The sequence below is a fragment of the Amblyomma mixtum genome, chromosome 5 (genome assembly GCF_055824585.1).
Source record: "Amblyomma mixtum isolate Tamu chromosome 5, ASM5582458v1, whole genome shotgun sequence".
NCBI classification, from domain to species: Eukaryota; Metazoa; Arthropoda; class Arachnida; order Ixodida; family Ixodidae; genus Amblyomma; species Amblyomma mixtum.
This window is the reverse complement of record NC_143016.1, coordinates 181,923,045-181,995,133: the sequence shown is the minus strand read 5'-3', so window position 1 is coordinate 181,995,133 and position 72,089 is coordinate 181,923,045. Positions and strand designations below refer to the sequence as shown.

At 45.6% G+C, this 72,089-nt stretch overlaps 1 protein-coding gene across 1 annotated transcript; it reads right to left on the bottom strand.

Annotated features, from left to right (window-relative positions):
• Positions 1-50,088: 50,088 nt before the first annotated feature.
• On the bottom strand, positions 50,089-53,912 carry LOC149345003 (chymotrypsin-elastase inhibitor ixodidin-like). The gene is made up of 2 exons (XM_089542712.1): positions 53,843-53,912; positions 50,089-50,377 (listed from the first exon to the last, which is right to left on the bottom strand). Exons 1-2 carry the CDS (start codon positions 53,910-53,912, stop codon positions 50,181-50,183), a joined length of 267 nt encoding a protein of 88 aa, XP_089398838.1. The 3' UTR covers positions 50,089-50,180.
• Positions 53,913-72,089: the final 18,177 nt, after the last annotated feature.

Sequence of the window (72,089 nt, the reverse complement as noted above, 5' to 3'; positions counted from 1 at the left end):
AACACTCCTTTTTTGAGTGCGAACGAACGGACACTACAATGATACGTGGCAATATCTAGATGAAAGTTCGGGATTCAGTACGAACAAAGTGATTGCTATTGCTCTGACATACCAACTTCAAAAATATTCCACATGCAACGACTCAGTTTTTTGTTTAGCTCCGAAAGCTATGTATCCGTCACTGACACTGGTACCAGCCCTGTTTTCCTTACAAACATGAGCCGTGAAAATATGCGTTAGAAATAAACAAATAAAAGATCTGCCCTGATTTATTAAGGTTGTGCTACGATCAATGATGTGGAAAGCCTTATATCCCTTTTGGTACTGGTTACATCGACAATGGCATGGGATGCCGAAAAGAGGCAGCATCTGTCTGTCTTTTTCAGTCTATTGGAATTCTTTTCAACCATTATAATAATGTACCTTCGGAAGTGAGGATAAATCGGTATTTTTAATTAGCCTTTAAGTTACTGTTTTTTTTTTGTAATTGGACTACCGTATGAGATATGAACAAACTGTTCTGCATAAAAGACGGTGCCGTACTGTTTTAGATTTAAATTACCACTCACTAAGTGTATCTGTATTCTCTGAAAACAGGTTTGTGCAAGTGAAGCAGTTGTTGATCAATAGGTTTGCATGGGGTCTTAGTTTAGTTTCAGTTTTAGGGGGTTTAAAGTCCCAACGCGGCTACGACCACGAGGGGCACCGTAGTGGAGGGCTCCAAATAATTTTGAAAACCTTGGGTTTTTTATCATGCGCTGACACCGCACAGCACACTCACCTCTAGCATTTCGCCTACTTCAAAGTGCGACCACCGCAGCCGGTCGCACTTTGGTGAGCTGCGAGACTTTGAGCGCTTGTAGCACAATGCACAACCGCGACAAGTACTGGTATTGGTAAAAAGTGGTATAAAATATAACGGAATCGTCCATGTACACAAACAGAACTGCGATTTCAAGCCCGAGTGAACGGTGTCCGTCATGCACTGGAACATGGCCGCCGCTGAGAACAGACAAAATGGCAGCACCTAAAACTCGGACGGGCCGTCGGGCGTCCCGAAAGCTGTCGTCTCCCAGTCTCTCTAGACCACTTCTATTTGGCACCGACCGCTTTTAAGATCTAATCACGAGAAGTATCGAGCGTCCTGCAATCGGTCTAGCACGTCATGTATAGTGGGCAGCGGGTAAACGTCCTTTTTGGTCATGGTATTAGGCGTCCTGTGGTCAACTCCGAAACGAATAGTACTGTCCTTTTTTTTACAAGAACTACAGGCGTTGCCCACAGGCTGGTGGACGGCTGAATGACATCGTATGCAAGCATTTAAGCAACATGATTCTGAATGGCTTCTGATTCCATCGAGGAAACAGACATGGTCGCTGGCAGACGGGTCGCTTTGTCTCATCAGTGATGATACGGTGCTTGGCGAGTGGAGTTCCGCCAAGCTTCGAGCAAGTAGCGAAAGAGTCCGCAAAGTCTGCTAAGAGGTCCGACAGAAGATCCTTCTGAACTCATCGCAGGCAGGAATCATTTTGACTGACTGAAGAATGTTGCGTAAACCAATATAGTCTGGGGCGAGTAATCCCATGGTTCAAAAACCTGGCACCTCAGAAACGTCGTGATAAAGGCAACTGTTGTGCCTCCAACGAGGTGCTGATATTCGTTTGCAAAGTTGGCTTGGAAGACGTCGGTATGGCCGTCCCGTAGTTTGACGAAAACTCTAGCAACAACAATCCCCGCTGAAGTAGCAGGGGAGTATGACCGTCTACCAGACCTTCGTAATCATGAAATAGGTTTTGTTTATGGGGGTTTAATGTCACAAAGCCACTCAGGCTATGGGGGACGTCGTAGTGAATGGCTCCGGAAATTTTGACCACCTGGCGTTCCTTAACGTGCAGTGATATCGCATAATGCACGGGCCTCTAGAATTTTGCCTCCACAGAAATTCGACCACTGCGGCCGGGATCGAACCCGCGTCTTTCAGCAGCGGAGTGTCTTAACCACTGAGCCACCGCGACGGCCCGTAGGCGTGAAATAGGTCGTTCCGCACGAGCACCAGGACACTCTACCGTGCCGGCATTGTAACTCCGTTCACGACAATGCGCGGAGCGTTGCTGCAGGGATCTCGGGAGTCAAAGCTGGGTATGGCCTGTGTTGCGAGGGCTGTCATGGAGACGACTAGTACGCATGCGCTCCTCCTTGGACCATACCACCATGGCATCAGCAGTGGCGTGATGTGGTGGCGTGAGGAGAAAAAAAGAGGGGCAAACAGGGGCAAAAGCAAGCAGGTGTCGTTGCTTTCGCATTCCTTCAATGCGTGTACAGTAATCTCAGACGTTGTTGGGGAACTCCCCAACTCGTGGTCTCATCTGTACGGCACTGGCGGCAGGTGGCGAGCAAAGCAAACGGAGGGGCGTCACCTTGAAAGCTGAGGTTCCCAGCGTGGTCCTGACCTGTCCTCGTGCATCGTCGTCGCTCCATCGTTACAGTGCCCTCGAACTTACGGAGGTTTTAGAGCACTGTACCATCGTCTCTCCCTCCGTGCTGCCGCCGAAAACGCGAAGGTGGGAGAGGAGGTCCACCTCTTGGCCACGTTCTCGCTGGTGCTCGGTGCGAAGCCCGGGAGGGCGGGGGCGCCTCCGGCGGGCGAGAGAAAACAGATACGCACACCTTCATGGATGGTTGGAAGGATAGATGCATGACAGGAGCGTCCCCTTTGAAACGGGGTGGTGGCAGCTGCCACCATGCTCGCCTTTTTGGTGCTTTTTTTTGTTTAACTGTGTCAAAAATTGTCTTTAAAATTCGCCATTTTCTTTCACTACGGTTTCCTACACATCTAACCTTATCTCATATTTCTGTTTTTCAGTCTCCACTCTTCCAATCGCTTTTTGCTAACTTCCACTGCAGATTTGTTTACATGACCATTGTTATCTCTTAACCCTAGGGCCTCAGAAAGAGTGACTGTGCCTGCATCGACATCCGGATGTATACCACCGCCATTTCAGGGTGTGGTGCTCAGTTGTTTCCACAGATCTACCGCACACAGCACATGTGTCATCATCTTCGTTAATTTTTTTTTCTAGCTGTGCGTTCTAAGACACCCTGAACTAGCTTCAAAGAGTAGGAAGCTGCTTCTTGAGTTACCATAGAAGAATTCCTTCCTGATCTGCCTTTTACAGTATTGATATAGTTCTACACTATGCTTCTTTTCTATTGAATTATTCCAGTTCTAAACATCCGCATTTCTAACCTGTCGTTTAATACTCTGTCTTTCTCCGTCCACGTGTCCGGCATACTTACTGGTTAGTTTGATACTTCTTTTCAGCGACTGTCAGACAACGCTCTTTCAGTATTTCAAAACCTTTTTATCCTTATCGTCGCTATCGTCCTGTTATCGGCCAATTTCCTCAGGCGTTCTTGATATATTATTTTAATCTAAGCTTCCCGTGTTTCGAACGATGCCCAACCAATACCCCCTGTACTGCCTCGTTTGTGGTTTTGCCGTGGGCGCTTAGTGAATATCTTCCAACAGCTCTCTGATTTCCTTCTACTCTCGACTAAATATTTATCTTTAAGCATAGAGCCGCACTTCCCGAATGTAAGCCCCGATACCATTATTCCTTTCGAAATACCTCTCAGTACTTCATATTTGTTGTAACCCGTAATGCCCTATGTTTCATTATCCCGGCATCTCTTCACTCTTTTGCTCTGTGGCGGCGCGGCCCGAGGCCGCTGACGGTCGTCGCAGCCTGCGTACCGCTATGTACACCCCTATGTGCACAGCCACTGTGTACAGTCATGGACAAAAGTCTCTGGACCACGTGTTCCTCAAACGAAGCCGATAGCTCTGGTATTAGCCTGCGGCTGGAGACCCCACTTGTGGAGGTGAAAGCCAAAATTTTGTTCTTTTACATTCGGAAGTGTGGTCTACAGTCGCCTGACAATAATAGAGCTATCGACTTCGTTTGAGGAACACGTGGTCCAAAGACTTTTGTCCTCGACTGTACACACTGGCTGTGATGGGTTGATCGTTGCTGCGGCACACCTGAGGGGCGCAGCCGGGTTCAGGAGCAGACTAGATGCGATTATGCTTCGTACCCAACTGCTGATTGGGCTACCAGAGTTGTGCGGCAGCAATGTCACTTTTTAAAGCTGCGTTAGAAACTGCTAGCCTAGAACTTTGACGCCTGTCAGTCCCCACAGCAGATAGGATATTGCAACGGAATGACCACGTCTGCGCGAAGCACTTTCCCAAGCATACGATATAAAATCGTCCTACGCCATTTTAATGGAAGGCACTTCTAAATGCACCAAAGAAACCAGTGCTTTTAGCAAATGCTCTGCCTAGTATCTTTCAGGGATGTCCCAAATATCTGACAAAACAGTCAAGTTCAAGAAGACATTTTGAGAACAAAAAATAACTGCGCTAAAGGACGGGACAAGAGAAAGAGAACCACACCGGAAAAACGCTTAGTCGATAGGACTAAGATTATCGGAAGCTCGAGGGATAAGAAAGAACGCGAAATTATCGAGGCCTTGGAAATCGCGAGGTTAGGGCCTGATAACTGTGTGAGCGATGCTTCAGTACACCTGTACCGCAAGGAGTTCCTTGATTCCACGAGATGAGTGTGGCTTTTATGTTTGTTTTTGTGGTTGGTGCGCACGCGCTTTGCTGCTGAAGGAAAGAGGAGTTGGTGGAATAAATCAGTTGTCAGTCTGCGTTTGTCCCATGTGGTTCTCTTTCTCCTGTCCCGTCCTTTTGCGCAGTTATTTTTTGTTCTCATAATGTCATACCAACTAGCCCCTCACCGCACTCTTCTAGATTTCAAGAAGACCACTGTAAGGGATCTGTGGTGTACGCGGGGTCATCGGAACGCGGCTGGGGGCGCTCATAGCGAAGCGTCTCCTTTCTTGGAACGCGGCTGCTCGCGAACGCGCCGGGAACTACGGGTGTCCCCCCGCCCCGCGTTACCGATTCGCGCACGTGCTGGCACGAATGTGTATTTGTGTTTGTTTTTATTTTTATTTTGTGGTAGAGAGGGTGGTTTACCTTGTAGAAGCCGGAGGGCTGGCCATACACTTGAAGAGCCAATCATGTTAAGAGGGCAACATGACTGGAAGCTACCAAATGTGGGCCGGGCCTTCAGTGCTTTAAAACCGGGCCCCGGAGCCGGAAGCGGGGTTCTGCGCTAAGGTGAGATGCTATGCATCTTTGGCTACGCCGAGTAGGGGCCTGCCCTAGTGTTAGCCAGTTCCACTTTTTTGTTGCTTTGTATCTTTTTGCTGCTTAATATATCTCCAGTGCCTTAACTTGTATATGCTGTAAATATTCTGTATATAAATCTTTAAGTTTCCCTTGATCCCTGCGTGTCAACTCACCGTAAGACCGTCTAAAAAAGTAAGTTTTCGAGTTAAATCAACCGTCTCTGGCGGGGCACCTCTGGTGCAAGGAAGGAAGATAGGGAACCTGTGAAATTTACTGGCGCAGTCGACAAGGATCCTGCGGCCATCGGAAGGCGGCGCAGGAAGAAGACTGAAGGCAGGGAGAAAGGTGACGACAAGGCAACAGGTCAGCGTTCGAGAAAGGACCTGCGGAGAGACGGCGGCAAGGACGCAAGGACCACGGCAGTAGTCCAGCGACGCGGGACTGCATCCGGTCAAGAAAAGCAGCGCGTCGAGAACTTTACGGTCACCGGCGGGTCACAGCAAGTGAAGAGAACGTGCACAGGACCAGCGGCGTGCGACAGCTCATCGCAGCGTCCGGTGAAGGTGGCGGTGGACTGCGACGCCAAAGAGCTGGCAATGCGGAGCGACGCATCGAAAGTGTGAGTTTCCTTCGTCGCATTGTTCACGTCGCTGTTCATGTGTTATAATAATAATAATAATAATAATAATAATAATAATAATAATAATAATAATAATAATAATAATAATGTCTTTATTTTTCATCACAAGGATGAGGGAGGCAGAGAGAAAAAGCTAGGGATGTAGCTTGACGAGCTCTCGCCTCCCCAAAAATAGATAGAAGTTGTACAGGAAAAATATGCAGACAGCATACCAGCAAAGCTTAAAAAAAAGAAAAACCCAGCAGTAATACTAAAGAAATAAAGGAAGCATGAACAGAACCTAGTTTTTGACACAACTGTAACACTTTGTAGCGCGTAAAAATCAAACGTAAAAGAAAATTACATAAAAATTACGAATTGCAAAATTGTAAACAAATAAATTTAAACACAATTACAGGAATTAGAATTCAGAAGTTACAAAACCACAACCACAAAAAATTGTACAAAATTACAGAAATTACAATTCAAAAGTTACGCCCGGTTACATATATTTAAAACAAAGTTTTGCAACTCTTTTTTTTTTCGAGTGCTCAACAGTCATGTTGTGGCTATGGCAGAGGTTAACCCTTTGAGGGTCGAATTATTTTGAAGAAAACTTTGCCAGGTGGCCAAATTACTTTATTGTGGATCTTCAATCTACAAAATGTATATAATCGAGAATAAATAGTTAAAAAAAATTAGGAACAGTACTTTGCTGACAGCATCACTCACAACTGGTAAATGTTCAATAGAATAGAATAGCAACAGTGATAAGCAAGCTAAGAGCAGCACCAATAAAGATAGAAATCAACTTTCGCCGCCTCTGCAAAACAGTGCCCACAAAGAGAAAACACGTTTCGCGCGACTCCGCTGCGATTCCGCGGCGGAATCGAAACCGCTTAGGCGCGTTGCCACAGAGGGTGAGAATACCTCGCGAGCAAAGGTGATAAGCAAGCTAAGAGCAGCGCCAATAAAGATGGAAATCAACTTCAGCAGCCCCTGCAAGATAGTGCTGACAAAAAGAAAACTCAAATTTCGCACGACTCCGCTGCGATCCCGCGGCGAAACCAAAACTACAAAAGGGGTGTTGCCGCAGTCTGTGCCACCGCGCTTAAGCTAGACATAAGTTCTGCTTATCTCCGTAAGAAGGCAGCACAAAATTCAAACACTTCTTGTAAGTCCTAAGAGGCGGCAGCACCCCCCAGTGAGCACGCATTGTTCTTTTGGCGCAAAATTTCAAACGGAAGATCGAAACCGTACCCGTACGGCAAAGAGCTTGCGGGACAGAAAACAGCCGCCGTACATATACGGCAAAAACCTTCAAAGGGTTAAGATAGTGCGGTAGACTATACATAAGCATCTGTTTTCCATAACCTGTTCTGTATGCATAAATGTGCCATATTTCGTTGCTTCTTGTTTTGTACGATGCGTCTTTTTTTGCATAATGAAGCCAGTGTGGCAATGAAAGGAACATTGTTTTTATTTTCGGTTTTGTATTTAGAGAGTAAGCAGTATGCATATAAATCATTAGTATGCATTATGTCCCCTTTCTCAAAAAGTGGTTTGGATGGGTGGTCATATGCTACATTATATTCTTTCATATGCTACAAAGAATTCTTTTTTGTTGGGTTGGTAATCTTCGGAGGTTTGTGAAAGATGTATTTCCCCATACCAAGTGACAGTGATTTAGATGCGAGCAGAACAATGAATTATACAGAAGCATTTTTGCATTTACAGGGAGAATGTTTTTGTGAGCGTAAACTGTTCCTATGACACGGGATAGTTTAGATGCTATGTAATTTGTGTGCTCGTCCCAAGTCATTTTATCATTGAAAAATACACCTAGTATTTTGAAAGAGCTAACAACATCTATTTTAAAATTATCGAGAAATATAACATCATTATTTTGGATGTCCTTGTTCTTGGGGCGGAAAATAATGGCTTTAGTTTTTGAGGTATTAATCTTGAGGGCGTTAAATCTTGTCCACTTTTCAAGTTGAGTAAGCGTTGTGTTTGCTTTTGCAATCATAGATGAGGCGCATGACCCGGAAAAAAGCAAGGTGGTGTCGTCTGCATATATTACAATTTTTGTTTCTTTTTCTATTTGTGTTATGTCATTCACATATATATTGAAAAGGAATGGGCCCAAGATGCTGCCTTGGGGCACACCAGATAAGATAGCTTTGACATCTGATCGGTGACCGTTTAATTCTACATACTTCTGTCGATGTTTAAGATAACTGCTCAAAAGTAACAAGGATTGTCCACGGAAACCATATACTTGAAGCTTTTTAAGCAGTAACATGTGGTTAAGATGATCAAAGGCCTTTGAAAAATCTACATATATTCCTAAAGCTAAGCATTTGTCATCAAAAGAGTTTAAAATGAATTCTTTTTGTTCTAACAAAGCAAGTTCCCTAGACAGATTTTTCCGAAATCCAAACTGTGAAGGTGTTACTATATTATGCTTATTACAGAAGTTATTCATCCGGAACAACATTATTTTTCAAACCCTTTGGAGAAAACAGCCAATATTGACAATGGCCCATAGTTTGCAAAGTCATTTTTGTCTCCCTTTTTGTAGACAACTGCTACCTTTGCAGTCGTCTTCTTCTGTGGAAACACGCCATTTGCTAGACAAAGTTTAAATATGTGTGTGATATAGGGTGCAATTATGTCGAGGACATGTTTCACAGGTTTAATCTTAATACCGTCAGCATCGCTACTTCCGCTGTTATTTAATGCAAGAAATACTGACACTACTTCAGCCTCTGTAACAGGACTTAAGAAACAGGTGTGATCCACGGTGCACTTTATGTAATTCAAAGCCATTTCATCATAACCATTTCTTTTCAGTTCCACAAAAAAGTCATTAAATGCATCTGCTAACTTCTTGCCAGACCATTCTTCATTTTGGTGAATAAGTGTTGTAACTTGAGGTGGATTAATAGGCTTTAGTAGCATGTTTAGCTTTTTCCAAGTTATGTCGGTCCTTGATGTTGGATTAGAGAAGAAATTGCGACAATATTCATCTCTAGCAGCTCTGATGTCTTTATTTATTTTGTTACGCACAGTTTTGTATGCTTTAAAGAAATTGGGATCACGTGTTTTTAGGAGCTTCTTGTACATCCTATCTTTTGCTAGGATTCTGGTGAGCAAACAAGGTGTTATACATGGCTTGCGGAATTTTTGTGACTGCCTTAGGTGCTTTTGAGAGAACTTAGCATTATATAATCTCACAAAATTACTCAAGAATCAGTTATATGCAGAATCCGGTTCTGTTTCTCGGAGGACATTCCTCCAGTTGAAGCTGTTTATTGCGTGTCTAAAAAGTTCTAAAGTTTTAGGCGAGCCAGTAGGACAGTTGAGGTGTACAGACGGCGGTATGGAGAGTTATCCATGCCGGCCCACCCTCGACGTGAGGTACCGAGTAGAATTGGCGAAGGCGCGGTTAGCTTATTTTCAGGCTGAACTTGCAAAAGTGAATGGAGGAAAGGCGCCGCTATGCGAGGAAAAACGTCCGGATTTGCAGGTGTTAGAAGCAAGGCGCCAGCAGCTAGAGCTCGAGCTGTCTAAGCTGAAAGAGTCTAGGAGAGCTAGTGAACTAGCGAGGGACAACTGCTCCGAGTCCCGAGAGGCGACGCCACCTGTGCTGGAAGGTAAAGCCTTATGCTTGTCATGCACAGGTCAGGAAAACAGCAGTGAGGACGCTGAAAGCAATCAGCCGGTATGCGGGAACGCATCTTCGTTAGGAAAGGCCGCAAAAGGTTCAGGAAGTGAAAACGAGATTCCTGAAGGGCGCGGAAATATCACAGCTTTTCCGCCACCGCGGGCGGCTAGCAATGAAAGGGAGCAGCCCGATTGAGATCATTTGGGGGCGATCGAGACCAAACTGTTCGACAACAAACAGGGCAACGATCAATCTGTAGAGATTAGCTCTACCCCAGATAAGACCAGGGACGAGGGTGCGAGTTCTAGAATAAACACTCGGTCTCAGGCAAGCTACGAAAAGGAGCAGTTGGTTCAGCGTGAAACGACCAGCGACGACAGACGTCAGATCGGCGAGCTAGTGACAGCAGGAAACCTAGCGTTGCCGCAACCGCACACTGTGTCGGGCATAGGGCGTGAAGTTCCCCGTAGCGTGGAAGAGTCGGCGTTCCCTGGCCTGGTGTGCAGACGCATGTGCGTATGGGCTCCGGCCATTTCTCCTATTTTGACCGACTTTTGACCTTCCGCCGACATTTATTGTGTCTCCCGAAGTTCACGAAGGTGCTCGGCACCTGCCCAGCCCAATTTCGGGCTCCGTTTTTGTGACCTGCATGGACACTTGTTTCCACCGAGCCCAGCGCCAGCCTCGGTGGCGATACGCTCTGCTTCGCAGCCGGGCCCAGTGCTTCGCCAAGCATGGACGTCGTCACCGTGGAGGGGGAGGATCTAGCCCCTCAAGATTATATACCCACGGACTGGACCTACGTAGCCCGCTGCTACGAACGCGGCTCCACCGCTTCTTCATGGAAACGCACTCCCAAGCCACCGCTGACGCAGACGCCTTCCGCGTCCGCCCAGCATACCGCGTCCCAGCAGCTACCTCCCTCCACGTCACGTAAGCTACCTCGAGGTGCACCGTCACTGCCACGTCTCCCTCTTGAAGACTTTAAAGTCATCATTCGCCCTCGTGGGGGCCTCAATCTGCGTGCCTGGAGCGAGAACGGTCTTCGCAGAGCAATCACCTCAAGCCTTCGTTTGACTTACTCCGATACCGCAGAGGACCGCCTTCGGGTGAATTTCGTTCACAACAACCTCACCTTTAGCACCCCGAACCGGGACCGCGCCATCACTTACACGAAGCTACAGGAAATCATCCTGGGTCCGACAAGCTGCCCAGTTGCCACCTATTTGGCCCCACCAGGCGCATACGTCCGAGGTATCATTCACCACCAATACGTCGATGAGACCCAGGAGGAAATCATGGAGTACTTGATACCCCAGAATCCAGAACACTGCATTCTCTACGCCCGCCGTTTAGGCAAGACCCAATCTATTGTCATCACTTTCGCAGGGACAAAGGTCCCCCGCCAAGTCTCCTACGCAGGAAGTGCTGTGCGCTGCTACATCTTCAAGAACAAAGTGGAAGCCTGTCCTAACTGTCGCAAAACGGTACACCGAGAGGACGTTTGCCCGTCTCCCAAGCTCTGCAAGTGTCCTCACTGCGGAGTTTGCGACCCTGACGAAACTCATGAATGCACCCCCACCTCTATAGTTTGTTCTGGTCCTCACCAGACTGGTTCCTTAAAGTGTAAACGCCGCTACAAAGTGCCTGCTGCCGTACTGAAACGCCAGCTACAAGCTGACTCAGACAGTGCCTCCACCTCCCATTGTTCCCGATCCCGGACCCGTCGCCAAGGGTCTGGAAACTCCTCGGCCAAAATGGATTCTAACCGCTCCTCCTCCTCTTACCAGCGCTCCAGCCGGAATCGCTCCCAGTCCTTCCCACCCTTGGACTCCAAGTCGTCTCCTCACCGAGAGCCCTCCACGAAAAGCCAGGTGAGCTGGGCAGCTGCGGCTTCTCACTCTCAGCAATCTCAGTCTCGTGATTCAGAGCTGCAAGCCCTGCGCGACGAGATAACAGCCCTTAAAGCTAGCAATCATAGACTCCAACAAGAAAACGCTTCTTTAAAGCGTCCACCCTTTGCACCGGATCCACCACCTCAAACAAATCCCACTCTACCAGTTCAACCTGTTCCTACCATCTCACCTCAGGCGCCTCCATCTACTCCCCCGCAACCCAAAGATACTACCTCTAGTCCTCCCTCTAAGCGGAAAGCTACCTCCCGCTCAGAACCCTACGTTAATTTTGCCGACCTCGAGGAATTTGAGGCTCGCCTAGAGGAAAAATTAGAGGCTAAAATTGATGCTAAGCTCGAAGCGAAATTTGCTGAGTTCTCCCATCAAATCCAACAGCAAACGCTCCAGTTCCAACAACAAATGCAGCAGCAAATCCAACAACAACTTAACACCCTCATGCAACAGATCCAAACATGCGTCACAAGCCTTGAAGCTAGGCGAGACGCATCGGCCGCCCTCCACACGACGCGCGGTAAACCATACGGTCGCTTGCCGCACGCTCCCACCACCCTACCCATCTTAGCTTCACCCACACTTCACCATGGCGCCCCGCCACCTAATTAATGTGTGGCAATGGAACTGCAGGGGGTTTCGCCGCAAGCGAGGCAACCTGCAGCAGTATGTCCGAAATTCCGACATCCCCCCTGATATCATCGCCCTTCAGGAAACTCATGGCCCAGTGAAACTACCTGGCTATAAACCATACTCCCCTAGACGTCACCACTCCCGACACCGCTATTTTGGTTCAACGCAACCTGACGGCCGTCCAACACTCCTTAGACGACGTTGGGGTAGACTGCGTCTTGCTCGAACTCCTCCCTCGTAAAAGGGGCGACCAAAGCCTCTTCATTCTTAACCTTTATAGCCCTCCAAAAGACAGAAGACGCGACTTCACCACCCTTCTTTCCCGGGTCAACAGGCTCGCGCACCATTCCGGTCTCCTCATTGTAGGAGATTTCAATGCCCACCACCCCGCTTGGGGTTACCGCACCGCCAACCGAAAGGGTAACACTCTGTGGTTGCGAGCACAGGAACTGGGCTTCACCCTTGTTACTGACCCTCACACCCCCACCCGCGTAGGAAACAGCGTGTCTGTTGACACTTCACCTGATCTGACATTCTGCAAAAACGTACGGTTCGATCAGTGGCTCAACACTGGGAATACCCTCGGCAGCGACCACTACCTACTCGCGACCACCCTCAGCATGTCCCCGTTCCGCCGGAGAGGTCGCCCGACCCTAATCACGGATTGGGACAAGTTTCGTTCCCTACGTGCTCAGAACGCCCCTACCCAGATTAATAACCTGGACGAGTGGATCTCCACACTGCAGGCAGATGTCTCTGCTACTACTCAAGAGTCACCTATCACGGCTGGTCAATCCAATACAGACAGCCGTCTCCTCCACCTATGGCAGGCTCGCCAAAGTCTGCGAAACCGTTGGAAAAAACAGCGCCACAATAGAACGCTTCGGCGTAGAGTAGCTCAGGTAGACAAACAGGTTGAGGCGCACACTATCGCACTGAGCAATGGGGTCAAGATTGTGACATCATGCGTGGACAGCTCGGGCCAACTCGCCCCTGGCACCTTCTCCGTTACCTTTTAGACCCAGACGGTTGCAAAACATCCCAACGAGACAGAATTTCCCGCATAGTCCATCAACACCCCGGCTCAGACCAGGATCTTCTCGATGAACTTCGCGTACGCTATCTCAATACTACTTCCCCGGACCCTCTCCCCCCCCCCCCCCCCAACATGGGCGGTGCCAACCCTGCCCTCGATCAGAAGATTTCGGAAGCTGAGGTAAGATTCGCTCTCACTCAGCTCCGTCCTAACTCTGCCCCGGGACCGGACGGCATTTCCAACAAAACTCTCTGTAATTTAGATGACCCGTCCATTGAGGCCCTCACTGCCTTTATGAATGATTGCCGAAGAGAGGGTAAAATCCCCGCAGCATGGAAACATGCACGCGTGACTTTCATACCGAAGCCAGTCAAACAACTAGCTCTCGAAAACCTCCGCCTCATCTCCCTCACTTCTTGTGTGGGAAACTGATGGAGCACGTCATTCTCAACCGTCTCAATAATTACGTTGAAGATAACCATCTCCTACCTCACACCATGATTGGCTTCCGCTCAAATCTCTCTACGCAAGACATTATGCTGCAGCTCTTACGAGAGATACTGTGCCCCTCTACCAGAGCAGGCACAAAGGCTATTCTAGGGCTTGATTTAACTAAAGCATTTGACAGCGTCTCGCACGGAGCTATTCTCACTAACCTCTCCCTATTAAATCCTGGTCACCGTACCGACGAGTATATACGTAATTTCCTCTCTGGTCGTACAGCTGAACTTAGCTTTGGCTCTCTCCTCTCAGACCCTATAAACCTCGGTAGCAATGGCACCCCCCAGGGATCCGTTCTCTCCCCATTTCTTTTCAATGTCGCCTTGCTCACGCTACCTTCTGAATTAGACGCTATCCCCCGGCTATTCTATACCTTATACGCAGAAGACATTACCCGCTGGGTTTCAACAGGCAACGATGCTGAGGTGTAATCCACACTTCAACAAGCGGTCGATGTCATTGAGCGCCATGTAGCCGCAGCCGACCTCTCGTGCTACCCTCAGAAGTCCGAGATGCTGCTCATCCGAGGTCAACCCGGCCTCCACGGCCATCCTCCCATCTGCATTACTGCTAGTGGTCAGCCCGTACGTGAAGTATCCACCATTAGGGTATTGGGGCTCCTCATCCAGAGCAATAGGAAAAACACCGACACTCTAGCTAAACTTACAGTCTCTGTATCGCAGACCATTCGTCTAATTCGTCGCATTGCTAATAAGCTCTGAGGCATGTGAGAGGCTGACCTCCGACGTCTTGTTCAGGCGTTTGTTATCAGTCGTCTCACATATAACCTCCCTTACCTCTACCTTAGCTGCCAGGAACAGGACCGCGTTGACTGCCTTATTCGACAGGCATAGAAGGCGGCTCTTCATCTCCCCCAACGGACCGCCACGTATAAACTACTGGCACTAGGGGTCTACAACACTGTGACGGAGCTCTCGGAAGCTCATCTCACTTCTCAGTACGAGCGTCTCACTCCCACCTCCACGGGATGTCACATACTCGACAAGCTTGGAATACGCTTCGAAACAACCGCACCCGATAGGGTCCAGCTTCCACACCATATCCACAGTAACCTTATCGTTACCCCTCTTCCTAAAAATATGCACCCAGAGTATCATGTCGCTCGCCGCAAGCACAGGGCTAAGCCTCTGCACAAAAGGTATTTAACTAGGGGTGTGCGAATATTCGAAATTTTCGAATATAGTTCGAATAGTAGATTTTTGCAATTCGTATTCGATTCGAATCTTAAGTATTCGTGTTGTTTCGATTATAAGATCACATGCGAATATTCGCATTTAGCCGAATATTTTATTGCGAACACCGGCGTACATTTCGGTGCGCAAGTCCAATCGACATAAACATAACATCATGGCGGCGTCCAGAGCCATGCGTAATGTTAGGCCATGGCATAGCTGACTGTGCTTGTGAGCTTCTTTGTAGCTATACCTGCGAAGCTGGTATAGTCAAAGCTGTGCACGAAGTACCTCGCAATACCTGCCACTTCAGTGCCAAGTGAGAGGGAATTATCCGTGGCTGGAGAAGTCGTTTCAGCTAGAAGGGAACGACTCCTGCCTGACCATGTGGAGCAGCTGGTTTTCCTTCACAACAACCTTTAATGTTGATCCCAGCAACGCGCTTTGACGCTTATGGCATGCTAGATTAAATCAGTGCTGTGTGCTAGCCATTTTCTGTGAAAATTCCACTCTTCTCAGAATAATGTTCTAGACTTCGATACTTTCTGTGCAGCCACACACACATTCTGTGTTCATTTACTTATTGATAGTTGAACTGTGATGTTCCTGGATGCTCAAATAAATGTTTTGCAGTGGTTAAATGCGTCTTTCCTTGATTATTCGATATTCGATTCGATATTCGGAACTAAGTATTCGTATTCGATTCGTATTCGAAAAATTTGATATTCGCACACCTCTATATTTAACAGATCGGACAGCAGTTTATGTCGACGCCACCGAATACCCCGACCGCGAAGCTTTTTCGCTTGCGGTTGTAAACTACTGTGGACGGCCGCTAGTTGCGTGCTCCATTCCCGCCAGATCGCCTGAAGAGGCCGAGGAGGCGGCCATTGCCTTGGCGATGGTCTCCACCTCTGCAGAAACCATCTTCAGAGGCTCTAAATCTGCGATTCGTAATTTCGCCAGAGGCCGGGTCTCCCCTGTCACCCTCTCTCTCCTCCACTCCACCAAACTTCAACTCCGCCCGATCCAATTGATCTGGGTCCCTGCGCACTCATCGCATCCAGGGAACGAGGCGGCCCACAATTATGCCCGAGGATTCGTCGACCGGGATGTGGTGTCGCCCGTCCTGCGGACGGCGAGAGATCGTATGGTTACATTTCATGACATAACCATGCACTACGGCTTAGGTAGACTTCTATATCCCCCCGAACATAGTTCTCTCACCAAACCCCAAGAAGTTGCGTGGAGGCAACTCCAAACGAACACTTTCGCCAACCCCGCGATATATGCCCGCATATACCCTGGGGTCTACTCCCCTTCCTGTCAACTGTGTGGCCAACATGCCACTCTATCCCACATACTCTGGGCTTGCCCTCGGGACTCCCCCCTCGAGGCTTGCAGCTCTCGAATCCAGACCAGTGGGAGGCCACATTGCTCAGTTCCGACTCGGACACACAGATCCGAGTTGTGGCAAGAGCCCTAGAAGTCGCCGAACGCCACGGGCTCATGGCCACTTGATGGGGCTGTAACCCCACACCGTCGGACACATTTGTCGACGAAAATAAGGTTTATCCTCCTCCTCCTCCTCCTCCCCGTAGCGTTAGTGTTGGCAGGGACATTACATCCGAGGCAGAGAACGGATGTTTATGGGGTTTAACGTCCCAAAGCGACTAAGGCTATGAGAGACGCCGTAGTGGAGGGCTCCGGAAATTTCGACCACCTGGGGTTCTTTAACGTGCACTGACATCGCACAGTACACGGGCCTCGCATTTCTCCTCCAAAGAAATTCAGCCGCCGCGGCCGGGATCGAACCCGCGTCTTTCGCAGAGAACGGAGGTGGGCCTGTTGCGCCTACCGGGCAGAGCGCCGCGCAATTGTCGAACGCACCCGATGGGCGTCCGACCAGGTCCTTCGAGGAGAAGGAAATGCGTGACGACTTGCCACAAGGCAAGCTCGGGTCAAGAGACGGCGAGTCAGCTCGTGCAGCAGACGATGCCACGCAGCCGGCCAGCGCCTATCAAGCAGGGAGCGGCGATTTAAATGTTTGCCCGTGCAGGAACGGTGCAAATAGCTCCAAATGTTCCAAAGTACCAGGAGACAGGCGCATAGCTTTGACAGTGAAATTCGGTGCGTGGAACAGTAGGTTCCGTGCTGCGGTACGCCAAATTATGTGCACCAAAGCCGGCCGCACTGTTACAGTTGAACTGGGCAAGAGATATGTTCCTTACACAGTACGCGGTTCTTACAGGCGCGCCGAAGAGAGCGTGCCCTTAGGGACGTCGCATGGTCAGGGATTCGGACTTATCGAGGATCATGCCGTGTTTGATCCTAGAGGGCACCAGTTGTTGAGTTCTTGCCCCGCTGTGGCACCAACCTAATGAGCATAGTGGCCATTAGGCGTTCATTGTGTTGAGACACGTGGTGGCTCGAACGCTCACAGGGAAGCTTGGTGCGACCAAGGAGGCTCACGTGGCCGCTTACGGACCCCATATCAGTGCTGCTACTGAAAGCTCCAGTTGTGAGTGTCGGTGTATGTGTGCTCGTTCGCGAGCAGGACGCGGGTGTGCATGCAAGTGAACTGGGTACATGGACGCCGTGTGACGGCGCGCGGCAGGCATGCCAACGTATGTATTTCAGTGTGCAATTTGCTTACGTTGTGTTGGTTCGCGTGTGCATTTTTTGCTTTTGGTTTTGTTGATGCCAGTGCTGGTGTAGCTGCGGGATGTCACCCACAGGGTGGTTTTGTGACCCGTACCGATCCCTTCTTTGTTGTAATTCTAAAAGTGGCATATGAGCCCTTTGTAGAATCTTGGGAAGGGCGTGTAAGGGATCGGTAGTGTACTCGGGGTCATCGGAACGCGGCTGGAGGCGCTCAAAGCGAAGCGTCTCCTTTCTTGGAACGCGGCTGCTCGCGAGCGCGCCGGGAACTACAGGTGTCCCCCCGCCCCGCGTTACCGATTCGCGCACGTGCTGGCAAGAATGTGTATTTGTGTTTGTTTTTATTTTTATTTTGTGGTAGAGAGGGTGGTTTACCTTGTAGAAGCCGGCCATGCACTTGAAGAGCCAATCATGTTAAGAGAGCAACATGATTGAAGCTGCCAAATGTGGGCCGGGCCTTTAGGGCTTTAAAACCGGGCCCCGGAGCCGGAAGCGGGGTTCTGCGCTAAGGTCAGGTGCTATGCATCTTCGGCTATGCCGAGTAGGGGCCTCCCCTAGTGTTAGCCAGTTCCACCTTTTTGTTGTTGTGTATCTCTTTGTCGTCTCGAGTGCCTAAACTTGTATATGCAATGTAAATAGCTGTACATAAACTTCAAGTATTCGCCTTACCCCTGCATCTCAACTGATCACAAGACGGTCTCTGACGGGGCACCCCTGGCGCGAAGGAACGCTTAAGTCTTCGAGTTAAACCAACCGTCTCTGGCGGGGCACCTCTGGTGCAAGGAAGGAAGATAGGGAACCTGTCAAATTTACCTAGAAAACGACAGTCTGCAACCACGTGGGCCAAACAAGCAAGCAAGCGGTCCGCATCCGCCGCTGCCGCACTGTGCTCGGGGACGGCCTGTGAAAAACAAAAAGACGTCGATCCATCACGGAGTCCTGAAAAGGAACTGCTCACAGGTGGCTGGAGTACATCATGCGTGTCAGCTCGTCAAGGTACATGCCCCTATCCCTCCATGAAGCTTGGAGGCGCTCCTTCACATATATGTGACCTCGTCTTCATCGCAATTTATGGTACGAAGATTTGTTCTCTTGTGCACTTGTCCGGGCACTTAAAATTCGAGGTGTTCATCGTTCGCTGCACGTGCCATGGTAGCGGAGCAATTAATTTCGGTCGGCAATATCGTGCCCAGTTTCAAACCGGTGTACATTTTGGTGCCACGCAATATGGATAGGGATGCCGGTAGCGTGTGTAAAAAATATAGAGCTGCATAATTTGCCACATCCTAAAACGTTCGGTGGAGAATTTCGTCGCGTACATTATTCACGTCAACCAGTCACTTTACCATGCCAGCTGCAATTACTCTTAACTGACACCCGCCAATGTCGGTTTAGAGCCGCGTAAGTATTTTACCTCTACGCGTGCACGAAAGTCTTTCCTTGAGGGAGACAACAGCTAAGCGTTGTCGGTGTCAGCTTAAAAGATCAGCTTGGCGGGAGGAATTAGAGGAGCTTTCTCTTACAAAAATCTGCATGAGGTTCTGATAAAATATCAATGGTTTCAAAAATCACAATCATGAGATATTTCTGATGACTTCTTAGTTGAGTTTCTGATGCATTCGTGATGAAAATTGGTCACCGATTTTCTCATTCAGACGTGATGTGTGTTTTCCTGTTGAGATTCTCATGAATTTATTTTTCATACATGCGGAATACATGATGTATTTCTGAACGGTTTATGATGCAATAAAAGCAGTGTTATGGCAAAGAAAATGAATTATGGTGAATTCCATATTCTTTCCGGCTCTTTAACAACACACAGAAACCGTTGTGGTGAAGTTCTCTTACATGTAATGTAAAACTAGAATATTCTATGCGCTATTTTCGCAGAAACATGGAACAGCCCAAGAGCATAATCTGCCAGTCATTACTGGAAACGGCTTCCATCGACCCTCTGAAAGGAGCAAGTAACATTACCGAGAATAGGACATTACAAACTCTGGAAGTACATTTCTGGAAAGACGTTTCGGCTCCCATACGGTAGCCTTGTTCATAGTAAAAAACGAGGAGCGGGTTGAAAAGGGGGCGCAGGTAGCGTACGTAAGCAGTTGTCAGATTTCCGCAGCTTCTGTTCAAGGTGCGACAAGTCGTCACACCTGTATTGTAATTGTAATCGATTACTTTTCTGTAGTTTTTAAGTTACTTTTCTGGGTCTGTAATTCATCACGTCAATTACTTAAAGTTCAGATAAAATTATTGCAGTTGTAATCGGTTGCTTATTTTTTATAACACGTACAAAACTGGATGCGAACATAGCCTAGCGCTAACATTTGCTGCCTCAAGTGACGACCGCTGAGTAATTTTGGCAGTGTTAGATTATCACGCTTCCGGCGTTTTCTTTTGTCTTTGTCGGCTCGAGTGACCCAAATTTCCTGCTTACGCGGCCGTTCCCCTGTATTCGCGGCCGCATAGCAGTGTGTCCCGCCTGCGCGTCAAGCCTCCAATTCGGTGACCCGACGACCAGGATCTTTCGTGCTGGTCCTTTAAGTCCTCTATGCCGACCGCGTCGCATGCCTTGCATATCCGGTGTGTCCATGCAATCTAAAATGAATTAACAACAAAAATAACTGTGCGTTTCTCTCCGGTATATTGCCAGGCATGTGCGTGCACACGTACACTTCTTCACAGAAGCTGCAATTGTCAGCGCATGTTCGTTGTCCGAAATGTGGTTCAGCAGTGACAGCGTGTTTTGCTCCCTGGTTCTTGATCTCTAGAGCTTCTCAGAAGCGACCGTATCACTTGGCTGCTACGATCCACGCACGGGTAACTGCACTGATTAGAATTCATGGCGTCGTTCGGCCTTGTCCACGGCCCGGGTAGCTTCCCTTTCCCTCTGCGACGGGTGACGGCGGACTTCGCTCTCCCAGGAAGCGAGGCATTCGCAACTGTTTCTGTGAAAACACAGGACAGTCTCTGTATGCAATTTTACTGAAGCTTTGGGCTCGGCCATTCCAGATTTCCTTTTAAAGAATCAATGTTTATTGTTTTACTGTCGTAACCGCTCTCCAAACTTGTTTTGGACACAAAAAAAAAGAACGTTTCACAATGTGGCCGCCAACTTCACATTTGAGGTCGTAGGAAAACATGGGGTAGAAATAATATTTCTGAAAATATTGTTTTACGTGTCGCCAACAAAAGTTTCAGAGAATTGAAAGGCATTACGTATAAACGCTTAGAAAACTCAAACTAATATCATGTTTTTGAGTGGAAGAAAAATTGTACAAGAGTTGCCGATCAATAGGAAATTGAATATAGCCTAAAAAAATTTTTATTCTTTCTCGCAGCACTTATTACGCCTATTTTCTCATATTGGTCTGAAAGCCAGGAAACTGCAAGAAATGTTTGATTGCGATCACAACTGACGCGAACCAAGAGAGTAATAAAAATTGTAACCTTGGAAAGAAAGTGCTTTTGGCGTATATGCCGTATCTCCTGCCGTAACAGAACTATATGTATACGTGTAATAAACAGTGTTCGCAGAAATATCGTTATACAAGTACAAAGTTATAGTTATTCTGCTGTACATTAATTATTGTCCGTATTGGAGGTGACTAGAATTTTATATTTGGGAAGCACCTCTTTGGTCATCTAATACAGCCTGAATGTCATAAAGTGAATTAGAGTACACTTTTTCTCTCTGGTGCCTTATTTATAATGGAAATAAACTTGGAAATTAAACTAACAGCCATGTGGTCCTTATAATATTATTAAAAAGGACGCGCCACAAACAGCATTTCAATGCCACTCATATAAAAAAGTTTGATCACAACAATTTCTTTTTGAACGAGGACATGCAAGAGGTATACTCAGAGCTACTCCGCGCTCGCTTAGCCGCTCGCACGCTTAACACGACATACGGAGAGCGTGGCTTGAGACTGACGCTAGGGCCATGAAGACTTAGGCCTGCGCCATGGGCGAGATGATGCTCACAGTACTACTGCGACGGCTGACAGTAGCTGGAGCGCAATTCGATGTGTCTGCTTTTTCGCCTGTGCCCCATCGCCGCAACGACAGCGCGGTCGTGTGAGGGACGTTTTTGTGGGTCTCGCTCTTGATTGAGGCTTCGCCCGCCCAGGAAACGCGGTGCAGTTTTCTTATCGCGGAAACACGACACTGAGCGCGATGTTGCCGCAGCCGCACGCCGCAAGCAAAACACTAGGCTGCGACTGATACAACCAGAGTTTGTATTAGTTGCAGCCTAGTTCGTAAGAACTCTTCCGTCGCGACAAGGACAAGGTCAACTTACGTAGGCCGTGAAGGCGGAGCTCTAAAGCTCTATAGAACCAAGCGCAAGCTACATCAGCAAGGCTGCAGAACTGAAGCGCCAAAATGAAATGTGCGTAAAAACACAAGACAAAATAATTGGGTAGGTTTTTATGGTTTATAAGCATTTTAAACATGATTTTAATTATTGCTTATAAAAATATTTTAGTTGTGTAGTATTGCTGGATGTAGACTGGCTGCACTTAAGGCAACGAAAAGCTAACAGCAGGGCTCACATGAGTTCATGCAGCTGGTAAGGTTTCGTCATCATCATCATCATCATCATCATCGTCAGCCTGGCTACGTCCACTGCAGGGCAAGGCCTCTCCCATGTCTCTCCAATTAACCCTGTCCTTTGCCAGGTGGGGCCACCGAATCCTCGCAAGCTTCTTAAACTCGTCGGCCCAGCTAACTTTCTGCCACCCCCTGCTACGCTTGCTTTTTCTTGGAATCCATTCCGTTACCCTTAAAGGTGCACTGAAGAGGAATCTGAACTCGTCTTTTTGCCGCGGGAACTCAATCTACACGTTCCGAGCATTCTTAGAAACCTCTACTTATTGCCCTGTGCGGCTGATTTTCCTAATTAAATCGAATTAACGTCCGGCTCCCGCCTTTTTTTTTAATTTTCCCTCGTACGGTGGGCGGAGTCGACCAACGCGTTGAGTGCCTTGCAGCCAGCTCCGTGGAGGCTTTGCTTTCGCTTTATTTTGTTTTTTAGGTTTCCGTGAATAAATAGTTTCATTCGCAGATAATATAGCCGCGAAATAAGCTCGCAGAAATAAAAATACGCGCGGACTATTTGCTTCTACGGACTACTACGTATTACTCCGCCGATGGCAGAGCGGCAAGCCGCCGCGGGACTGGCTGAAAGGCACTCCCCGCGTTGGTCGACTCCGCCCACCGTACGAGGGAGAATTAAAAAAAAAAGGCGTGATCCGGACGTTAATTAGATTTAATTAGGAAAATCAGCCACACAGGGCAATAAATCGAAGTTTCTAAGAATGCTCGGAACGTGCAGATTGAGTTCCCGCGGCAAAAAGACGAGTTCAGATTCTTCTTCAGTGCACCTTTAAGGACCAGCGGGTATCTTGCCTTCGCATCACATGCCCTGCCCAAGCCCATTTCTTCTTCTTGATTTCGACCAGGATGTCATTAATCCCCGTTTGTTCCCTCACCCACTCATCTCGCTTGCGATCTCTTAACATTACACCTATAATTTTTCTTTCCATAGCTCGCTGCGTTGTTCTTAACTTAAGCTCAATCCTCTTTGTTAGCCTCCACGTTTCTGCCCCGTAGGTGAGTACCGGTAAGATACAGCTGTTGCATACTTTTCTCTTGAGGGATATTGGTAAACTGCCACTCATGCTCTGAGAGCACCTGCCATAGGCACGCCACCACATTCTTATTCTTCTATTTATTTCCCTTTCATGATCCGGATCCGCGGCAACTACCCACCCCACTCCTTATAACTTCCCTTATCACTTCGAGCACCTCGCTACTAATTGTAAACTGTTGTTCTCTTAAAAAACTATTGATTATTACTTTGGTTTTCTGCATTTTAATTTTAAGAGCTATGGTTCTGCTCTGCCTGCCGTACTATTTATTATTCTTTACAGCTTACCTCCTGAGTCACTCAGCAAGGCGGTTTCATCAGCGAATCGCAAATTACTTAGGTATTCCCTATTAACTCTTATCCCCAACTGTTTTATATGTTTTTCTGACAAAACATTGTTTGCCACTCGGACTGTTTCTTTCACTTTGTTCCAAGAAGCCTTAGTGGCTAAAATATAGTGCACTCCCTTATGGAAGCTTTGTTTTTCTTAGCATTTTGCGCAGTACAGTTACCAGAGCACACCTTAAGTTAGGGAAGATTGGTCGTAAGTAGGCTTGCTGAGAAAGAAAATAACCATTTTTTAAAGTGAAACTGCGCCGTGTAAGACAAATTCTGGCAGTGTAAATCTCTCCACACAGCAATATCCGACAGGCTGCATAGTCAGACTGATAAATAAAAAAAATTTACAGCGTTTACAGGACAACACGTAATACTCTGAAATCAGCGTAATGTGGGCTGTTTGTATGCACTTCATACATTTGGGGGCGACTTTGTTTCATATCTGCACCTACATCGTGCACATGCACAACGTTTTCGACACTGACACATCAGCTCTGTTTGCCATCCCACGATCATCCATGCCGTGAAGCAAGAGCGCACAGAGGCCCCGCAAACGACAACTACGCCCACTCTCCCGCTTGCCACTTGCTGCTCCTTGGTGCACTTTTTCGGGACACGAGCGCCATATTTGCTAAGACCACACAGCCTCAACTTCCCCGTTATTTTCCAACATGTCTTTCCTCCCCCTCTCCCTGCTAAGAAAGATGAGCGCGCTGGCATATGCAAGTGTTAAAAGGAACCAGTGTTTCAAGTGTTTAAAGGAACGTGCGTCATTCAACTCATTTGCTATTCAAGGGCTCTTACTCTTGCTATGACCTTGGCCCTGAGTGGTAGTGGTGGCCGCAAATTTTTGCCGCTGGCACTGATAAACTTATATGAGCCGGGCACTCAACGAAGGACGCCAGATTGCGTTGTTTCCGATAGAGACGTCATAGAAGACGTAAAAGGTGTGAGTGTGCGCTACAAACTCTCTTGATTGCTTTCGTGTAACAAGCGCTAGTGTCGGATGAGAAATGCTGCGTGTGCACACGTAACGGGCGAATAAACAGGCGCGTATTCAATGCAGGTGGTCTATCGCTTGGCAGTCTTCGAGGGCGCAATGGAAACGTGTATTTTGTAATAATAGGAGAGAGAGGGGGAGGGCTGTAGGCGTTTACCTGAAATCTCTTTCTGAGACAGCGCTACGCCCTCCCAATTCTGATGGCGCACGGGATCTGTTATGCAGAAAAATTGAAATTGGGTTTAGTGGAAAGGAATGGCCCAGCAACTGCGTCACATCTCGGTGGACGACAGATCCGCGCCGTAAAGGCAGGAAGACAGATATTTAAGTGAAAGAAGAAAGAGAGACATGGGAGCCGTTGTAGAGGACTCCGGAATAATTTCGATAAGCTGGTGATATTTAACGTGCGCGGACATCGCACAGCGAACGGGCGCCTTCGCGCTTCGCCTCCGTCGAAACACGACCGCCGCTACCGGCTTCGAACCCGGGAACTCCGCCGCGGTAGCCTAGCGACCTAACCAGTGCGCTACCGCAGCAGGTCTGTTGTGTGGAAGGATTCTTCTTGTCTACGGGAGACTTCGTCTAAAACTTAACCGGCTCCTGTACATTATCCCACATGTTTGAATGTTGTGTTGTCTTATATTTTATCCATTTAGTTTTACCGCTTGTGAACTTTTTTTTGTTGTTGTTGTTCTTCCACTCCCCTCTGTAATGCCTCGGCGCTTCAGGTATTGAAAATTAAAAAAATATCGCATATGCATAGACACGGACAGAGAGAGGTGGAACAGGACGCACCTTTCTCTGTCCGCGTCTATGTATATGCGCTATGTAAATGATCCAGTTAACATGCTGATAACAACAACCAACTAGTCCAGTTGAGAGCCTAAGCAGTTAGCAATTCTGTACATTGTTGTTGATGGTCATGATAACATTTTATTGAAAGATTTGCTTGTTGGCTTAAAGGATCGGGTTGGGGATAGAGGTGCAGAAGTGTAGATGGCAGCTATCGAAGAGGTCCTCACACTTCACAGGATGAGTAAAATAACCCGGTCCCGTGGCAAAGGCGAACGTCCTCCTTAAGCCGCAGTCGTGAGAGAACGACCGCACCCACGGGTAACTACTGGCAGAGCTCACCGAAGTCGTCAGGGACGAGGTGTGGCAGGTTGCGCAGGCACCTCCTGTCCCCGAACCGCCGCCTTGGATCGATGACAGACCCACGTACGCATCCGTTGCATGTCGCACGACTGGCTACGGTCCCATTACCACGACGCCTGCCGTGAGCAACATGGGAACATGTAACGGAAACGCACCTGGCTACGGTATTAGCCCGACGTCTTCCGTGAGCAGCATCGCCGTACATTACGTAAGCGTCATTATTAATTAAAAGACTGGCGCATAAAACTAGGGCACATACACAGAAGGAAACAGGACGAGCGCTAATTAGCGCTTGTCCTGTCTTGTTCTATATCTGTGTCCTAATTTTATGCGTTAGTCTTTTAATTAATGATGACACACCAACTAGCCCAGCTTTCCGCCTTGATTACGGAACCACACCTGCTACAGCTGGGCTAGGCCCTCGAAAGTGGTCTACACCGGACCGTAGGCCACTCTTCTACCACTGTGGGGAGCTCGGTCATCTCTACCGAGCGTGTGCGTACATTGGCGTAGCCAGAAATACTTTTTGAGGGGTTTTATACGCTGGCGGTAAAAAAAAAAACTCTGCCTCTCCCGTAACCGAGAGTAGAGTAAGCATGAAATGTTTACGGGCATAATGCGAAGCGCACGCGGACACGACAAGACGCAGGCCTGACAAGAATGTATATGCAGCGCGTTCGAAACTGTCCGAAGTGCGTAGAGGCGAAAGCGTTTTCAGCACCACTTTGCGTATGTGACACTGGTGATGTTACCACTGGATTACGTCGCACATAAATCATGACGAAGTAATGACAAATTACTGATTATTGTGTAATGACTGATTAATGACTAAATACTAATAAACTGCTAATTAATGACGCTTAAGCTTCGCCTTTAGGAGTGGAACGCGACAGCGTGTTGTAGCGCTGCCAGGCAGTCCGCGGAACGCCACCACCCGTTCGGCGTGATGCATCGTCCTTTGAACGCGACGCTTTTTGAGGAAAGGAAATTACGCAGTAATTCTCTGCCATCTCGGTGGACACCCGAGCCGCACCTTACAGGAAGGTAGGAACGCCACCACCCGTTCGGCGCGATGCCTTGCCCTTTGAACGCAACGTTTTTTGAGGACAGGAAATGGAGCAGTAATTCTCTGTCATCGCGGTGGATACCCGAACTGCACCGTAAAGCATTTCATGCTTAAATATTGTGGCATGTATGTGCTTTTTTCACGCGTTATTAGAAATCGGAAATTATAATTCCGTGCATTATCAAACGCACAGCTCGACTGATATCTTGATAAACATTTAGAAGGCAAAGGCAGCAATTATTTTTTGTGACTCGTTTGGAGACCAACCGGCGCTTGCATGCCGGTCGCGTAGGAGGGCTTAGAGAGTCTCGTTAAATCTCGTTAAGTCTCGTACGGTGCCCGGATGTTCTCGTTTCAGAGCCCGGATGGTGGCTCTCGGTCTCGGCGTGACGTCACCACACTGCCGACAACGGGAGCTAAAAGCATTTCATGCTTAAAAAAAAAAAGAAAGAACATTGCTGTCTCGTCTATGGCTCGGCGTGGCCTTCACAAATGGTTTGGTTTGGTTTGGTTTATGGGGTTTAACGTCCCAAAGCGACTAAGGCTATGAGAGACGCCGTAGTGGAGGGCTCCGGAAATTTCGACCACCTGGGATTATTTAACGTGCACTGACATCGCACAGTACACGGGCCTCTAGAATTTCTCCTCCAAAGAAATTCTAGCCGCCGCGGCCGGGATAGAACCCGCGTCTTTTGGGTCAGCAGCCGAGCACCATAACCGCTGAGCCACCGCGGCGGCCCTTCACAAATAAGTATGCTTTCCGGACCAAGATCGCCGACAGCCCTCCTTGTGTAAACTGTGCCTGTGAAGAGACAATCACTCATCTCTTGTGTGAGTGCGCTGTCTTTGTGACTTTCTTACAAGTCACTGTCTTGTTTTTTGAGAGAGACTGCCTTGACTGACAGATTGTGACTGTTTCCTGTTCCTTCTCTCTTTCCTCTTTAATCCCCTCATTCCCTTCCCCTTTGCAGGGTAGCCAGCCAGAATCCTTTCTGGTTAACCTCCCTGCCTTTCCCCTCTTTCTGTATCGATCTCTCTCTATTTCTACGCTTGATGTAGTATCTGTAGCCGCTCAATTGAAACTTTTGTAGTGTCTGTTGAGCATGACATATACGATTACAAAATGGTGCACTTTTAATGTGCTTTTAAAGCAACACGCAAACTGCCAGCTGCAAAACATGAAACTGTTAAAAATTTTCCGTGTGCAGGGGACGAAAGCTTGCTTGACTACATTGATCTTCGAATGAGCGATTTTTATGGATCAGACGTCACTGTACTGTGGGACGAATTCGAGGAAATATGCAATCATTGTCTTGATAACTTCATTCTGAACAAAACAAGGAAGCGACAAAGTCATCACCTTAGATCACCCCATGTGTCCGACAAAGAAAAAGAAATTGAACCGTTTGGAAGGAAGTGGCGCTTCTCAGGGCATTATCGATTGTACACGGGCTTTACTTACTCAAGCTGTGATCAGTTCCAAAGGGCAGAATTTCCAAGTCACGTTGCCTCCTTATATAGAAAGAGCCTCAAATTCTGGAGCCATATATCTAAAATGAGAAAACCAATAGACAAAATAATGCATGACGGCACCATCGTTTATGGCAAGCAAAGCAACGGTAATCAATTTAATGCATATTTCTAGTGTTTCTCCATTCCAGCCACACATGCGGAATACGATGCTCCAAGAACAAAGCGATACTGACGAGAGTGATCTAGCGTCTTTACCTGGCGTTTTTCAGTGCTTCGGAAATTAAAACTACGATTATTTCCAGGATCTGATAACATCCTCAACATATTTCTGCAACGTTGCGCTGAAACGTTGTCCAAGTTCTTTTTCCTTGTATTTCGAGCATCGAGATTCGTCAGCTGTGCTTCCTTTCGACTGACGTGTGGCGCGTGTAGCCCCTGCGTTCAAGAGAGGTAATGGTGCCCTCCTCCAGAATTACCGCCCCATATCACTGGTATCATATTGTGGCAAAACATCAGAACATATAATTGCTAATTATGCACTGAATTGCTAAATAATAAAGGTTTGCTAACATCACTTCAGCATGGCTTCAGGAAAGGTTACTCAGCTGTAACACAATTAACAAGTTGTACACTGCAGCTTCGCAGATATCCTAGATAGTTCAAGCCAAATACATGTCAATTTTTTAGATTTCACTAAAGCATTTGACCTAGCCTCAAATGAAAAGCGATCTTCTAAACTCAAACTCGCACAATTACCAGTGTTTGTAACCAATTGAATTACTGCATGCCTAATAACAGAACTCAATTTGTGTCAGTGGCCACCCAACTCATTCCCATTCCGGTAACAACCGGAGTTCTCCAAGGAAGCGTCCTTGGCCCGTTATTATTTGTGATCTACAAAAATGATATTGTTAACGTCATCACAAAACCATTCCAATTTCGACTATTCTCCGATGATTGCGCTTTATTTGCTGAAATTAAAACTCCGCAGGACCAAGTACTGCTGAACTCTAACCTTAAGAGTTTTAACATTTGGTGCTGCATACACGACATGGAACTAAATGCTATAAAAACTAATAAAATACTCAGTATATCCTATCAGTAGAGCCTATGATCAAAGACGCAGTCAGAAGTAACGGAGTACAAGTATTTATGTGTCAATAATAAATACCTTAAGTTGGAACACTCACATTTCTAACATTTGTGCGTCATCTTTCCAGAAACAATGTTTCCTTAGATATAAATTGAAACGATCCCCCCCCCGCCCCTCCCGCCTTAGCCAAGCTTTTAGCTTATGCATCAATCATTAGACCGAAATTAGAATATGCCTTGTGAAAAAACCGTTCCCCCCCCCCCCCCCCCCTTCGTTTCGACGCGGCCGACCATCTTCATCATCGTGCATCAGGACAGCACCGGCTGCGCGATGCGGAAGTCTCCCTCATGGGGGAAGCGGAAGCAGCGTCCCCCCCCCCCCCCTCCTTCCCCTGGTCCTCAAGAGTGATGCCTTTAAACGGCCAACAAAAGCCGTGACCAGTATCGTCTTCCCAGAATACTTCATAGTATCCACCACCACCACCGTGTTCGGGATCCGGCCATCGTCGCGAGCGGTTGCAGCCGCACACTCTCGTCACTTTCCGCAGCAGGCGCATGCAGACCCGTCGCGCCTTGCCGCTGGACTTCTGGTTCCAGGCAGCCAAGCGAGCGCAGAAAACGCGCGCTCTCGTCACCTCCCCAGCAAATGCACGAGGATGGCATTGCCCCAAGAATGTGGTGCGCACAGGAAAACCCGGCCGCCACTGTAGGCACGTACATACGTTCGCCGCCGATACCTCCGAAGTCGAGCCCCTGCTCCAGCCGGTGTTGTGACTGTACTTCTGACCACGTGGGCCCGATCAAGCATCTACCGTGAACAATCAACAAGGCCGACAACCTCGCAACGACCATGGGAAGTGGGATGCTTGGAATGCCTCTCCGAGCCTCAGCGGATTAGTGTAGCAGGAATTTCAAGGGCCATTGTCAGCAGTAACCCCAGCGAAATTCCTTGAGCGGATTAGTGTAGCAGGAAGGCCGGAGGTATTGTCCGAGCGACCACAGCGGAGATGACCACTATAGCGGCGAAAGCCGGGGACGCGCCGGAGGTATTGTCCGAGCGACCACAGAGGAGGCGACGTGCCGGCGCCGGTCACGCTGGCGGATAATTGAAGTATTCTGTGGCCCCGACTCGCGTTCTGGGCAATCGGCGGGGAAGCAAGTTCATTCACCTGCTGGAAGACTTCGGGAGATTCCTGGATGAGTCAGCATCTCCCCCCCCCCTTCCCATCGACCCAGCTGCGAGAGAGGGGAACAAACCCGCACCTGCCGAGCCGTGGGTGGTAACACGAACCTCCCCTTCGGTCCATCCGATTGGACAGTGCTCGTCGACCATTATTCCCCAGCCAGGGATCTGGGGAAACCGAACGATATTTAACTCGGCCGTGAGTGTGGCCGAGAGAAGCCTGCTAGCTCCAGTCGACTACGGTTGACGAAGATGTTCCCCTTCCACTGAGAGCCATTCTCAGTCCCGCTCTAAGTAAGTAATGTAAATAAGTGTATAAAGCGTTTTTCCTTCACTTCCCCTACTTCCCGTCTCCGGCCCACGTTTCCTTCCTCCTTCGGCAATGCGGCGGTGATCCTGGATCCGATGCCTGGTGGCACACGCTACTAGCTCGGCAAAACATATCACCGGTAAGTCCGAAGCCCTTCTTAGGTAGCCTTCTATTTCCGAGGAATGCATCGTTGATATTCTGTAGCTAGCTGGCATGCTCCATGTATTAACTGCTACTGTAAAAAACATCATATGAGTGAACACGCTTTGTCGTGCCTCGCTTTGTTGCCTCGAGCACCGCGAAAACGCTGGATCCGTGGATTGGGAGTGCGGGGGCGGAAGACTGCACCCCCCCCTTCCTCCCATATTTCCACATATTCCCTCATAGGGCTTGGGACCCTTTCACTAAAACCATTATCCAAACATTAGAGACGATTCTACCAAAAGCAGTTCCTTTCATTTTTTTTTTTTGAAATTCCGCACTACCGACTCCCCGAGAGCATTAATGTTAACCGTGGCATACAAACACTGGAAACATAAAGAAAGGTCTTGCATCTAAAACTTCTGTCACTGCTGAAACTTAACAAGTTGTCAATAATTCCGGAACCGCTGGTCGCGCGACTAACAAGACATCGCCATGCCCCGTATTTAACCCGTTATTTATTTATTTATTTATTCGATACTGTCAATCCCATCAGGGATCCTAACCGGGAGGGCATTCAAAGTACAGAGGCACACAAAAAATAGCAATGGTAATTAATCAAAGTACGTAAAAAATATGACACGAGATTATACATTAGAAGATACGAATAACAAATAAACCAGAATGAGGAGCATGTGACATGATTTTGGCGGACAATAATACCACAAGTGAAAACACAAACGGAAGGAATAACTTGGCAATGACATATATGAACTCAATAAATACTGAGATATAAGTAGTTGATTTTCCACACGTGTGCTAAAGGAATTCAATGATGGACTACTAACAATGGATGTGTTCAAGGTGTTCCATTCACGTATAGCACGAGGGAAGTATGAATATTTGAAAGTGTCAGTACGGAATGAAAACTCGTTTAGAGTGTGTATGTGTTTATTACGTGTTTGTCGCGTTTGTGATTGTGATATGTATCTTGAAGTGGCGACTTTTAATTGATTATGTAACAGTTGGTACATGGTTTTAAGGCGCGCTAGTTTTGCTCTGTTTTGAAGGGTTAGTAGTCCTGCGTGTTTGATTAGTTCTGTTGGTGAGTCTGTCAACCTGTGTCTATTAAATATACATCTGACCGCCTTCCTCTGCACTGCTTCTATTTGTTTAGTGAGCTTGTTAGTGAAAGGAAACCAAACAACATTAGCATACTCTAGAATTGGTCTGACATATGTGTTATACGCAAGAAGCTTTGTTTCTGATGGTGCTAGTTTGAGGCGTCTGTTAATGAAAAATAACTGTTTTAAGGCGGTTGATGTGACATTGTTAACATGAGAATCCCATCTGAGGTCAGAGGTTAGTGTTATGCCCAAATATTTATATTCGGACACCGAATCAAGCGGAATATTGTTTAATGTGTACTGAAAATTTGATTGGTGTATCTTTCTGGTTACGGATAAAGCAACTGATTTTTTAACATTAATAGTCATCTGCCATTCTTCACACCACTTGGTCACTGCTGTTAAAGCGTTATTTAAAGCTATATAGTCATTGACGCAGTTAATTTCCTGGTAAAGTACACAGTCATCGGCAAAAAGTTTAATATTGTGAGAAATACTAGTAGGTAAGTGGTTTATAAAAATTAAAAATAATACTGGGCCAAGCACACTACCTTGTGGCACGCCGGATGTAACATTAGTTGTTTCGGACTTAACATTGCTAATTTCGACGAATTGAGTACGGTCAGTCAAGTAATCAACGATCCAATCTACTATAGGGCCAGCTCCAAGGGTTGCATTAAGTTTCATAATAAGTTTGGAATGTGAAACGCGGTCGAAAGCTTTCGAAAAGTCTAAGAAAATGAGATCGATTTGTTTCTGCTGATCAATAGCGAAGGATATGTCATGTGTAAGTTCGATTAGTTGTGTGACTGTAGAAACTCCTTTCCGAAAGCCGTGCTGAAAAGGTGTTAAAATTTGATTTTCCTCTAAGTAGGTTGTTATGTACTTTAAGATAATGTGCTCTAGTAACTTGCATACAGTGCTTGTTAGTGAAATTGGTCTGAAATTTGAGGGATCTGATATGCTTCCTGTTTTGTGTATAGGTGTCACTTTAGCTAGTTTCCATTCTTTAGGAATGGTGCGCGATGACAATGACTTGTTAAAAAGTATTACTAAATATTTTGCTACCCATTCGGCATATCTACGCAAGAAAATGTTAGAGATTCCATCAGGTCCTGATCCTTTCTTTGTGTCCAAGTTTAATAAGAGGTTTAAGACTCCTGCTTCTGTTGCAGTAAGGGGCTCTAAATTATTTCCTGAGCAAAAACTAATACGAGGCTTAATTCCGTTGTCTGTAGTGAAAATAGAAGTAAAGTAGTTATTCAGCGTGGTTGCAATATTTCTGTTTTCCTCTGGAGAAGCTTGGTTATCTTTTCGTGATTTAGGGTTCAGGTGACGCCAGAACTTTTGGGGAGCATCTTTTAAGAAACGAGTCAGCGTATTAGTAAAGTAAAATGTTTTAGCTGTTTTTATTTTGGTTTTTAAATCGGTGATGGCCGAGTTTATTTTTTCAATTCTTTTTGGTGATGGATGGCGTTTCTGCACTTTTTTCAGCCGCCGAACTTTTCGCTTGGCATGAATTACGGTTAGAGTTATCCATGGATTACGTTTGCGTATTCTCTTAGTTTTGGTAGGCACATAATTAGTAACGCAATATGACACAACGTTTTTGAATCTCTGCCACAATGTTTCTATGTCAGTATTAATGTCATCTGAGAGTTGCTGAAACGGTGTTAGTTCATGTGATAAAGTATCAAGTATGGTAGTGTCGTCAGCTCGGTTGTAGTCTGGGTACGTTATTGTAGATGGAAAACAAGGGGCATTATGATGATGCTGGACAGAACACATTACAAGTTTGTGATCAGAGAGGCCATTTAAAATTTCAACCTTTGTTTCTGGACAGGAGAAGTGACTACTCAGGAAAACTAAATCTAAAACATTGGAGGTGGTTCCTTGCACACGTGTGGGTTCTGTTAAAATTTGCGAGAGGTTAAAAGAAAGCATTATATCAAAAACAACATCAGCGCAAGGTGAGGTATGGTGCAGTGCATTCCAGTTAATATCAGGAAGATTGAAATCCCCTAACAGTATTAGTCTCGCCCCCTTAACATGATGCTGCATATAAGTATACAATGAATGAAGTATGATAGGATCAGAACAAGGACTAAGATAGACGCAACCCACAACAATTGCAGAATCAGAAAAGCAGAAAAATGGCTGTTTGGGCGAGTTGGTTAAGCATCTTGTAATAAAAACAGCGCAAGGACACAGGACGAGAACGCCGTGTGTGTCTACTCTCCGTTCTCGTCCTGTGTCCTTGCGCTGTTTTTATTACAAGAAAAGCAGAATTTGAAAAAAATTGCTTCAACCCCCTCAACTTCAGGTAACGTAACGAAATGTATATCTTTTCTTATCACTAATGCCACGCCTCCGCCTCGCGTCAGCCTGTCCTTGCGTGCTATGGAGTAGTTGGGGGAATTGCTTCAAAGTCTTTGATTTCTCTTGTCAGCCATGTTTCTGTTATAGCCATGAATTCTGGCTTTAAACCTAATAATAAAGATTCCAAGGGACCGAGCTTATTGATAATACTACGCGCATTAATGTTCACGAAAGTTATTTGGGACGTTGTGGACGGCGCGTGCGTAGAGCCCGTGTACTTGTGTCTTGGTTTATTTGCCTCGGTTAGTAAAGGTGTAACCCGATGAGCTGCAATTGGTGACACTTTACATTTTTCGTTGTCCCAAAAGTACAATTCACCGTTTATCTTTAGTTTGTCGAAAACCAGCGACACTTTTTCACCGCAATCTTTTTTTGGTTTCCCGTATTTCCATAGCTTTTTTCTGATTTCGCGGACACGAGGCGAAAAATCTTGACTTATGGTAAACTCGGTGCCCTTTAATTTGTGGCAGTTACGTAAAATGTTCGTTTTGTCCCTGAAATCTAGAAGCTTCAGTATTATAGGCCTTGTTTTGTCTTCTGCTGGTCTACCTAGTCTGTGAATGTGTTCTATTGCAACTTCTTCCAGTTTTAAGGATTCTTTGACAACTTGCCAGAACTGACATTTTCAGTAACACAGTGGAACCAGCTCCGTCTGAGTTGCTTAAAGAGCACTGACAGCATTGCCAGTTTTTATAAGTGCTGTGCGCCGCCGCGGTGGCTCAGTGGCTATGGTGCTCGGCTGCTGACCCGAAAGACGCGGGTTCGATCCCGGCCGCGGCGGCTGGAATTTCTTTGGAGGAGAAATTCTAGAGGCCCGTGTACTGTGCGATGTCAGTGCACGTTAAAGAACCCCAGGTGGTCGAAATTTCCGGAGCCATTCACTGCGGCGTCTCTCATAGCCTCAGTCGCTTTGGGACGTTAAGCCCCATAAACCAAACCAAACCTATAAGTGCTCTGCATTTCGGGTGTCAAACGTTTACTCAAAATTTTTTGTTGAATTCAATGTGTCTTTATGACGAGTTATGCATGTGTGGCCTTTTCTTTGTATTTTTATGTGTTTGTCAATTGTTGCCCTGTCCTATTTCACATTGTGCTGCCCCTCCTGCCTGGGCCTACCATGGCTGGCAGTATTGAATAAATAAATAAATAAATATCACTGAGGCGAAATGAACTGCAGATCTCACCCCTTCGAAAAGCCTTTTCAAGATTTTAAATACACGCCGCGCCTGCGCAAGAATAAGGCGTGCAGTGCGTTTCACTACGAACAGAGCAATATATCCGTAATTCTCAGAGTAATAAACAGAGCCTACGCTTTCATGAATGCGCAAGATTTTAGCCGAAAACTGCACCAAGCATTGGGTGCATGCTGTATGGATTCGTGCTGTGACCCCCCATGCACCAACGTTTCACCCCTTTATTTCCCTAAACAAACCACCCACACGGGCGCTGCGCTTCTAACGATATATGTGAAGAGCTCATTGCGATTTAAAAATTAAGGGGGCACTTTGTTGACCTAAAGTGCGGCGAGGCGAAAGCCTTAAGCATGGTGCTGCTGCTTGTGTCACTGATGTGTGGTTAAGATGTTAAGCTTCGCCTCTAAGAGCGGAACGCGCAAGCGTCTTGTAACGCTGCCAGGGAGTCCATAGAACGCCATCGCCCGTTCGGTTCTACGCCTTGCTGGTCGGTAAATTGGTTTTTGAGGAAAGGAAATGTATCTGTCTCTCATATCTCGGTGGACACCTGAACCTCGCCGTAACTGGAAGGGAGGAAGATGGGACTTAACGAAGACACCGTATTCAGCAGACGCGTCTTTGTTCATTCCAAACCAACGAGCTGGCATGGCGGAGTGGTAGCGTGCTCGTCTCGCACTCCAGAGACCGGGGTTCAATTGCCGAGCTCGGCCAATATCATACTCGGTTTTGTTTATTTATCTGGTCTGACTAGAAAGGTTAATTAGGCTAATTGGTTAAGTAAGTCCCACTAACTTGGAGCATCACTATACGATCCCTTTAATTGGTTGCATGGTTAGTAGCCAAAGTACAATTGGCCCCGTTTGAAATTCGTGCACTGTGACGTCACGACCGTTTGGGCCAATTGAAAAGCGTGACATTTCTGTCGACAGCTTCGGCTTACAACGATGAGGCATTAAAGGCTTCCGCCTTAAAAACTGGCAGTGGCTTAGCTCAGCTAGGCCATGATATACGTAGCGAAAGCAGTTTCACCCACTGACATTTCAGTAGCGACACGCCATCGTTGTCGTTCCGCAGATTGGCGGAGTCTCTCGTTCTGCAGGCGTTTGGGCTTAGTGCACTGCACGGGCTAGGGCCAGCCCGAAAGCCCGGGCCCGGCCCGGCCCGCGGGCCGGGCCGGGACAAGATCTGTTTGGCTGGGCTTCGGCCGGGCCCGGGCCTGAAGTTGCGGGCCCGGGCCGGGCTCGGGCTTAAAGCTGTGGACCCGAGCCAGACATGGGTCCGTACAGAAACGTCTGGTGTCCGGCTATTCATTCACATTGCAGAGTGAAGTACAAAACTGCGGCATTGGAGCAGCGACACGGATGAGCTATGGGTTACAGTACGCGCTGAGAAAAAAACTAAGCTTTATTCATTCAGTTATTTATTTATTTATTTCTACACCACGGTGGCTTAGTGTGATTATGAGCCGGGGAACCAGGGTTTGCTCCTAGCCAAGGCGGCCGCATTTCTATTTCGGCGGCAAGCGTGGCAGCCATGTACCTTGTAGTATCATTACTCGTTGAAGAAACCCAGGGTCGAAATGATCCGGAGCCCTCTGATTCAGTATCTCTCACAGCCTGACTTCCCTTGGGCCCTTAAGCTCCCAAAACGTAGCTTTTATTCTATAGCTATATTTTTCTGATGTGAGAAAATTCACAAACTAAAGCGTGGTTGGTTTTCTTTTTGATCAGCTGACCGGAATGTCTCGTAAATGAAATAGCCACAAAAGCTCGCGAGAGTTTGTAAATCTCATCTCATAACCACATCTATCCGTCCTCTCTTCTTCAGCCTGGTTGTCATGACAAGTGTTTTGCCCTGTACGTTATCGCGCGGTTCGCGCGTTATCTTCTCCACCAGTAAGAGAAAAAATTCAACCGGTCTTAATTGGTCATGATCGTTCGTAATCCCAAAACTTACCTATACAGAAATAAATGTTCGGGACGCTAATAGTCTTCAAACGCCGTGAAATACCCAAGCCTTTTAGCCTTTCGTTTGTGCTGAAAGGCGACCAGTTCGGCTATGAGTTCAACCTATGAGGTCACATTCACTAAAAAAATGTCATCCAACTGCTTGCTAGGCAGCTTTAATATTTATACTTCGCGGGCAGCAAAATATAACTGATTAAAATCATAGGGGAATGCTAAGTAGTCTATTACGCGCGTATGCAGCCCTTTTGTTTGGCACTCAGAACTTCCGAGTTTATCATTGCTCACCTACACGAGATCACGGGCCTGGCGAGCACTACTCTTAATCACTACCTTCTGGATTAAAAAGAACCAACCTTCTGCAAGCCACACTGTGGTTTCAGAACTTTTGTCGGCCAGTTTCTTATCGGTCTATTAGCAGTCTACTTGCTCAGAGTGAGCAGTATACCTCAAGCGTTATTGTGAAACGGGCCGGGCCCGGGCTGGGCTGGGCTTCAATCCGGGATTGACGGGCCGGGCCGGGCTCGCTAGAGCGGTAATTTAGCGGGCTGGGGCTGGGCCCGGGCTTAAAGCCGCGGGCCTGGGCCGGGCTCGGGCTTCAGGGCCCGGGCCGGGCTTGGGCCTCAGGTGAGGCCCGTGCAGTGCTCTATAAATTGGGCCTTTCTCACCTCGTTTTCACGCGGTGCGGAAGGTGTGCTGGATGGATGGATGGATAGGAGCGCCCCCCTTTGAAACGCGGTGGTGGCAACCGCCACCATGCTCAGCTTTTCTTTCGTTATTATTTTTTGTTTACTGTGTTGGCAATTCTCATTAAGATTCGCCGTCATCTTTACCTACGGTTTCCTACAATTCTAATCTTATGCACATCTCTGCTTTTCAGCCACCAATCCTCCAATCGCTTCTTGCTAACTTCCGCTGCACATTTATTTACATGACCATTGTTATCCTTAAACCCTAGGGCCTCAGGAAGAGTGACTGTGCCTGCATCGGCATCGGGATGGATACCATCCCATTTGATTATCAGGTGTCCAATTGTTTCCACAGATCTACCACACACTGCACATGTGTCATCATCTTCGTTAAATTTCTTTTTGTTGCGCGTTCCAAGGCACCCTGACCTAGCTTCAAAAAGTAGGGCACTGCCTCTTGAGTTATTATAGAAAAATTTTTTCCTTATCTGCCTTTTCCAGTATAGATATAGTTCTACACTATGTTTCTTTTCCATTGCATTCATCCAATTTTTAACTTGCGCGTTTTTAACCTGCCGTTTAATGCTCTTTCTTTCTCCGTCCTCATGACCGGCATACTTACTGGTTAGTTTTCTAGTTCTTTTCCGCCACTGTGAGTCAACGCTCTTTCTTTATAAATATTTAAATATTTTAGCTGCCCACCTTTTATCGTCCAATTTCCTCAGGCGTTCTTCATATAGTATTTTACTCATAGCTTCCCGTGCTTCGAACGATGCCCAGCCCATATCCCATTGTACTGCCTCGTTAGTGGTTTTGCCGTGGGCACCTAGTGCTAATCTTCCAACAGCTCTCTGAGTTACGTCTAATCTCGACTGAACTTCTGCCCTTAAGCACAGAACCGCATTGCTGAAAGTAAGTCCCGGCTCCATTATTCGTTTCCAAATACCTCTTAGTAGTTCATATTTGTTGTACCCCCATAATGACCTATGTTTCATTATCCCGGCGTCTCTTCGTCCTATTGCCCTAAGCACCTGTTCATGCTTTTCCGTGTATATCTGCCCCTCGTTTAGCCATATCCCGAGGTATTTGTATTCGGCCACTTTGGGTATTTCGTGGCCTTGTATTGTAAGCACCTGATCAGTTGTATCGTTCAAAATCATCACACCTGATTTAGTTGCGCTAAAACTGAATCCTAGAGCGTCTCCTTCGTCTCCACAGCAATTAACCAAAGTTTGTAAATCTTCCTGGCTGTCTGCTAACAGTACAGCCTCCCTGATTTTTAATAATATAGCGCGAGCGTCGACCAAACTGCTGGTCAGCGCCTTATAACGGCGATAAGCGTGCAACAAGGCGAGAGTTCGCGCACGCGCACGAAGGCAGAGCGTCGTCTGCTACGCTGTTCCGAGCACGAGGACACACGCCCTGCCACAATATCAGTTCGCTAAATCCCGCCACGTCGTAGAGCGCATGCGCATGATTAATATGTGATACTTTCTTTCCTTTTATTTTTTCTTATCGTAACTTTGCATCGCCAGGCTGGCCTCCCGTAGTAGGCAAAAAAAAAAAAGGGAAAGAAATCATGTCTCATGCAGTCTCACATATTAATCATGCGCATGCGCTCTACGGCTTGGCGGGATCTAGCGAACTGATATTGTGGCAGGGCGTGTGCCCTCGTGCTCGGAACAGCGTAGCAGACGACACTCTGCCTTCGTGCGCGTGCGCGAACTCTCGCCTTGTTGCACGCTTATCGCCGTTATGAGGCGCTGACCAGCAGTTCGGTCGACGCTCGCGCTATATTATTAAAAATCAGGGAGGCTGTACAATATCGTCCGCATACATTAAACCAGGGAGTCGCTGCTCAACTACATTTCCGCCTAATTTGTACGATAGATTATAACCTAGATTACTTTCTTCTAGCCTTCTTTCCATATTTATCACGTAAAGCATGAGCAGCAGCGGTGATAGAGGACAACCTTGCCTTAATCCTTTCTGCACCCCCACAGTTGTGGTACTTTTTTTTCCTTTCCCATGTAATTTCAACTTTATTATCTCGGTAGATTTTCTGTAGAAAATCAATTACCTCATGACCGATACCTAAATCTTTCAATATGCTCCACAGGAGTTCCCTGTTCACGTTATAGTATGCACCGCTTATGTCCAGAAACGCTAAATACAGAGGTCTGTATTCCGCCTTAGCTATTTCTATGCATTGGGTAAGCACGAACAGGCTATCATCTAAGCGCCTACCCCTTCTGAACCCATTCTGAAGTTCTCCGAGTATCCGATTACCTTCTACCCATGCCTGCATTTTTAATTTCACCGCCTTCATTGCCAGCCTGTGCATAACAGACGTTATCGTAATCGGACGGAAGGATTTGATGTTCATCTTATCTCCTTTCCCTTTATAAATGAAATTGATTTTACTCTGTCTCCAGCTGGGCGGAATTTGCTGATTTTTTATGACTGCCTCCAATGCTTTTATCAGCACTTCCTTGCTTCTTGGGCCAAGTTCATTAATCAGCTTAATTGGAATATCGTCTATCCCTGCGGATGTGGTTTTAGGAATATTCGCTTCCGCCTTTTCCCAGTTAAGACTAGTCAGTTCTAAGCTGTTCTCTATTGTGCTGTTCTGTGTTGCCGCCTCACTTGGGGAGATTACCCCATTTTCGTTGCCAAAAGACGCAGCTATAAATGACGTAATGTAGTTCCCAGCATCGTCTCCCTCTAAACATTTTCCCTCAGCATCTATAATCTGTTCCTGCGTTCTTTGATTTCTTTTTCTCAACCAGCTTGTATGGTTCCAGAATTTTTTTGGCCCCCCTTTATTTGCCTAGCGAACTTCAGCCAGCCGTTTATCAGAGGACTGCTTCATTTTAGCCTGGACTAGGGCCTGAACTTGCTGTTTCTTTTGTCGATAAGATTCCCATTTTTTCCTATTTCCTCTTCAGATAACTGCGCCCTCTGCTTCTCTGTGTTCACTTGAAGCCACCCGTCGTTGTTCGATGGCCTCCTTAATTTCCATATTCCACCAGCTTCGTGGCTTCCTCTTTCCTCTCCAGCGTTTTACTCCTTTCACTTGTTTCATTTTTGTAGTGGTGGCGTGATGCGCCACCTGCGCCATCTGCTGGGCTAGCGCGGTACATTGCGAGAGGGTCTTCAGTGGCTGCCGCAGGATGGCGCTTCCAAATTATCATGGGGCTTTAATGCCAAGTAAAGCCTCCTAATGCTAAGCACGGAGTAAATTGACCGGAATCGGAGGAAATCTGGTACTGGCTTGATTGCGACATCTGTAATTAACATGCTCACATTTACTCATGTAGGCATTGATGCATATCTCGAAGATGTTTTCAAATGCTGTGTTTTTGCTACACGCGCCTTTCTTCAACTTTAAACGTAGAAATGTGGCCAGGGTGCCGAACCAGAACCGAACCTGAACCCAAAACTGCAACTGAACCCGTATTTTTGCCCTGAACAGGAACTGAACCGGAACGATTCAAAGGATCCGTTCTGAACTGGTTCGGGAATAGGCTCAGTACAACGTTTTGTTGCGACACGGCATATACTTCCTTTTTTTTTTGTTCTGACAATGTAAGATGTGCTAGCGCGTACATTTACCATCAGAAAGGCGTCTGCACTACACAGTGCGGAAATGGCACCCAGTCTATGCGAGAACAAAATTGGGCAGGCTGGTATGTGGGAACTGGCGCTTTTGTAATGTGTTTTCGGCAACTCGGAGGCATTGTACTTCAGACTGAAGCGAAGCCTTGAGTTTATTACACTCTCCCCTTTTTACAACTTTGCGTATGGTTTCATGCAAATAGATAGCACTGCTATAACTCATAAAGCACCAAGAGAGGATAGCTTCGCTCTCTGTGTATCGTGAACGGAAAATATGTGAAACATAGGCGCATCCACTCAACCACGCTGCGCAACATTTAGTTTCGGATGTGTGAGACAGCAGGTACTAAATAATACCCCTGACAATGACCGAGTGATGCAATAAAGAAAAAAAATGGCCCCGTGGCTGTCTGTGGCTCTCGGCTGCTCATCCCAGTGTCGCGGCAGAATTTAAAAAAAACATGTGAATGCTGTGCGGCGTTTTTTTTCTCTAAACAAAACATTCTTTGTTGCACGCGATGCAAATCAGCGAGGAAAGGGGTGTTTGTTGCAGCGGTAGAGATATTTGAGAGAAAAAAAAATGGATAGTGAAAAAACGAAGGGGCAATATGGAAAAGCATGGGCACGCTGGCATGCTGCAATGATTACGGCCAGGAACGTGCTACTGCAGTTAAATACAGCTGCGATGAAATGATGTGCTATGCAGACGAGCTGTAGCTGTTCGGCTTTCAAAAATAAAAAGAAATAGAGGCCAATAGCTAGAGGCCGGCATTGTCAAACCGTTCTTGAGTGCTGGATCTTGAATTCTCTGTCGGGTGGCTTATATCCGCCTCTCACTGTCACTCTTCTGCTTCTTCTTGTCCGAGATGAGAGGCTTATGCTTGTTCGTTCTTTTGTAGAACCAAAAGGCGTCGGCATACCTGAAATATTCGCAGCAGTCCGCCTTGGCTGCATCGGCTTTCATTAGGAGGGGGTTGAAGGCTGGTCAAGGTGCATTTTTACCCGTGAGTGCCCGGATGTGCGCCCACCGGAGTGTGCATCAAAGGTGGAGGCTGCACACCCGCTTGTGCGTGCGCGTGTGCAGCCTCCACCTTTGATGCACCCACTGGTAAAAATTCACACACACACACACACACACACACACACACACACGCACACGCACACGCACGCACACACGCGCGCACGCGCACACGCGCACACGCGCACACGCGCACGCACACGCACACACACACACACGCGCGCGCACGCGCACGCGCACACGCGCACGCACACACACACACACACACAGTAGGAAAGGAGGATGTACTGCTAACGCAGCAAAAGAAGAGTAGTGGTCCAGAACAGCAACTCGGACTTGTTGGTTTTCCATCCTGATGTTAACAGCGCAGAACGTAGACGGAACATGACAAGAGACGGACACACAACGAGCGCTGTTTCGTGTGCGTGTGTGCGTGTGTGTGTGTGTGTGTGTGTGTGTGTGTGTGTGTGTGTGTGTGTGTGTGTGTGTGTGTGTGTGTGTGTGTGTGTGTGTGTGTGTGTGTGTGTGTGTGTGTGTGTGTGTGTGCGTGCGATGCAAAAGCAGGTGTTCATTCTTCAATTGGAAGGGATATTTAAGCAACGCCTTAAGGAAACTACGCGCATAGCTTTAGTGGGTTAATGTCCGTATAAGCACAATTAGCCTTTCTTTCCTTAAGAAGATGGCGGCGAGTCCTCATATAACACTACCAGCGCAGTGGCGGTTTAGCGATGCGCCACTGCACTGACAGGTGGCTGTTTCTATCCCAGGACCCGTCGGGATTTTGCGACCCATGTTGCTCTTTCCCAGCAACCTCTCGCAAGAAGTCATTCATGTCATTGCCACCTGACTCTCATTGTCTACAGCTTGCGCCACGTTCCTCCGAAATAATTCGACCATACCCGAGTACCTTGGGCAAGCTCGGGTCATTTCGGAACACAGGACAAGATTCTTGCTCCGGGGTCGGTACGTCTGGAGTGTACTGCTTTCGCACTAAAATAACTACCAAACTCTAACCCTGAGTGGGAATCGTACCAGTGACAACGCAACAGAGAAGCTTATTTTAGGGATGTCTTACGTTACGTGGCCATATCCGAAGCTTCTTTTTATTACTGCTATGCCTTGAGGTCGTCGCATGATAGCCTTAACTGCTTATGCGCATCAACCCAACACAACACAATTTATATTCATTTTGCATGAATATCAGGTACCTCTCTGACTCTCCTCGTGCATTACTTGACAGCGCCGAATTAAGTGGTCTGAGCATAAAACATTGCAGAAGATTTGAAGCTCTTAAGCTGCGTCGAATCACTCCTAAATTCGGAATACCGGCCAGTGTCACCTCTATAGCCAGTGTTGTAGCCTGTCCTCCACATTCTGTGGCTGATATGATACGAGAGATTGTGCGCGAGGAATTCTGCAGAACGAGGGACACCTTCTGCTGTGCACAATATCTGTGGCACAGTTGTGGACCCCAGGCAGATGGCATCGCCCTGTCCACTCCGTGGGCCTAACCTAGCGGCGCTACGCCTATGGACGATCGGAGCAACTTTGCCCAACGTTACGGCCAGCAGCCGACGGGAAGGAGGAGCGCCTGCCCTGAAGACGTGGTTCGTCAGCAGCGGGAACCTGGCTACAATTAGTGAAAATCACAAGCGTATATATAATTCATGCTCAAAAGCGTCGAGAATGATTTCTTTTTACACTAGCAAAACGTTCTGTCTCGAACATTTTTAGTAAAGAAAAAAAAACTTACGGGGTGTTATGATGTAATGATTGCTTAGGAGTGATCTCATTCATTCATGTATTAGTTTTTCGACAAATTTAGAAAATACATTTAGTATTTAAATGTGCCTATAGTGCTGCATCTTAATTTTCTAGCCACCTTTCGAAATGGTATTAACTTTGGCCACTTCCAGCCGCTTTAAAAATTGACCGCCCGAGAAGATTTGGTTCATGATGTGATCACAACAGGAAGTATGGTAGTAGCAGCGTATTTAGGTGAACTGGTTTGAAAACCATCCACATGTAAATTGTCCGTTAAAAAATGGCCATGGGCTATGAATTCAACGTCTAACTGAGCGCATGTTGTTGTGTTTTTGTTAGTACGATAGCAAAATCACAGAAAATAGCTTGAAAAGATGTTTTTGCTTTGAAGGTGTTTTATTTAGTTAAAAAAATACGTTTGCTTCTTCGCATCACTTCTACACGTGTTACTAATGGGATCAAAATTTTGCCTTACAATAAAGGCATTTTATAGTGATTTGGCTTGGAATCATATTTATGAATCACTTACCTCGGATTTTCTCAGTGTTTAGATCAATCAAACTTAAAAGGAAGGTGTGCAAAACAGCATAGTTTTGCTCTAGGTTTTGTGCGACACCAGAAAGTTTTGTCTAGTACTGAGCAGTTGATTTCCAAATGCAGTCAAAGCGCACCACTGGTACAAAAAGAATGGTCGTTCCTCACAGGCGTTTACACCTAAAAAAAAAGAAAGTTCAACGCGGAGATTCGCCGTTATTTTCGACAAAATATCTCATCACGAGCAAGCACATGCGGGGCTGGCTCCGTCTAAACAAAGGAGCAATATGCCACCAACAGAACTTGTACATGTGTATGGAGAGGGAACTTTTGTCAATGAGGGGACTCTCGGTGGCTGTCAAAGCATAATTATTTTCATGAACTCACACACAAGAAATATCAAAAAACAAAAACTGATATTTCCGGCCACTCCTAGGGCATAGAAAAGTGTGTGCATCGGTGATGATGGACTAGCTAACAAACGCTACACACCTTGATCTCGCTGAAAATTAGGGCACAGAAAGAGTCGGTGGCTTCGTAGTCGTTCTCAAAGGGAAGCTCAATTACATTAGCTGTAAGGACATTCGGCATAGTCAGCTTACTGACTTTTAGGACACCATGGAAGAGAGCTGAGAAAGTACGCGATGACCCCATGTATCGAATGTAAAGATGTTTAGCCCTATTTAGGCAATGTTTAGATGGTCTATACCATTGCTACAGAGTGGGTTTCAGTTCTGTACTGATCTACCGCCTTGTGCGGGGATTCTCCTTGCTGGGATAGCGACTTGAACAGTTCCTCTTTGTTCGGTGATAGTTTACCGAAACGGAGTCATGCGCCTGTAAAACCATTTTATTTGAAGACGTTCTTGCTACTTCTGAGGCGTTAAAATTCAAACAATTCAATGCAGGATACAGGCATATTTTCATGGCAGACTTTCGCATGTAGGGCCACTATAACCGTGAAACGCTATATACGCAGGAGACGAGAGCGTCCTTGGGATAATGCGGGCTGTCATTGTCCTGTTTAATAAAGTGCATCAAGTAATAACATGAACAGGCTGCAGATTGTACCACAACCTAAATTACCCGGCCAGGTAAAACAGCCTTTTCACATCAAGGTGCTGATATTTACACTCGGAAAAGTCGCCCGCCTTAAATCATATATATAGAATTTTATTACTATACAGCGATCATAAAAAATTATTTAAAAACTGTAAATAAAATATTATAATTGCCGAACAATACTACCGATAGCTGAAGAATAAAAAAGCATTAAACATTCATGTTAGGCAAGACAGAATATTTATTTTTGCTGGCTTTAGTGCTACTTAGAGAATACGCAAAATAGATTACTTATAATGACGTTGATCGTGATTAAAACTGGCTAATAAGTAAAAAATGCTTACGGGGAATTTGGGGAGATTATCCTAAAAAATAACTATAATTAAGAAAGTTTTGCACAGTTAAAGTCGCATTTTTATCAATCTTCGGTATTAGTAACTGAATGAGATGTGGTCGGCATTAAGCCTTAATTTCGTATTTTAAATCTTGACGTTGAAACACGTGACGTTGAAACACTGCATGAATTTAAACGCTTCAGGAACAGGTTAAATTCAGATTTAAAAAAAGCCAAATTCGCGTTTTTTCAACATAAACTTGAGAACTTAGCGCGAAATAGCAGCAGAGCGTGGAAAGTTTTTCGCGAGTTGACCAATGCTCCTACAGCTGACTTACCATCTGAATTACAAATAAATGGAAAAATATATTCTCGCGAATCGTTAGCCGGTCTGTTTAATGATTATTTCATAAATGTCGGAGCTCCAATGACCATTCCCGATAACCAACCAGAGTGCAGCCCTTTATATTATATTAACGATGTCATAAATGACAGTGTATTTCTTGCTCCTACTTCTGAAGATGAAGTTATTTCTCTGTTAAGTTCCCTTGACAACAAATCCGCAGCTGGCGAAGATGATATTAAAGCCCTACCGATTAAAGCAGTTGCTAGTGTTATCGCAAAGCCCCTAACCCATATTTACAATCAAATGTTATCCCTTGGTGTTTTTCCACAAAGATTAAAAATTTCTCGTGTTACTTTAATACACAAAGGTGGTAAATACAATGAGTTAAACAATTACAGACCAATCTCAGTCTTATCACTGTTCTCCAAAGTTGCAGAGCGTATCCTATATAAGCGATTTAGTACCTTTTTATTGTCAAAGAAAGTTGTTGTCGAACAGCAGTATGGATTTCAAAAAGGAAAATCAACAGAAACTGCGCTGCTGCGCATTAAGGACAAAATCATTCGGAATATTGAAGCTAAGTTATTTACAGTTGGAATTTACTTAGATTTTCGGAAGGCATTCGATTCTATACAGCACCATATCTTGTTCAACAAGCTTGAAGCATATGGCTTTAGAGGCATCACACAAAGTCTTATACGCAGTTATCTATATGAGAGGTCCCAGTTCACATCCATACACGGCATTGCATCGGGGAAAGGTAACATTAAATACGGCGTTCCTCAGGGCTCTATACTCGGGCCGCTGTTATTCGTTCTGTACATCAATGACATCGTTAACATTTCGTCAGCGGGAGAAGTGTTGCTGTATGCTGACGACACAAGTGTATTTTTTTCCGGAGAGAGCCTTGAGGAACTTGAGGCGACGTCAAACGCATGGCTGCATGAGCTTAGTTTATGGGTATTAACAAACAAGCTTCAAATAAATACAAAGAAAACAAAATATATGATATTTTCTTCAAAAAATAAACCCAATGTCTTCAACCTAAACCTGAACTTTAATGATGCATTGCTTGAGCGCGTAGATTGTCATTCCTTTCTAGGTGTTACTTTTCAGTCGAACTTGTCATGGTCCTATCATGTAGAAAATATAAGAATGAAAGTAGCCAGATCTATTGGAATGTTATGCCGCCTTCGAAATCTCGTCCCTGCCAGGCTCAAAAAACAGCTTTATTTTTCACTTGTACACTCACACTTTAATTACTGTGCTTTAATATGGGGAACTGGAATTAAGACCGATAATGATAGATTACCTGCACTGCAGCGAAGGGCGATTAGAACATTATATAAAGAAAATGTACACCCTGTAACCTTAATGAGAACACAAAATATCCGACCTTTTCACGAAATATACACACAGAAATTATCTGCCTACATATTCTCTGAAGTATCAAGCAATTACAGTAGATTTGTTAGTCATTATCTAAATAGAGATACTGGCCACAATTTGCGTAGGACTTTCATTGTCATAGAAAAACCAAGGACAAATTATGCTAAACAGACAATTGATCATCAAATTATGAAACTATGTAATAATTACCCAGACATTCTCGAGATCGCAAAATCATGTAGAAGTCTGAGAACTTTCAAGCGCAGAATACACCTTCTTTTCACTCCAAACAGCTTGCCAAACATGTACGAATAATGATTTTTAATTGCAAACTTATTGTGTTCTCGTTTCTATATTTGTGTACAAGGTGTTAACAATATGTGTTTTTCTATTTGAACTTGCTCCATGTGCATTTTTGTACGGTGATGACTGCTGTATCCAATTGTATGTGTACTGTCTCCATGTATTTTGCAACCGGAATTGTATTTTGTAACCGCTGCTGTTGTGCCCAGTGGGGCCAGGGCCTCGTCAGGAGACAATTAACTCCTTTTGTCCTGCCCCACGGGCAGTACCATGTATTGCCCATTCAATAAATAAATAAATAAAATAAAAAAATAAATAATGCCACAATTTATTCCAGATCTAAAATTAATAGGTACTACATGTTTTAGGCTCATTTTAAAAGTAATGACAGACATTGTTTTTTTTTATATTCGTCAAAGTTAGCCTTTCCTCAAGCTTTTGGTGCAGATAATTTAAACGCCGAATTAAACATCATCTGACAGGTCGAGAAGTACAAATTTTGTCCAGCGATAGGAAGAAGAACACATTAGTATTGAGAAAAACTTTCAGCCGCAATTTCGTTCTCCTTGTCACAATATTTCCTAAAAACTGCCTCATTAGAATGCATTACTTTTTCAACAATGTTTGTGATTTTGGAGCCGAAAAATTATAAAAGCTACGCTCACGTGCTTATCTGACACACCTTTACACACTACTGCGCAATCTAAACTTTCCTGTACACCAGACAGCAGTGCTTAAAACCTAACACTAAAGTAAAAGCTTGCTGACTGGTGGCATCCATTTTAAAGGTATTGTATTATGTTATACGTATGGCAACAATAAAAATGACTAAAAATTCGATATTCGCGCTATTACTTGCGAAAGCAGGATATTTGTCTGAGAATAAGCAATCGTGAGCGAATTGAACGATAGCACGAGTTCGTGATGCAGTATGAGAGAAGAACGAGAACCAGGGCACGCTGCAGACTGCTTATCGACGCTCGGGTAAAAAACGTTGGCTACTAAAGAAAACGATTGTTCTTTCTGCGAATTCTGCATTTATATTTGCGGATTATTTGCTTCATTACTTTGCATACAGTGTCTTGCAAAATTACTATGTACTGTAGGCATCGAACTGCGAAGCACAGAAGCGAGAATCGGGGCCACTTTTACATAATAGCGATTTAAATGTGCTCAGGAGCGACAATATAGAGAGAGACGGACGCGAAAACTTAAGGACATGTGTTATGTCTCATTCTGCTCTCGCTTCCGTTAAGTCTATTATGTGTCTACTCCGCGCATTCAAGTTTTCATACTTCGCAGAATGTCAGCATCGTAGTATTACACTCTAGAATAGTAGAAACAAAACGGCAAAAGTGCACTACTGTTGTCCAAAGGCTTCAACGAAACAGTCGTTTACAGAGGTGCAGAACCTGCAAGAGAGAGACCCCCGCCTAATAGCCTAATGGGCCTAAATGCAGGGATGGATGAGAAGCACATCAGAATTTTTGGCCGAGCATTCCGAACACGCTGTGTTTATTGAGAGCTTGGTTGGAAGTCCGCGTTGTACTGCTTATCGGCTGCTGCTCGTTCCCGGCATTGCGTTTGTGGACGAATTTCCTTGAGTGTTTCTGCGCAGGTACTCAACCCCTCGGGCGGCACTGGCGCTCGGGGATGCAGCCTCCGTTGGGCATGCGGATGAATCCCTTGCGGCAGAAACACCCGCTCACGCACTGAAACGTGCAGGCTTGAGCCGGCGGTTGGCCGCAGACGGGTGGGCAGGCGCTGCCGCACGCGTTGAACTCCTCGCCGGCACGACAAGCCCGATTTGGACGGCCACCTGGGAATGCGAGAAAACTTTGAGAAGCCTGTGGGGCGAGCCGCATGCAGGAACGAATTACGCTTTCAGTGAATTTCTTAGCGAAGTGGCTCTCACTGCATTACACTTTTTAAAAACTACTTCAGTCTTAACATGAATTAGCCTATATAGGAGTAAAAAAGAAGCAAGCTCTCCTCTAGCGCCCACTCTTTTAGCGGCAAGGTGTACTGCCGAAGCCCTGAGGTAGATTTCTATTTCTAAACGTACGGATTACTTGAGGTTGGAAACGGAAATTCCACCTTGAGAATCTGCGATGTTCTGGCAGTTCCGAAGATGTTACCCGAGGCTTCAATCTCCGCTGCTTACTAACCTTGAGAGCTCCGGCGTCGTGTTTAAAAACCTCCTCCCATTTTTAACTGCATCTAGTTACTATGCTATATTCCTTCGTTGTCAAGAGCAAGCATTCTGCATGTTTAGTGACCGAAGTGTACTCCTGGACTTGGGCAGCATACCCTGCACCTAAAAGAGGTTGCTCTATTAGGCAGCGTACTTCCATTTTGCCCACCTATAGGATAACCATGCTTACAATAAAGTCTCAAGGAAAGAGTAGTACGGATGTTTAACAAGCTGCGTGCAAAAATTACAGCCCCAGCTGAATAGTGGGTGACTTAGGTTTATGTACTGAAGAGACAGCACAGTACAAAAAACGGAAGGCAAAAAGACCCGCATATAAGAAACTAGGGAAATCTTTCAATCCGCATTGGCATAGCAACTTGTGCCAAAAATTCACGGTTTTACAATACGCAAAACTCGATGAAGAAACGGTGATCAATGTGGTGTCGTTTTATCTATATAAAAGGTACTTTTATTACACCGCCCTGTGCACAATTTTCCTCACTTTTTACCTGTTACTTGAGCTTCGACAGAAGCAATAGAAGCAAGGTTTTACAATACCCGCACAGCTGCTTCGCCTCTTTTCTACTGCTGAAGTGGAGGCCACAGAGTGAAATTCTCCAGCCTCAATAGACCTGAAAACTGCTTAGAATATTGGCCACGCAATATACCTCACAGAGTTTTCCTTGGTGTATGGAGTATGTGCAGGCTCACGGCCTTGGACAAAAAGAGTAGCTGTATATAGATAAAATGTTTTGCTTGTTTTTTTTACACAACACTGCGCACATAACTGTTAAAATGCCATGCGATAGTTAAATGCGAGGCGTAATAACACTGGACTAAATAACTGCAATAATGGTGTGATCTGATATTAAAAATGTAAGCCGTGGCAATGCGTAGCTTTAGGGCTCCTCTGAACTTTACGACATGTCAAACCCAAGCATGATTACACTGCTAGAATGAGATAAAGCGTTGCTGTTAACGTGACCAACGTTAAACCCATTCTGAGTCAATACTAAGGACCTGAAGGAGAGACGGTTGCCTTTGCTGCAAAAAAACGTAAGCACTCCACTACCTCTCGCAGGACTGGCACCAGTCCTCTCTTGTGTGTGTTGTCTCCGTCTTTTAGCGCCAGTACGCTTTTTGCGTAAACATGTCTCGCTCTGCGCTCGGCCGAAGTGCCGATTGCGTCTTTACCTCACACCTCACCGCCAGCCATGCAATGGTTTGCATCTATCGGTACCCAGGGATCAGGTGACTACACATGAGGCATCTTAATAGAGTCCATTACCGGCCCCAACGCTCTGTAATCCACCGCGAGCATTATTTTAGCTGTGTCACAAGCCAGCTTACCAACAGCGAAGGAACGCAACTCACAATGTTTCGTTTCATCTCCTGGAAGGCAAAATGTTTCTGACTGCGTTTCAGGGACAGGAGTTACACATTATTAGCAGTGGGCGTAACTGTTACACCGGTCTTCGCGTCGTAAAGAAGCGCATTTCGAAGTTCAAGTGTACTTTAGTCTTCAAAACACTTTGGCACGAGCCAAAGCGCAGTAGAATTCATGATTAATAAGACGCAGTGCATCAAAAGTACTACGTAGGGACCAATCGCTGCTCTTATCAGTAAAGCACAAATAACACTCTTGATGTACAGGCTTCTATTTTCTGTAATTTTCATCTTGTAAGCAACTTTCCCCACTGCTGCTTTTGTAGGCGCGGTAGCGGCGCTACGAGGTACAGGTATGAAAAATATGAGTGGGGAACACAGTTGGAGCATTCATTTATTGATTACTCCGTTATTATTTGCGACAAGCGCAGTTTTTCTCTCTCTTTAACTAGTTTTCGTCTGCGCCTACAATATCCCAATGTCGTTGTGCAATTTAGTAGAGAAATAACCAAGAAATTTGCAATTTTCTGCGTGAAGTTTGTTTCCTCTCATATTCCCTCTCACCATCTCCACTGCAGTTGAGATGGTCGTTAGAAGTCACGGGTTTTGCTTATTTTGCCATGACTTGATAGCACACTGCGGGCTCTTAGTAGTGTTAACAGTGAAATAAAACCAGCCCCCTGAACATATAAGCTTTGCTGATAAAGAAAATATCGCCAGCAGAATATGATAAGAAGCAAGTAAAATCTCAAGGCCACAATATTATAAGAACTCAGAATGCGAAACCAGTAATGCCAAAAAACCTAGGATATAAATATAACTTATGGTACTATGACTCTTTTGTATTCTGAAAACTGGCAGGCTTTAATTTTCTCATTGACGAATGAAATGCTAGGGGGAAGAAGAAATGTGAACATGATCATGGTAGTTCCAGAAGTTCGGCATTGTTATTATCGGTGGCTCTGGTATTGTTGATGAGAAATTGTTTTCGTGAACTCTGTTCGTCTCACTTGCAATGAAAGGAAACGGACACTTAATAGCTCAGTGAAGAAGTTTTTCTGCATTTATCAGTTTTGCACCTTCTTCTGACACCAGTTCGTAATAGGGTCTCATGTGCTTAACGAACATGTCTGCTGGAAGACGGCTTACTTCCTCGGGTGTTAAACGCTTCCATATGATGGCGTAGAGTAGAATATAATGGCATTAATTTATTAATTCATCCTTGAATTATCTAGGTTTAAAATTTTACGTGTGCTTGCAAGTGTTACTTCGGTGAGTGTTCTTTTTAGCTCCATTAGTTTTCTTGACACATGTTTCGGTGTAACTGGTAAATGGTAGTTCTTTGCCCTTAGCACTGATGATTTTCGGCATGGAGCGGCCTTCGAGTTTATATTGCCTGATGCAAAACGAAGAGTAACTAAAGAGGGTCGCCTGCCTGTCACTGTTCTGAAAAAAAAAACCATCTGGACAGGTAAACAATATGAAGTTTTTCACTGACCGCGCGAACTCAGTCGAGTATGCGTTGTTAACTTTTGCTGTGTTGGCGCGAGGCAAGGAAAGTGAGTAGCATACTAACTGTTGAACACCGATTACCTGTGAAATATGTGTGAAGACAAGGTGATGCTTTTTGAAGGGAGGCTTGAAATTACGCTCAGCGGGGTATTAGCCTTAGCGATGTAATTGTGTGGGCAGGTCGGCACTCACGTTGCGCTTGGGCGAAGCAGACGACGAGGACCGCCAGCAGCAGGGCACGAACTATGAAGGAGGACTGCATTTCAAAACCCTGCATGCGCATGGTGGAGACATGGACGGTTAGAAGAGTTTTCCTAAGCGGCACTCTGCTGGTGTGCTTTTAGCGAGACGGGTTTGCCAGTCTCTGTCATGTGAAAGTCGCAAATTAGAAGTGCTGCAAAGAAATGCATCTCCACTGATTTTGATTTCTACTCATGTCGATGCTCTTGATTACAACGTCGTGCATTTCAGTGGCGTAACGCAGATGGTGTTTTTACGCGCCATCAGAAACAACACACCATCGTAATCATCAGCAGAATACTGCGTCGACTGCGTAGCAAAGGGCTCCTGCATTCCGCTCCAATTAGCCTTGTGCTGTGCTAGCTGGGGCCACCCTATCCCCTCAAATTTCCCATTCTCATCCACCGAGCTGACTTTCTGCCGCCCCCTGCTATTCTTTTAAACCCTTAAGGTATCATCGGTTATATTTTCTCTTTATTAGATACCCTGCCTGTGTTCATATGTTAATTACGATTCCAGCTAGGATATCCTGAAACCGCAGTTGGAGACTAACACAATCTGCTATTTTTTTCTGCCTCTGATGTAGCACCTATCATTCTCAGCTCTAAAGCTAGCTACGATAATGATCCAATGCATTAAGGCTAGAGAAAACAATATCGATACGAAAATTGCTGCAACAGCGAAAAGGCTTGACGTGATGAGAAAGAAGACAAAATCTCTCTGACTAATCCTAAATCTTCGTTGACAGTTCAGTCAGTGAAGAGTTTCAAGTTAAAAGTTAAAGCAATGACGACCTTGAGGATAAATTGTACCGCAATAATTTTTTCCCGTGTAATAGGAGACAAAAATGTTTTTCGGAAGAAATTGAAGAAATGGGTAATTACAGTTCTAGCCACCGTAGGCATGCCATCGGCTCGAGCGTGCCCATCACTTTGGGGATATCGTACTTAATAAACGCTGCCTAATCACTTAATAATTTTTATTTATAGCCCGCTCGAAGAGAAAATAAAAATATGTTAGACGTTATAACTTCTCAGCTGCAACGCGTGCTGATTGTAACTAGCGCAGTTCGGTTTATTACAGAATAAGGTACTATGAAACTAAAAACACTAAGTTTACGCTTCCGTAACGAGCCGGGTTGAAGGAGTTGCTGTTAGGTTTCGGGCAGGGTTTCCGTTGTAAGGTAGGAGAAGATAAGGAAACTTGTAGGGAAGCAGCCACATTCGATCTTCCATGTCCGTAATTTGCACACACACCCCAGACTACCTAAACTAATCATCACCAGCTAAACCGTGCTATCAAATTTTGCTACGCCGATGCTTTAATTTTTCCTTAAAACTGGCTGAGTGTACCTTTAGGTGGTTGTGAACATTTACTGTAATATTTATTTTGAGAAAGATTGCTTTCTGTCCACTAGTAGTGACGAAGAGCAGATGCTCTGGAAGCGCTTGGAATATTTCACCACCCTACTAGCATTAATTCCGCACTAAGAGCAGTCCCGCTTTCACTCGCACGAGGTTAACGATAGTTATCGCCAAAATAATTTAGTGCCCCTTAGCTTATACTCATATATTCGTAAGTTAAGTAAAGATCTTAATAAATATCACTTCATATCGCGATTCAAACATTGACGGAAATTTCAGCGCTGACATAGCGTGACACATTTTTTGCGCACCGGCACTTCGCATTGCTTCCCTATGCCCTGCATCAGTAGAAAATACGCAAGGATACGCTGTATACTAGGTATTTCAGTGAAGTACGCCACTAATTTCAACAATAGTCTTTGCGAAGTACAAAGACGGTTTCCAAAGCCCAATAACACTATGCTATTTCAACCCTAACATGGCTCTAGGTCCGCGCTTAGGGTGATGGGAATGAAAGCAATGGGCTGTGCACAACAATACAAATAAAATCTTTGGCATAATTTCTATTAGGAGTGCGTTTAATGGGAGAGGCCTTATTATCCCAGGGATTAAGCTGCATGGTTCGATTTTGCGCGAAAAAAAAACTGCAATTGAAATTATCAGTGTGGCCGTCCTTTGGGCCAATGCTAAAGGTATCGTAACACATGCTTGATCCGGAAATCTCCGGAAAAATATCGAAACTGTGTGACACGCATTAAGTAGAATTTAAGAAGCAAAGCAGGAACTACACTGACTCGACATGAAGGCGCATGGAAAGAGGGGTTAGGTTAAGAGTAAAGGTACAAGAGGATGAGAAATTTTGATTGAAGCGATTATGTATAAACGTGACTTTTTGTGAATGCTCTCAGTGCGGTTAATGTGTTTAATGCGGTTAGTAGTTAGGGTTTGAGAGAGGACACAGAGTGCAGTTTGCAATGAAATAATGACGTCTAATTTAATAGCTCAGCCTTTATCAGAGCATCGGTGAACTTGCGCCTCAAGTACCAAACCTTTTTAAGTGCTTTAGCGCGAATTAAATCATTGTTTCGACAGGACGTGTTGGAGGCAAATATGGCGCCATGATACTTATATTCGACAACCTTGTGCGTTGATGGGTCATTGAAAGTGTAGTTGAAAAGTAAGCAAAATGAACTGTTCGTAAAAGACACAACCACAGTATTATTCAAATATATTACCAAATGCCCGGTGAGACACCAGGTACAAAAACGAGCAAGTGTGGTGTTGGTCATATGTTTAGGGGAATGCCCCAAGGTGGAGTAGATTCGTAGTAAGGGAGTAATTACTAATTGGCATCCACCCAAGCTGAGCCATACGGCTGCAAGGAAAAGCTATGCAGCTTCCTCAGAAACTTCGCAGCTCCCGGACCCAGAGCTCAGACCAGGACGACTTTTTATTTAATTGCGAATTGAGTAACTACTCCATTATTACATTATATAAAGCATTTAGCAGCAGGTGAACTTCTGGCGTGTAAATTATCCGATATACGACACCAGGCAGAAAAAGTAGCAACTGAGCTGTTTTAGTAACAGGTGATATCCTGGCGTTAGACTATCTGACTTAACACGCAATCTTCCGTATAAAGTAGCATGCTTGAGGTGATGAGATTGTGAGGTAACTAACAAGTGCATATTAAGAATAAAGACAGAGAACCGATCTTTGAGGTACGCTAGATGACACGTCAACAGAACAATAGTAAGTTAAATTATAAGATACGAAGAGGGACCGGTCAGGAAGAAAGCTGGCAATCGAACTATCGAAGGCAAAATTTTTCAAGATGACACTAATTTTGCATAACAGATTAGAATGCAGTAGGATGTCGAAACCTTTAGAAAATATTGCCTGGTGGTTCACATTGCGAAGCACGAAATGTGCGAAAGCACAGTTTTTTTTTTCGTAGGTGGGTACCCCTTCAATGTACCTGAAAGCGCTATTGAGGTGTCTACTGACACAAGGAGCCAGTTATGCGCGTCTTGAACGTTTTCACCGTAATACCAAGTTATCCGATATACGCCTGTAGCCTATGCTCTAGTGCCGCGTTTCTGCAGCAGTGTTGTGAACGCCATCGCGTTGTGCTGAAAAATAGAAATTCGTCTTTGAGGAAAAGAAATGCCGCAGTATCTGCCTCACATATCTCTGTGGGCACCGGAACCGCGCCGTAAGAGAAGGGAGGATGATGGGAGTGAAAGAGAGAGAGAGGTGCCGTAGTGGAGGTATCCGGAATAATTTCGACCACCTGGGGTTCTTTAACGTACACCGACATCGCACAGCACACGGACGCCTTTTGCGTTCCGCCTCCATCGAAACGCGGCCGCCGCGGCCGGGTTCGAATCCAAGAACTTCAGCTCAGTAGCCAAGCGCCCTAACCACTAAGCCGGCGTTGCGGCTGCGTATTGCTCTAGTGCCGTGTTTCTGCCAGAACGTTTTCCACGCCAACACATGCAGCGCACATTTCGCTGTCACTACCGCCACATAGCTCATAGCGTGATAGTTATATAGTTGTATTGGTACATGAAGAACAAGATGTGCAATGCACAGCGTGAGAACGTCTTAGTTTAACCCGAGGCGTGACCGGCTGCGGCGATTGCCTAGTGGTCTCGTGCAGTGTCCAGCGAACCTGATCAGTTCACGCTTCCGCCGATTCGTATCCGAGTCGCGGCAATATTTATTTTATTTATTTGTTGGTGTTTCGCTCAAGGTCACCATCAAGGTCAAAATTCACTCAAAATGGTGAGCGGGCTTAACCTCGTGAAGTAGTGTTTTCGCACAGAAATATGTACGTAATTACGGCGCCTCGCCCGGCACAGGATGTCAAGTGTGCAGGAAATGTACCGTCTATATTTAACTCACTGTCTTACGGTGCTGAAACCTTTTTTAAAGCCGTGTATAAAATTACGAAGCATGGTACTACATTTAATTTGTAATACAATTTCTTTGTATGGATTGTAAAATCGAATATCAGAAAACAGGCGAATATTAAATAGTAGGCTACTGAGTAAATTTCAGATTATTCACAGTTTAACTCTTGAAATCAGGGGCCTGGAAGTAGTTAGAGCTCACAGCCGGTCGTTATTAATGGCCTTATCAGGTTTTAGAACTCTGAAAGCGTGATTACCCTCGACGCGGTGGTTCAGCATACTGTCTGTCTCACGCTGAAAGTCTTGCACAGAGCAACCCCCTGTAGTCTACGTCACTTCGTGGCGCATTTTTCGCGCGTCCTTCTCGCTATCGTGTTGGATGAAGTCGCAAGCAGTGGCGAGTACCGCAGCGCTCGCAGGTCTGAGAAAGGTCGCCTCGTACTTGGACCAAGGGAAGGCGTGCGCTTGATTTCGCTGATTTGTGCGCGGGCTTCTCGAAAGCGCGTGTATTTTGGCGCCAAATGGCCAAAATTTGTTGCCCCTCAGCGCCGGCGGTAATTGGGTTTTCTGACTTTTAAAGCTAATATGGCTATCACTAGCGGACCGATAAAAATATCTTATTTTCACTGGACGCCTACCATAATGTTTAAGAAGCTAGTTACAAAAAATTTGAACCATCTTAGTAGATAACAATAGTCAACTGTTTTGTGACGTAAGCTAACACTGGTATTGTTGTGTCGTATGAGCCATCTCCATACCCAAAAGCATGCTTATAAAATTAGTGGCAACATGCCTTTAAAAACCTGCTATATATGACAGACTGGGTGTAAATTTTCTTAACAGTGTAAATGCATGAAAGGACCAGTATACACATAGTACTTCGAAATGGCTCACCTCATTCTGACTATAGGTAATGCAAGGTTGTTCGCTCTTTGCAAATCACGCAAAATTGTAGGGAGCTTGCTTCGTCATTCTTAGTTGTTGCGAACCCATTAGCACAGTCTTGATGAAGCTTAGCATGATCTGCCATCTGTAGCCTCCCACTGTAAACTCCTCAAGTCAAGTATTTTTATAATCACATAATTCCTCACTCGTTATTGCTCACTCATTTTATATGTCCTTCGCTCCATGTTCTTCGCTCGCATTGTTAATATTTATAAGGCGGGCAGGTATTCGACCCTGCAATATTAGCGCTCTCGCAATCATTTAGGCCGTAGGTGAGGGAAGGCAGGGTACTCTTGAGGACATACAGAGTGACCTGGGGGGGGCGGGGGGGGGGGGAGGAATTAGCCAAAATTATGTTAGTCTACTCGTTGACTAAACGTTGGCTAGCAGTCTGATGATCACCTTAAAAGTTCTTCGCCTTGTTCAGTGTTGTCATTTCAGTCGTTTACACCAACCGAGTGAAAAACTTTTTTGCATTGACCGAAATCATCCAAGATTATTGCACGCTGGGCAATCATTTTCATTATTCCGCTAATGGTTGCTCTTTTGCGTTCTTCAGCTTTCTTTGTGCATGTAACCGCTCCTGTCTTAAAATCTATTCCACATTAGGGGATTCCCCGAAACATTTTGACTAACCACTCATGCCTGTAATCCTATTCGGCCATGAGGACATAATATATGCATCTTTCAATGAGCGCATTAAATTCAGTAGAAATGTTTATATACATGATGCAGTGAATTGCTAACTTTCAAATCTGAGCAGTACTTATCCATTCGTAACGATTTTAATGATCTTCTATTTCTTGTTCTATTGCAGAAAAAAAAAACTTTTTAGGTATGCATAAACTGATTTGCTGCGGGCCGGTAAATTTCATCGCGTTCGGGGGAGACTGCTTGTACTAAAAGACAATCGATGTTTCTAAACGATTTCCTTAATATCTCGCACTAAGGACGAGAACAATATGTTGTTCTCTATAGGGCTCTTCACCGTCTACCAGTTTATAGATATATGTGTTTCTGTTTCTGTGGAAAATTTTACTTATTCGTTGTGTGCGGTACTTTTTAACTGATTGTAAGAGGTACACAGAGCTAGTGATTGCATTTAGTGACTGCTCCTCGCTGGCCTGCAGAGACAAGGCAACGAGTACGTGCCATCGTCGCAAGTAATGAACTGGGCATTTTTTGAAACCTGCTGCATATTATTGGAACGGAAAAATAATTGCACAGGCCTTTTAGTTGAAATGTTTCTTATGAGGCGTAAATATTACAAATTTTACATGTTTCGCCAGAGATAACGCTTGAGGAACTTTAAGTTAAGCCAATGATGAATGAAAACAGCTTGATTATTAGGATTCTTAATAATTAAAAGGTTAAGTGATGCCACCAAAAATAGCAATGACAACATGTCTACTTCAGACTGTTCACGATATAACCATGACACAATACCGACCGCTCCGTTGACGGGATTTTTCGAAAAGAGTATTTTTGCTGCTTACATTTTCGTTTCTTTCAAGAGCTAGGTTTATGATTTAAGATGTCGTTCACTTTAGCTTTCACAAAAATTGAAAGCAGCTGGTACTGTCCTACGATTGAAACGTCGTCACCCTCCACAGCAGTGGCTCAGCGGCTTTAACGTTCAGCTGCTGACCCAACGGTCGCGGGTTCTATCGTGGTCGCGGCAGTCGGATTTCTGTGGACGCTAAATGCAAAAAGGCCTGCTCGCTGAGCCATACGAGCGCTCGTTAAAGAAGCGCTCGTAATCAAAATTAATCTGGCGCACCCGACTAAGTGCGCTGGTTCTGGAAGATCAATCCCCACAATTTATATTTTAAAAGTCATCTCCTGATTCTTCTTTAGTAAAATTTCACGCAATAAACTTTCGTGTTTAAATGTAAATGTTATTCGAAAATATAAGATCGGGTAGAAACGTTGTCAGTGTCAGTATGAAGTCAATTATTATGGGGCATTTTTAACAAGCGTTTGCTGAATACCGTGAACATAAAATTCATTCCGTGCTGTTAAGAGAAGCTAAATACTGTCAGCTGTACTCACGGCAGACCACTGAGCGCTGAGGAACCCGTGCGCTGCCAATAATAAACGACTAGAGGGTCTCCCTCGGCAGGCTATGTCTATACACACGCGACTCTACAGCGCGCGCTTTTATTCCCCCCAGCCGGCACTTCGCGTGTAGGAAAAGAAAACGACAATGGAAAGGCCCGCGATTGCGCGCCCGTGTCGTGCCTCCTCGTTCTCTTCGCCGAGTCGCGTTCCCAACGCGCTGTAATCCTGGCGGGGCACCACACCGGTTTTGCCGCCCTTCAGGTTTTCTCTTTCCTGCTTTAATCGAAGTCATTTGAAGCATGCCCTTGCGTAGGTCGTCCACGAGGCGAGGACCGTGCTTGAGGCTTCCGCACGTGGCTGCCTGGCTGCCGAACGTCTTTGGGATAATGGGCACAGTGAGCGTGTGTATTTCAGCGGGCGAATTACGCGCCGCACGTGCGCTGGTTACAAGATATTGCTTTAATAGGAATCGTGAACACAGTAAAGTCATAGAAAGGAAAAGTGAGACCCACGGCTGTAAATTTCCGACTCCTCGTCGCAAGGTCAAGGCCTACAACATTCCGTTTGCCGCATCTTGTTGCAGTTTTTTTTTCTTTGCAGCGAGACCGCGCTTCAAAAACAAAGCAAAGTAACGAGGGGATGAGGGGTGGAGGGTTTTCAGGCTACATACACAGCTTTCGTGATACGGTGCCAGTGAGTAATTAGCTTTTAGTGCATAAGAAAGTATGTCGCAAGAACACAGAGTGCACGGTTATGGTGCGTACAGAGATTCTGCAGCGGATACGCCTGCAAACAGCAGCTATCTACGATCGTGGTAGAAGCGAACGTAGGTGTCGCGCCGGCTTTATTTTCACCTAAGTGATTATACGTGTGAAGCGCGATAAAATAAGAGCGCACAAAGCGTGCTCACTTTAGTTTGTTTGACCGCTACATGTTGCCTATATATTTAACGCAATCCAGTTTATTCTCGAACATCTCCAGGAAAGGGAGCATGATTCCGTTGTTTGTTTGTTCATCTATTACAACTATTTGTTGACAAATTTCTTCAAGTTCGTCTTGGCGTGTATTGCTTGCTGTTACGAAAATAGATTACTAGAGGCTATTAGTGCTGTTTGGCCCACCTTAGCTGGGCTGGAAAAGCTGCTTAGGCCAACTGAAGTTCAAGCTCAATGTCAATCGTCACATGACCTCGAAGTTCCATCACAACCGGCCCATCGGATTCCGAGCAAACTGACATCCTTCACAGGGGGACGCTAAATTAATGACAGGTCGCGAGAGTTGTTTGGGAAGAGCTCAAGCCCCATCGATGGGAACACCTACCATCGCAGGGCAGTGGCGCATCGCTTAAACCGTGCACCAGAAGTGATGCGATGACTCCCTGGGCATCAATGAATGTAAAGCCGAGAATGACCAATTTCGCTTATATAGACATCAGCCCGTTTACGCTATCGCGTCATACTCTTAAGGCGGAGCTTTAGTGTCACCTATGATTTTTACGTTGCGTCAATTATCTTTTCTTTATCTTCCCCGTTTGCTAATTTACTAGATTAAATATTTCGTGAAGGATCGCATGCAACGTGTGGTAATGAGTGGCTCACATTCTCACTATGTTGCTGTTGCTTTGGGAGTCCTGAAGTGTCGGTTTTACGGTATTTGCTGTTTTGTGGTGTACATCAGCGATATTACTCAGGATATCTCGTGTAAGGTACACCTGTAAGCTAGTGATGCGCTATTTATCACAGCATTTAGTATTTTGCACTGACCATGAATACTAACAACGTAACTTGAAGAGTATACAGCGCTGTTATGCTAAGTTCGCAGTGTCTCTGAACCCTTCAAAATATCAGTTTGTTTCCATCACGCGTAACAAGCATTTCGACTCGCTTAATTTTCCGTTAATTACTCCACAGCTGTCACGAGTACGTCAGTATAAGGAGCTTGGTGCTTATTTTTCATCTAAACTAACATGGAGAGATCCTATTGAGCATGTAGCAGAAAGAGCTTGCTAAAGGCTGAATTCGATCAAACGAATTTTCAGGTGAGCACCTATCAAAATTAGACAAGTACTTTGCTTTACAAACGTACGATCTCTATTGGAGTATGCCTGTGGTTTGGGACCAGAAAAATAAAGTTCTTTCTCATATGTTTGAACGGGTAAAAACCCCATCCCTTTCGATTACTTTGAAATAATTATAACTTTACTTCCAATGTTTCTTTGCTTAAAGAAGGGTTGGTCTGGGGACTACTAAGCACACGCAGTAAAAAAAAATGCGTTAAAAATGCTGTTCCGGATTTTTTTTCGGCATAGTTAAAGTAAACACGAAAACTTCCATTCTATTCATATTACGCATGAGATGCGTGATCACCAATGAAAAATAGCAGACATTAATTGTTCGAATAATCCCTTTCATAACTTTCTTGTTCCGTACGCCATCAAGAAATGGAATCAACTCACTCAGAAAATTATTAATGCGAAAGCATTACTAGTTCCCTTACGAGAAAAGCCGGCGACATGTGTCACTATGCGTACTCGCCGCTGTATAAAAAAATCCTAGCAATGGTAAAACAATAAGGTGACGTCATCAAGTGGCTGTTTGAAGCACAGAGCAAGCCGAGTACTGCCATTTTAGAGAATCGTATACATTTTGTTCGTCCATATATACTCCCTACTTGCAGACCTCATTGTAGCGCCAATTTTCCCTACAATATTCGTACGCAAATTGTTACACACCCTCTCATCGTACAGCGTTCCGGACCCTATCACGCGTGTTCCTGTTCGTTGCAGATAGTTTACATGCGCTATTAAAGTTGGAGGCTAGCTGGGGTCAGGGATTCTTACCGACGACACATGCACCTTCAATTGTGTGCCTTCCGAGACTGTCTACCTCATCCGTTAAGACGCGGTTGAGGTGTCTACCGAAATGTGATACAGTCACTGCGCCATTTGCTTTCACCAAGCCTCAATTTTCGAATCACTGTTTTGATGTAACCATTCGTTGTACAGAGTTTTTGGTAGTGCCTTGCTCGTGTGTGTGTGTGTGGGTGGGGTTCAGTGTCCCCACAGGCAGCAAAACTTTGGCATTCCCACACGTAAAGAATCTCAAGTTTCTCTGACCAATTTTTTTAATTCAAACTGAAGTATCATTTTGGGTTTTGTTGACCGACGTCTCAGGTCTTGCGTGGTTACCATTTTTGTTGCTATCGGCAAGTTTTCGTTCTGTGCCATTATATGTTTCTTGCTTTTGCTTATCTGGGCCTCTTATAAACACTGTGCATCACTTCCCCCCTGAAAATTTCTTCTTGCTCTGTAGGCATTTGAAATAAATAAATTAAATTAGACAAACCCTAAAGGAGACCACATTTTACTGAAAAGTCCCTTTCGCAAGCAGTTTTTGCGGAGCAAGTGGTTTTATAAGTAACCAAACTGTTATTCTACACACTATAGATTTGAAATGCACTGAATGCAACTTGCAAACAGGGAAAGCATCGAAGAGCCTAAAGAGTATCAGTCCAAAGCAAAAATGGCGTGTTTTTTTTTAATTCAAAGTTCATTTCACAAATGTGCACATTCTTTAGAATGAGCCACAGGCCAAAAGCTAAAGAAAATAGCTTGAAAATGCCTGTGGCTCATCTAAATCTGTGGCTCATCTAGACCACCATCGCACAGCGCTACTACTGAGTGTTAAATGCACTGCAACGCTACGTGAAGCGTGCTTTCCAACGACGCCCGACGCTTGTAAATGCAAATTATACCGGAGTGTCTGTAAATAAACCAGTGCGCTGAGCCAAGAATATACCGGTTTGCTGTGACACCGTGTTATTCCAATGAAAACAAAAACTTGTTTTCCACCCCGTTGTAAACGTTAAATCGGATATTTGCATGTAATATGGAAAGAAGACATACCAAACGGCTCCTTATCTGCGGCGAAGTGCAGCTGTCGCGGCTGCTGAGACTTAAATAATCCCCTGAAAGCGCTACGCTGTTGAAATTGCCTGTATTTTTGCTTGCGTGGCCTCGTTGGTGTGAGAGCGTTGCGAGTTATCCTGCCTTGCACAGTAATTTCTGGCATATCAACTGAGTTCCCGCTGCCTTGGATGTAGGGTTAAAGAATCGGCGCGCGAGCAGAAACAAGGAAGAAACAGCAGATCAAGCCACCCCTTCTGTACCGAATAGCGTCTAACCATGGACTTGTCTGGGTTCGTCAATGAGAGGCCTTCTTTTCAAAGCTCACGGCGTCATGTAGATGGGTCAACCAACGCCAATTAACTTAGACTTTGCGCTTGAATATATTCGATTCCTCTAAAAAAAAAAAGAAACAACAAGGTTCACTGCACTCCTCGGACCAGCAGTATCACATCTTACTTTGATGAAAAAAAAAAACATTTTTCGTGCCGTAGGCGCTTTAAGTATGCAAATTATATCAGAACCTACGCTAACTAAAAATTTGTAAAAGGCGATGTTTTGCGCATGACTATGAAATTGATTTTGTGTGAATAAAAACATTAGGCTAGCATACACAATAGTTTGAAATGAATTTCTCACATTTTCCTCAAAATGAAAAGCAGGAAACAAGGCACAAAACACTCGGAATTTGAACTTTTTAAAACTTAAACACATAACATCATCCATTCGAACTACTCTGCTAAGTTTTCCAGAAGACAAAGAAACTGATACAAATGCTTCACTGATCAGAACGTAAGGGGTGAAACTGAAAAAATCTAAACTTAAGAAAGTTTCTTGCCGCGGCATATTCAGACGATAGTTGCATAGTGAGTTTTTCCTAGGAAAACTAAAAAAAGTGGTACTGTTGCACATTACCATTCAATGCCATTTATTTAACGAGGTTTAACTGATACATTTTTTGCTTTAGGCGAGAAATTAAATTTGCAAATTGAGCTTCCACTTCCTACTCTGGCCTTGCTATGTGCCTGCTCTTCACTGCAGTGAGCGCTGAAGCCGGCTGAAGATGCAGACGTAAGCAAAGCTGTACGGTTCTCCAAGTGGATGCTCCTCGTGTTTTGCTCTTTAAAGTTGCGATGGCGTGTTCTTGCACGTTTAGGTAGTTGAATCTCTTCGGTCGCTTAGTACGACGTAACTCCTGCATTGACAGTTGAGCAAGATGAGGCTTGATGTAGTGAAACGCATTTGTTCCTTTCACAGGGATTGCTTTTTTCAACCACAAAGTTAGTGAAAATTTATTTTCTTTTATTACTTTTCTGTGGCAACCATAAGGCTGCGCCATCCTTTGTACTTTCGTCCGTCCATGCAGACAGCTCATATGGGCGCAGTGTTTGACTTTTTCTTGACCGCTGATGTTTATCCGAGATGCGCCTTCTTCTCCAGTATACAGAGAAGTAAAATGACAAGTTCTTTCACCTTAAGTTCTTGCGGCCTTCGGGAAGCGCCGAAATCACGAACTACCTGACTCTTTTTCGCTCACGGAGTGTGGCGCAGTCTCACAGAGTGGTTTTCACTGTTACCCTTCCTGGAAGGCGGGCAGGTCCTTACTCCTTACGCGGTGGAACACACGCCATTCTGCTTGTGCTCGAACAGAGAGCAACACCTGCATTTTTGATATCGCTTCTTGTTCACATTGATGCGGAGTGAGGAGCTTGGCAGGTTGGTCTTTGGTCCGCACCACCAGTCACCGCGCGGGAAGTTCTGATGTTCCTGCTACGTGGCGGCTTCATTTTTAAGGCGGAAGACTTTAATGCCTCATCGTTGTAAGTTCATATATGAAAGGCTGTGCGCTAAAAAGACGTTCACAGGAAAAAGGATAGAGACGACAGGAAATAAGCGCTTCGTTCCTGTCGTCTCTATCCTTTTTCCTGTGAACTTCTTTTTAGCGCACAGCTTTAAAATATGAATATGTACCAACTAGCCCGTCAAAAGCCTTACTAATCGTTGTAAGCAGGAGTTCTCGACAGAAATGTCACGCTTTTCAATTGGTGCGCGAATTTCAAACGGGGCCAATTGTACTCCGGCTAGTAACCATACAACCAAATAAAGGGATGGTATAGTGATGCTCCCAGTAAAATAAATAAACAAATAAAATTGAGTAGGAATATTGTCGAGTTGTGGAATCGCACCAGGGCCTCTGGGGTGCGAGACGAGCATGCTAACCACTCAGCCATGCCAGCTGGATGGTTTGGAATGAACAAAAGCGCGTCTAGTGAATACAGTGTCTTCGTTCACTCCTATCTTCCTCCCTTCCCTTACGTCGAGGTTCAGGTGCACACCGAGATATGCGAGACAGGTAGATTTGCATTCCTAAAAACTCAGTTTACCTACGAACAAGGCGTACAGCTGAATGGGCGAAGGCGTTCTGTGGACTACCTGGCAGCGTTGCAAGACGTTGTCGCATTCCACTCTTATAGGCGAAGCTTAATATCGTAACCACACACCAGTGACACAAGCAGCAAAACCGCTCTTAACGCTTTCGCCTCACCGCACTTTAGGTCAACAAATTGCACCCCTGAATTTTATTTGATTTTTGTAAGCGGGACGTTGAAATTTTTGTATTTCTGAAAGTAGCAGTGTCCAGGCCCAACGCACCATTTCATTTAAGCAGTACCTAATTCCTTATATATAGATTTCCAGCCGGGTACACCGTGCACTGCAGTGAAGAGCGGGAGCAGGTATTCAAACTGGAAGTTTGTTTTCTCAAAGAAAATGAAAAGCGGTCTCGTTAAACATCATGAAATGAATGCCATTGTTTGGTACTGTACCTCGTACTCTTACTAGGAGCACTTCTCGATGTAATTGGCAGCTCCATAGGCCACAAAAAACAACTTTTCTTAGCTTTACAATTTTTATTGCACACGGCTTGCGTTTCCTGATCCCTGAAACATTTTTCTCGGTATCTGTTCCGTCCTGAAAACATGCGACATTATTTCGAATCACAACTGTGAGAACACTAACCATGATAAAAATTTTAAACTCCCGTAGTTTTCTACCTCTTTCTGTTTTAAGATTTGAGGTAAATAAAATAAATTGATTTAAATTTATTACGCACGAAAACGCAATATCTTTTATTCACAAAAAAAATAGTCGTGCGTAAAATATTTTATTTTTACCAGCCATTGTTTTTGCCATTGTAGGTTTTGCCACCGCTGCAAACTTTTGATGACAGCCATGGCGTGCAAATAAATTCCCTCTAAAGCAAGCTAGAATAACATATGTCATTGTAAGGCAATAAACCATGATCTTTTTTAAAAGAAACCGAATGCAGTCGAACACACAGCCTGCGTCAGTTCGTGTGGAATGACCTAGCTGCGAGTAGGTTCACCGGCGGTTAGTTTAACACTGCGTGCAGACACGTGCCAATTAAGGGGGCGTTGCAACGAGACAGCCTCTGGGTGCAGCAAGCGGCGTTAGAATGACCGTCTGCAGAGCCAGAGCAAAAAGAGATTAGACGATCTGAAAGTAGCGTTGTAACCCAGTCGCTAAAATATAGCTCTTTGTTTTGTTCTTTAAACTCGCTAGCGTTAAGGTCCCTCTGTCACTGAAAAACCAACGTCGACATCGCCGTCGTTGGCCAAGAGCGAGCAATCCAATAAAAATAGGGCAACCTAGGTCACGTGACATTGTCACGACATCACAACCTGCCCGCACGATTGGAGTAAACTGCCCAATCCGGCAGGGTGTGGTTGAAATTTTATTTTGTTGAGGAAGGCTGCTCGGGAAGAGCAAATTGGGTGTGACAAGCCCCACCAATGGCAGCAACTGCCATCGCTTGGTAGTGGATCATCGCTTAACCACCGCACCACTGCGGCAGGAGTGGTATGAGGATTCACGGGGATGTATGAATGCAGAGAGTAAACATGTCTGCAATTATAAGCTTTAAGCCATTTACGTTGCGACGCCATACCCTTAACGCAGAACTTGAGACCCATCTAATTTTTTTAGTCGTGTCGGTATGAACACTGTTATCAACCAAAGCGCACTAAGTTTAAGAGCAACTTTTGATGTTTTATGCTTGGAGCCGCCTAATCGGGTCTCCTTTACAAGCGAAAAGCTATCTCAAACACAGTGCTGCACAGTGATGAACCTGACTTACAAGGCACTTCTGGCGGATAAGTTCGTTTATATTTGCGATTCTACAGCAGCGTGAAAGGCGCACACAGAATGCGAGCTAAATTTCCTTCATACATCGAAATAGAAGATAAAAGAAACTGGCTGCCAGTGTTGCATTGTTAAGTACAAAATAATGTGCGAAAGCACGGTTTTTTTGCAAATGGACACCACCGCCGCGTACCCGAAAGCGCGATTGAGGTGCTCACTGACCCATAGAGGCAGTTATGCGCGTGTAGAACTTTTTCATCGTCAATGCCAATTTCACCAATGTACGACGGCGCCCCTAAGCTCCAGTGCCGCATTTCAGCAGCAATGTTGTCAATGCCAACGCGTATTGCTCTAGTGCCGTGTTTCTGCCAGAATGTTGTCCACGCCAATGCATACAGCGCACATCTGTGACTACCATCCCATAGCGCAAAGCGCGAATACTAGTTTGCTAGCTGTGTTAGTTGAAGAATATAATGTGCAATGCACACCGCGATAGTGTGTTGCGGTTTAACGCGAGGCGTGATCGGCTGCAGCGATAGTGTAGTGCTCTCTTGCGGTGGCCAGCGAATCTTATAGGTTCGCGCCGCCGTAGGTAGCAATCCCGGTCGTGGCAAGATTTGTTTTATTTATCGTTTGCCCAAGGTCACCCTCAAGGTGAAGAAGCATCATGGTTGATCCGGTTTACCTAGCGAAATATTGCCTTCTCACCAAACTCGGTGCCCATTTTTGTGAAACCTATTGGATGCTCTAGGGCGCTATCTGTCGGCGCAAGTTTGAAGACGTTCTCCGATGTCAAAATGATATCAAACGGCTCTGCTGAGGAAGATGAACGAAGAGGATGTAAGGAAAAGCCAGGCGCCGGTTGCTTACTATAATTATTTCTGATTTCAAGGCTGCCAGCATGTACAAAGTCACTTATAGTATAGTGCACTAGTAGACTTTACTTATATTAAACGCACTGTAGCTATGAAGAACAACACAAGAAACGCGCGGGTGGTTTTGGGATAAACAAAACTGCCGAAGCATCAGTAGTACGAGCGCTAGAACAGTAAGAAATGAAATCGATGGCAACAGAATCAGATCTGAAAAATGTAATTATAGTTAACCCGCAGAACGCAAGTTCTTATGAGGCATCTTCAGTTTTAAGCTATAACGCGGCACAGCGGGGAGCTCGAAGGACTGTGACAAAATTGATGCGCTAAAAGCAAGATCCCAGCAAATCTTTTCCTTGAAGGCGAAGCCGGCCCGGAAACTGAAGCTTCAAGCCTCACACTCTTAAGCAGCGTGCTCCTGGCACTCCTGTTGCTTCTTATAGCCTCCCTTTGGCACTTGGTTAGGCCGTTCCACGGGAGGAGGATTTGGACCGGATTTTGTCCCGTCGGGAATGGAGTTGATGCCCCGTATGCTCTGAACCATGGCTTTGACTTCCCCAGGTGGGAGTTCAGCATCATGATCTAGTGATACGCCGGGACATAGCTTTCACTGGAATTCATTTTTTCAAGACAGTGTCAAATTTATCCTTGTGGCGTAGGTCCATATGGGAGATGGTGTAATTAAAGCCAACATTCGTCGCATGATTTTGGAGCAGCTCAAAGCTGTGATCAGCCGCCGTCTTGAAATTTCGCGGCGTCAAGAGCGGCAGGAGGGCTCTTGAGAGTAAGTCCTTTGACCTGTATTGAGTTGCGTGCTTGTTTCAGTGCACGTCTTTAGCCTCAATGCCAGTCAAGCCATGTGTTGCCGAATAACTTGCCTGCACTAAAGATATCATGCGCGGTGTGGACCACTCTGACATGACCCCCCTAAATTCCGGATAATTTTTAAGGTGCCGGTTTAAGCATTCTCTCTATTTACTGCTGCAGCAGGGGAACTGGCGTTTCTCACGTGCCTACATAATGAACTTGCACATTTCACAGTGCCCCTTGGCCAGTCGAGGACCAGGTCTGGCCGTACTATATCGCGTCGACCCACTGCGTCCTGGACCATTGCAGCGTAGGAAGTTCGGATGGTTTGGTAATAGCAGCACATCATGTAACTCAACAACGACCTGCCGACTTTGCGACGGAGATCATTCATCGGGTTCTAACACTTCAGCACCACCTAGCTGCTGCCTCTCTATCTATGATCACACAACTCATGATCCCAATTGTTAGAAAACAAGTGCATGATCCTAGTGACATGCGCCTGCCATTGCTTTTCGCAATGGCGGCCGCACAGCACTCGTTTCCAGAGAGGCCAGCGGAATGCGCGTTCAGGCATAACACTCGACAGCACTCTTGCATTTTTTTTCTATTAGCATTTTCTCTAATGTCAAAACCGTTCCCAATTGCTTTTCTATGGCGTGCTTAACTATTTGACGGGATCGATAGAATCCCTTTGAAATTAAAATTTTGCTGCGTATTAGATGAATGGATCGTTACCTCCAATATTCCCTGAATAGTATCGTGTAATTTTCTAAATGTCACAATATTTCTATAAGGACATTGCACATGTTAGCTTGAAAGGTGCTCGTGAGTAGATGCCTTTTTTGATTGGAGAGGGCGCTCGTACGCAGTATCTTGCTGGTGTTTTCTATCATATTCATACATGTCATTGTAGACAAAGAAGTAACACATGCTTCAGCACTGGCAGAAGTTGGTTGCCTCTCACTCGCGCGCTCGGACCACTTTAGGACCGCTTCAGTTTTTCGGCTCTGCTTCGGTGATACTCCGTGTTGTGCGTTACAGTTTGGTGGAGCGGTGCTGGGTACGCTTCCCAACCTGCGCACTCCGTCCAGCCTCAATACGGAACCCACACCGGTTCACCAACGACCCAGCAGCCATCTCCGTGAAGAGTCGTCTGAATTTGGGCCT

Bases quoted from the DNA above. Each gene is read 5' to 3' on its own strand.
- LOC149345003 (XM_089542712.1), bottom strand. From the start codon at position 53,912: ATGCAGTCCTCCTTCATAGTTCGTGCCCTGCTGCTGGCGGTCCTCGTC. The intron at 50,378-53,842 runs GTGAGTGCCGAC...TCGCATTCCCAG, and splicing joins CTGCTTCGCCCAAGCGCAAC to GTGGCCGTCCAAATCGGGCT.